This window comes from Gorilla gorilla, chromosome 1 (genome assembly GCF_029281585.2).
Source record: "Gorilla gorilla gorilla isolate KB3781 chromosome 1, NHGRI_mGorGor1-v2.1_pri, whole genome shotgun sequence".
NCBI classification, from domain to species: domain Eukaryota; kingdom Metazoa; phylum Chordata; class Mammalia; order Primates; family Hominidae; genus Gorilla; species Gorilla gorilla.
The window spans coordinates 96087213-96148160 of record NC_073224.2 but is presented as its reverse complement, the minus strand read 5'-3'; the positions used below and the strand labels follow the sequence as shown (position 1 = coordinate 96148160).

The window sequence follows — 60948 nt, the reverse complement described above, 5'->3', positions numbered from 1 at the left end:
TTGGATGGGGATGCAGGCTGCTTAGGGGTGAGTTCAGATGGGGATGCAGGCTGCTCAGAGGTGATTTTGGTTGGGGATGCAGGCTGCTTAGGGGTGAGTTCAGATGGGCATGCAGGCTGCTCAGAGGTGAGTTTGGTTGGGGATGCAGGCTGCTCAGAGGTGAGTTCAGATGGGGATGCAGGCTGCTCAGAGGTGAGTTTGGATGGGGATGCAGGCTGCTCAGGGGTGAGTTCGGATGGGATGCAGACTGCTCAGAAGTGAGTTTGGATGGGGATGCAGGCTGCTCAGGGGTGATTTTGGATGGGACTACAGGCTGGGCTCAGGGTGGTGGGTTTCTTCGGAAGCCCAGGCTGTCTTGTGGAAAAGACAAAACCCTACCTTTCTTATCATGCTTGTGCAATGCAGGGCAGGCAGCTGCCTTCCAAACAATGGCTCCGATGCAGTTTCTTGCATCATATAGCCAGACTTTCTGAAGTCCTTCACTCCTGCCACATCCATGCCGCCCACTTTCTATTGGACAGATTTCATCACATAGCTCCAGCTAAACACAAAAGTAGCTGGGAAAAGGAGTTTTTTCACTCACCCAGGGGAAAATGAGAAGGTTTGGCAAACACACAGCACTGTATCTGTCACCGAGGAGATGGGGTGAGGAGGGAAGGGCCACGAGGGAGGTGGGGGAGGCTGGTCTGGTTTGAAAGGCAAGCAGTCTGTGGTGGGCAGTTTTCTGAAGGGGAAGTGCATTCTGTAGTGACCCTCTCAGCTCCAGGCACATGAGGAGACTTAGAGCAGGAGACATTAAGCAAAAATCCCAGGTGTTATGTCAGTGGTGGGCCTGGGGGCGCCTACCTGCATATAGTGGACAACTCTGGTGAGACCACTGTGTGGATCTGATGGTTTTTTTGGATCCCATGAAACAACTAGGAGTTGAAGAGTTGCCCACACAGTCAATGGAAAAGAGGAGAGAGAATTCAGCTCCCTATGCGAGGCTTGTGGGGCAGGAAGGCTTCTTATGAGATAGAGCTGCATCCTTCCTTCTGCGAGAGCAAGCCTGAACCCATGTTTGCAGCAGACTTAAGGAGAGTGGTCCTCAGAGGGGCCAGAGCAAGGCAAGCCACTGGGAAGGAGGCAAAGTCTTGGCAGGGGAGCTGGAGCCCCAGGAAGCTTAGCATGGATGTTGGAATAAGGGTCAGAGGTAGCAAAAATTGGCTCCTCAGCTGTGTTGACACAGGAGCCGGTGGCTCCAGGCTCTCCCCTCTGTGTCTCCAGATTCCAGTTTCTCCCAGCTGATGGAGCAGGCACTGTCTGACAGATTTGGGACAACTTCAGGAATTCAGTTAGTTGACAATTATATCAAATGTTTATTTTAAAAAATAATAAAACATTCACATATCGTTGTCACAATTTTTGGTGGGAAAAAAGCATGTGTATCTCTATATCTCTGTGTACTAGAAAACAACAAAGGGATATAAAATTAAATAATAACCAGTATTTAAAAGTTAACTTGAAAATCCTCGTTGATAATTCAGCAGCATGCTTCCAGTCAGCCTATACAGTCTCTGTCCTGGTGAGGAGCATGATCACCAACAGGCAAGATCTTCTGGCCTCGAAGTTTCGCTTGAGTTAAAAGAGCTCATCTCAGGTAAGTAACAGGCCAAGAATGGTGGGCACCGTGACCACTAGCCAGCTTGCAATCCATTCTACTCCAAAGGACCGGGCTGAAAGAGCAAGAAAACCCTATACACTTAGGTATCTTTATCTTGACTAATGTATTGAGAAGGGGCAAGGGTACTGGACACTGGTGTGGGAGCTCACAGAGCAGGGAAATGAATTTCTTCACTGAATCCCATCCTATTTGCCTGGGACATTCTTTTCCTCAATCTCCCCAAACATAAAGTATAAAAAATGCAGAAATTCCTTAAATATCACTGGCTTACCTGGGCCCTGTGCTCAAAGGTTACCTCGACATATCTGTGGCCTGGGAAAGCATTGCTCCCCTACTCTGGACATCAACGAGGTAGGGTAGATCTTCAGGTACAGACAGATGACCACATGATACAATGCACAGCTGACTTTAGAGAGAAAAGGACCACTTTCCTTGTTTCTCTACCCCACTAAGTATCTGCACCAACTAGGAAGAAGAAGGGGAGAGAAAGGAAGACAGAAAAGGAAAGAAAAAGAAAAAGGATGGAAGGGAAGCTTAGATGCTGGGGTGGGGAAGGGCTGAGCTGGAGAAAATCAAAACAAAAAAGGAATGAGTGATACAGAAGGGAAGGGAGTTTGAGGGCACTTTCTAGGATAATTTCGGTGACTAAAAAGTGACAGATGGGTTTACCCTTCCAAAAAAATGGATTTATTATTGCTTTTATCCTCTCTTCGGATGAACAGTTACACCCATTTTATAGAGGACAGGGAATGTGCTTCTTCCTTTTTCTGGATCTCAGGATGTGATATTGATATGAGGGTGGTGTTGGAACCACCAGCCAAATTGTGTTCTCATGGTCAGATACCCAACTGTCACAGTGGGTCTGTGGTGGCAGAAGAGCAGGGCATGTCAGGAGAGGCTGGTAGAGACAGGGCCAATTAGTTAGGAAGAATAAGGAAGAGCATACACAGTCTCCGTAGTCCACATGTGGGAGTAGAGATAAAGAAATCAGTGCAGTTAAGGAGGGTAGACAGAGCCCAGGAAGACCACAAAACAGCAACGTTCTCAGAGGCCAGGATCCCTGATGACTGGGCATGACAGGGGTCACAGGTGAATGTGAGCACCTCAGGTCTGAGTTAGTCTAGAAGAATGTGTACGCTAGGGCTCAGGGATCTGACTTCAGGAATGTGGAGGGTAGGGGTCCCAGAGTGCTGGAGATATTGATCCAAGTTTATTAAGGGTCCCCAAAACCCTAAGAGACTGCGTCTCATTTAGCTCCCGCTTACTAAGGACTTGTCAGCCACTGTGATAGGCAGGTTACATGTCTTGTCTCATTGAATCCTTAGCACGAGATAGGAACTGTTATCTTGTCCTTTATTTAGGAAGAACATGACTTGGGGAAGCTAAGTAACTTGTTTAGCTAGTAAGTGACAGTCCTAGAAGTGACCCCATGTATGACTGACTCTAAAACCCCTGGCCTTAGCTGTCCCATGCTAGCACCAGTGTAGGCCTGATCTAGAGCCAGGTGTGACACTCATGAGTGGATCCTCCCAGGAGACAGGGGAATTTGGCTTCCTAACTTCATCTAGGAACATCAGCCTGGGGAGGAGAAGCTTCGCCTGAGGCTCAGGCTCTCATGCCTCCTCGATGGCCTCTCTCAGGCCCGTCTCCTCAGTCTCTCTTTCCCTGGCTGACTTTGGCGGTCTAATGACCTCGGTCCCTCTTTCATTGGCTGACTTTGGCTGTCTAATGAAGCCCCTCTAGACAGCTGCTCGCCCACTTGCCCTTCCTTCTCCCTGCTCACCCTGATGTTTCAGTCTACTCTATGATGACCCTGGCCTCAGATGTTAGGACTATGCTTTGTTAGAGCAGGAGAGGGAAGAGGAGTATCAGAGATCTCTCCCAAACGTCCTTTGCAGGTGAGAACACTGAGCCCCACGAAGTTGAGGTGAGCCGGCTGGGAGGTGGTGGTAGAGCTGGTGGCAGAACCCACGTCTCCCAGCTCTCCCAGACACCTTAGGGATTCACCACCACACTGTGCAAGGAGGCTGAGTAGGACCCCGACCCCCAGCCTTTCTTTGTTCAAAACAGCTCCAGTTACCCTGTGCCCCCCTCAGCTCCCAGGGATCCTTCTTACCCAGGGTACAGGGTGGACTGAGGCAGACCGTGCCATTCTTGCTGCTCACAGAATTGCTGACTTGGCAAGTATAACACCTGGAGTAATTATGTGGCATAAGGGTGGTTTCAAGCACACTGTTCTGGAGCTCCTTTGGGAAGGGCCTTTTGTCCCCATACCAGGTGTAGTTTACAGACTCGCCAGGTATCACACATGACAGTTTCAGATAACAGTTGTCATCCATGTCTTCTACCTTCTCAATTTTGATGACAGGCTTGGGTACAGGGTCTGAAAGTGAGGAGGATGTTATAAGATGAGACAGTGAGGCATTCATGCTGTGAAGGTTTAGCCAACAAAGAACGAAGGGATCCGGGGAAGGGGCCTGAGTGCCCCAGGAGGCAGAGTCATGAAAAAGAAGTTCTACAGAGGGAGCCAGTGAGCAGCCTTGACCTCCTGAGGCCTCACAGACTCACTGCAAGGCGGCTCCTAGGCAGGGAAGCTAAGCTGGGTCCTGGAGGGGGCGCCACAGTCCATTATATGCTCTGGGAACAAAATGGGGTTATGATCGTGTGTGAGCCTGAACGAACAGCCCAGAGACTTGCTGGGGTCAGACTTAGTATATCAACTGCCTGAGATGCTCAGGGACCCTTCTCTAGCAATGGTTCATGGCGGGCACCTTGGCTGGTCTGTCTTTCCAATTATCGGGCTCAGCTTCAGCAAGAGTCCTAAGGTAAGAGGTACCTGCCTGTGCGTGGCAAAGTCCTTTGCACAACCATCCAGTGCAGGTGCCAGCCTTCTAGACTCTGGCAGAGCTACAGAGAAGAACTTCATGTAACTTCCAGCCACATCAATTGTGATAAACAGATTGGTATGCTAACTTTGGTATCTCCATGTCTAGCACAATCCCTGCCACATGGCAGGTATTCTATAAGTATCTCATGAAAGGATGAATGAAGTAGTTATGAGATAGAAAGGATAAAACACAGCCGGGTGCAGCGGCTCACACCTGTCATCCCAGCAATTTGGGAGGCTGAGGCAGGAGGATTGCTTGCAGCCAGGAGTTAAGAGACCAGCCTGGGCAACATAGACTCAGTTTCTAAAAAAGAAAAGAAAAGAAAAGAAAGGTAGCCAGGTGTGGTGGTGTGCACTTTTAGTCCCTGCTACTCAGAAGGCTGAGGTAGGAGGATTGCTGGAGCCCAGGAGTTCCAGGCTGCAATAAACTATGATTATACCACTGCACTCCAGCTTGGGTAAGGAGAAGACCTTCAAAAAAAAAAAAATGAAGAAAGAAAGGAAGAAAGAGAGAGAGAAGAGAAGAGAGGAAAAAGAAAAAGAAAAAGAAGGGAGGGAGGCAAGTAGGCACAAAAACACTAGTTTTGGAGTGAGACCAGCCTGGGTCCTGGACTTGACTCTAGTGGAGTGACATTAGGCAAGGTAGTTAACCCCCTTGCTGTCATCTGTAAACTGACTCTACCTCATCGCACAATATTAGTAAGATAAAACGTCACCTGTCATGGATAATTGCTTTTTGCAGAGTGTAAGTATTGCATACATTCTAGAGGCCATTTTACCATTATTACTGTTGTACTGCTGCCGGAGAGAATGAGAGATAGTCCCAGCATCTGGTCCTTCCTTGGCTAAGGCTGGTTTACCTGCAATCCTCTGAGATCTTTTCATTCTGGTCAGGGTGAAACATCTGCAGAATTAATGCAACTCAAATCCCATAAGATTAAAAGACGGCAGAGAATGGACCAGATCAGAGCTTGCCTCTTGGTTGTATGTGTGGAGAGGCTGTAGAAGCTCTACCAATCTGGTCTCTAGAACTCTAGTTTTGTCTCCTCTGTGAAGCTGATCTCAGATCACTAAAAGATTGCTCAGACTACAGAGGTGATAAAAGTTTCCTGGACTTCCCCTATATGTTTTAATTGAGCAATTTTTATCCTGGTTTTCACCATTTCCTGTGTTCTAGCCTCATATCTTACACTCCTTCTGCATTTCCCATGGTGATCAGCACAGCACTGGGCACTTTGCTGATGGAATTAATTGAGCCAGCTTGGGTTGTCCAGCTCCAAGATGCTCGCTTTGAGCTGTCAGAAATGCTTGGGCTGGACCAGAGGACCATTTTTTCTGCTAATCACTTCCTGGAAATCTTACCCTCAGGCAGGATGTGCTGAAGCCCAAGCCAGTTTGTGGATTTTTAAGTACTCAGAAATTTTGCAAGCTTTTTGTGAAACCATTAGTTCATTGAAATCAACTGTGGTAGCAGTATTTAAACCACAGAAATTACAAAGTTGGTAAATAATACACTTTAGGGCTTTTTTTTTTTTTTTTTTTTTTAAATCTTGTAGAGCTTGTTAACCAGAACACCGCTGTAAGAGACCTTGAATCTTTTTGTTCCCAGGACTTTCTGAATTTTCAGCCCGTATGACATGGAAGAAGAGTTAGAAGGGGAATCTGACTGCTTGGATCAGGGACTGTCTGGCTGGTGGAACTTGAATGTATACAACACTCTTCATTTGCATGTTTTGACATTTTAAAAAATGTTTTCACTTTTCTTATCTACTTTGACTCTAATAACATCCTGAAAGGTAAGTAGAATTATTCTCATAATATGATGAAGAACCCAAGGCTGTCAAGGGAACACCACTCTTGGATTATTTAGCCCAGCTCTTCTATAAGAATTGCATACCCCAACCCCTGGAGCCCTCCCCATATCCATGTTTCTGCCCTATAATCTGATCCTTTCACCAAAAGTGTTTAGATCAGGTACACACACCTGAACTAAATTGGGACTATCAGTTTCTCTCTCTTTAAATTGCCCTGAGAATTGAAACTCAGAGGAGCAAAAGTCTAAGTTTTGAGAGATAACATGTAAAATGGCAGGAATCCAAATCCATAGGCACAGTCCACAGATTCCTGAAGCTGGGGGTTCTGGCCTGAACCTGGTTTTCAATCTTCTCCCCTTAAGCCCTTCCTAGCTCTTTTAAACTCTTTGAATTGCTTTAAATAGCCCTAGTTGCTTAAACTAAATTCTCCTTTTTTGGTAAAGGTACATTGAATTAGTTTCTGTTAGTTGCTATCAAAAGAATCTTACCTAATATGGGCACAGAGATGTGAAGATCTTTTTTCAAGGCTGCACAGCTAGTGAGCAACTGACCAGTTTTGAACTCAAGTCTGTCTGGCTCCAGGTATAATGCCTGAGTCCTTATTCCATATACACTGGTTAGACTGGAGCTATGAGTGGAAGTTTTTTTGTCCTGCCCATTATGAAAGTTGAAAAATTCTCCTGATAACTCCTGCCCCATTCTTTATATTAATACATTCTCTTTTTTCTTAAGTCCAACGAAGCCTAATTTCAGAGATATAATCAAGATGAGCTGAGCTGATTTAGGTTGATCACAGGACAAAATGAAGGAAATAGGAAAAATCTCTAGTTTTCCTTCTCTTCAAAGCTTAGACTCACTAACTTCAGAAGAGGTGTTAAATGTCCTAAGACTGTTAATTTGGAGATGTGTTGACCTAGGCTCACTCCCAAATAGAATTGGATCAAGGAAAAATGAATCAAACCTGTTCTGAGGTTTTTCTCTCCTCCTCCCCGGGAGTGCCCCATGCCTTCCAGGAAGCCCTACAGTGGTCCATCCGGGGCCACTGGAGTGGGGATTTGCTCTTTGGTTCCCCTGACTCACCAAGCACTTGCAGCTTGATCTTCCATTCTTGCTCATTCCCAGTCTTTTTCAACACCCTCATGATGTAGGTGCTGTTGTCCTCTTTCTGGACCTTAGAGATGTACAGTGCACCACTCTGAGGATCAAGTCTGACCCTGCCTTTAAATTTGGATTCAAAGTACTTAGATTTTCTGGAATCCCATTCTACAATCTTCTGGTCGAAAGTATAAAACCAGGTTAGTTGTTTGTAGTTCTCAGGCAGGCTCTCAGAGATGTTCAGAGTCACGTTGCTGCCGGAGACCACGGTCATATGTACCAAGTGACCTGCCAATGAGATTCAGAGTGAGACCTGCCCTAGAGAAGGCAGTGTTGCTGACAGGCCCAGGGTATAGCCTGGGCTGGTGGAACAGGTGAGAAGGAAGGGATTTCTGCTTAGGAGCAGTGAGTATGGTTTTCACTGGAGGTCCAGGTCTCCTGCTTAGGAACTCAAGAAAAGTTGGAGCTTGAAAAGTGGGCATGGGGGAAGGGGATGTTGCTTATAATTAATCTAGTACTGTCCCCAGAAAATGAAAGAATTGAGTAAGGCCAACTGAGGTTGGGCCTGGCTCTTTCCCTTACTCTCATACCAGTAGACTTTCAAATAAACTGATGACAAGTCATATCTCCTCTCTGGTCTTGTGTTTCCTGTCTATTCTCATTTCAGTAAGCATGTTGTTAGTCCCTAGAGGCATAGACATAAAAAGTACATGATTCTATTTAAAAATATTTAATATACCAATGTGGGAGGACAGACACACAAACAAATAATCCTAATATATTATCTTGATGACTATAATAAAGGTAACGTGGGGACCAAGGGAAAGCTTCCCCTTCACCTTCTGAAGGTTTGCCAAAAATCACTGACAAGAGGCAGGTTAAGGAGGAAAGGCATACAGATGAATTTAACGTGTAAGCAGAGCCTTCCGAATGAAGAGCCAAAGATACAGGGCAAATTGTCCATTTTTATGCTTAGGTTCAACAAAGTATGGACAGTCATGGAGAAATATGATTGGACAAAAAGTGTATGATTGAATGCCAATAGACTGACTGCAGGAAACCCAGCAAGGCCTGTCTTTCTAGATTCTGCTTGGCCTTTCTGTGCCAGATTCTTTCCTTCCTCCCATGTGTGGGGCAGGCCCTCTCTAGAATGGGGGTCTTATGATTCACAATCAAACAAGATAGGTCAGATAATTTCTTTATAGCTATTTTTTTTTTTTTTTTTTTTACAGAGAAAGGCTCAAGGAAAGTTAGGGTGGTATATTTAAGTTTTATGGCTGGCTTTGGGGAAAAGGGGTTTTGGCTTCTATGGCCCACCTTGGGAAAGAGGGATTCCAGTGTCTATGGCTAGCCTAGTGGAGAATGGGACTGATAGACAGGAGGGCAGGAGAAGGTCAGAGAAAAACTTTCACTTCTGAGGCCGCTTCTGAGGCCATCATTTTAGGGCATCGTTTCCTGACTCCTGACAATAAACACAGTGTGCTATGGGAATATATTCCTATCCGGAGGGTAGGGATAGAAAATGGAGAAAATACTAAGAAAAATCTCTTTGGAGGAGATGACCACTAGGGTAAGCCAAAGGGTGATTAAAAGCTAATATTTGTTAGGAACTATCTATCAGGCACTATTTGAGACACTTGGGATACATCAATGAACTAAGCAGCTATCGGGGAATCTGCCCTGATATTCACATTGGTTCTTTTCTATTTTTCCTAAGCATCAGCCAGCTTGAGAAATAAAGGGACAGAGTACAAAAGAGGGAAATTTTAAAGCTGGGCATCTGGGGGAGACATCACATGTCGGTAGGTTCCGTGATGACCCACAAGCTACAAAAACCAGCAAGTTTTTATTAGAGATTTTCAAAAGGGGAGGGAGTGTGCGAATAGGTGTGGGTGACAGACCTCAAATACTTAACGGGGTAATAGAATACCATAAGGCAAGAGGAGGCAGGGCGAGATCACAGGACCACAGGACCAAGGTGAAATTAAAATTGCTAATGAAGTTTTGGGCACCATTGTCATTGACAACATTTTATCAGGAGACAGGGTTTTGAGATCAACCAGTCTGACCAAAATTTATTAGGCAGGAGTTTTCTCTTCCTAATAAGCCTGGGAGTGCTATGGGAGACTGGAGTCTATTTCACCTCTGCAGTTTCGACCATAAGAGACAGGCGCACCTGGGGGTGCTGTTTATAAGCCTATACCTCCAGGCGCGTATTCTCTTTCTCAGGGATGTTCCATGCTGAGAAAAAGAATTCAGCGATATTTCTCCCATTTGCTTTTGAAAGAAGAGAAATATGGCTCTGTTCTGCCTGGCTCACTGGTGGTCAGAGTTTAAGGTTATCTCTCTTGTTTCCTAAACATTGCTGTTATCTTGTTCTTTTTTCAAGGTGCCCAGATTTCATATTGTTTAAACACACATGCTCTATAATTTGTGCAGTTAATGCAATTATCACATGGTCCTGAAGTGACATACATCCTCCTTGGCTGACAGGATTAAGAGATTAAAGTAAAGAGAGGCATAGGAAATCACAAGGGCATTGACTGGGGAAGTGATAAGTGTCCATGAAATCTTTACAATTTATGTTTAGAGACTGCAGTAAAGACAGGCATAAGAAATTATGAAAGTATTAATTTGGGGAACTAATAAATGTCCATAAAATCTTCACAATCCATGTTCTTCTGCCATGGCTTCAGCCGGTCCCTCTGTTTGGGGTCCCTGACTTCCTGCAACATCTCTCCCTTTCTTTTTATATAAACGTGCCATGGCAATGAAGGCTTGTTCATTCTCTCGATTTTGACGCAGGATTCTTTGAGTGGTCCGGGACACTAAAAACAAGCCGATTAAACAGAGAAACATATTCCAAAAATTTACTACAGTGGAGCCCCCAATAGACTTAATCCAAGTAGTGGGGTTTAATCCATAAAGATTTTCTGCCACCTGATCTAACACCTCAGCTCCAGGCACGATGGATAAGTGAGCTTGAGAGGCTTCAAAAATTTGTTTCTTTAATTTAGTTTTGTCCAATGATAAATTATCTTCTCTACCTAGAAGGTATCCTTTGACCATTTCCTATGAATGATCAGTCTCATTATAGGAATACGGGGTGATGCAGAAATCTGAAGTATTCCAATCGCACTGCATTTGCATGTGATGTTTGAGACTCACTACCTGATCTCCAAGCCAAATAACAGACTGTCTTAAAACATTAATTTGACTTGCCAATTTTTGATGGATGCCTTGTTGAGAATTCCACATTTGGGTGGAATTGGCTTGCCAATCATTAACAAAATGAGCCGTTTGAATCGATTGATGTAATGCCATTCTGGCAGTGGTGGCCATTGCAGTGACTGTAATTAGGCCCATGATAACAGTGATTAAAGTGAAAACAAATCTCTTAGATCTTTTTAGAATTTGCTGTAGCACTTCATTAATTAAATGTATTGGGGGGAGGATTCCCAAGGTCTAGGTAAAGTTACTGGAATCCAGATTCTTTCTCAAACTCGAACCAACATTACACTTTTCCTGGAGTCAAAATGGGAGTTAATACAAGTGTATAGATGACAATTAATGCATTGGACAGTTTGATTATTTGTCCAAATTTTGATATTTCCTACTAACAGCATGTAAGGAGGCTTAACACAACTCTGTATGGGAATAGTCAGGTTGGAGGTAAGTAAAGCAGAATGTCTGGGTCTACGTTGATACTGAGAGAGTGGGACTGTAGTGGGAACAACAGTCAAAATAGTTTTCCCTTCCCATACTCGCAGTCCAGACATGGCAATAGCCAATTTCCAAAGTTCTGGGTGTTCTGGGCTCAGAATGGGGAGTATCATACAAGGCCTGGGGGGCGGGTAATGCCTTTATCTTCCCATTTTAAGGGAAAGAATGAGCTGATCCTCCTATGCAAAGTAGAATGATGATTCTCGCTCTCCTGATAAGAAATAAAATAAGTAGCCTCCAGGCATTCCCTTCCACTAGAGGAGCAATTGTTTTTTAAATAGCCCTTTGGTGCCCAGTCTATTACTAAACCATATGAGTCATTTTTTAATATTACTGCATGTGAGTTAACACAATCATCCTAAATTAAAGTTTTAGATGGGCCCTCAAAATTTTTAGGGCATGGTTTTCTTGCAGGTTTATATTGAAAGTATGGGGTATCTCCCATTACTTCTCCTTTCATTTGTTTTAAAGGAGAAAGGGAGAGGCCAGAGACTAAATGTCCTATTTTATCTGTAGCTGATGTTTTCGGAAGATAAGCAGCCTAGAATTGAGTTTCTAGGTGGATGCAACCAGGTGCATGTCCGAGGCACAGAGGAGGGTATTTATAATCTATGGTAACATTAAATGCAGTGCCTTCTTCTCCCGGTTGAGCAGGGCAACGGTCATCTGTGGCTCTAGGCATCTACACACTATCGTTAGTGTAGATTTCTACAGGAGCATCTATCTAGGTGAGAGGTCGAATAAGTGGAGGAAAAGGCACATAAGCCTAATAAGAATAATTATGTGTAGCAGGTAAATCAGTGTGAGAGGAGACTGGTGAGACAGAAAGTATAAGGAGGAGAATCATTAAATAAAACCTAGTGTAAGTGAGATTGAGTGCTGAAGGAGGAAGAGAAGAACAGAGGGATGTTATTTTCAGGCTAATAGAAATGGTGAGATTTTTAGGTTTGTAAGGAGAAAAAGAAAAGTAATCAGGAGAAGTGGGATTAGTTAGATGGGTCTCCATTGCCATCAGGGAGACTGATTTACACCTATTGTGATTTGATGTGCCTGTTTCTGAGGAGTCAGCACAGATCTCACCACGTCTGAAGGCAGTCTCTGACACGGATGTTTTTTGTCTGTGGTTTTAGTTGTCAGTATTCACCTGAAGCTTGAGTCTTCTGGTGGGTACCTAGACATGGGATTGATGATCTCCTGGTGAAACACAAGCATATCCTCTTCCCTACGTTATAATTGTGCCAGGTTCCTAGGTATTGGTTTGAGAGTTTTTCCATAACACTGACTTGCCTTTGTTTAAGGAAAATTTTTTGCCTGTATAATGGCGTTTGGCTGCAGTTAGAGTATTATCTTTAGGAACATTTGAAAAATTTAAAGTAAACAATGCCAAATGTAATTGGGAGTGTGGAGTAGTCAAATCATGTTTTGGTTGTTCAGACTGTTTGGACAATTGGGTTTTTAAAGTGCAACTGGCCTGTTCCACCACAGCTTGTCCTTGAGGATTGTAAGGGATTCTAGTAATATGGGAAATTCCTTACTGTTGTATAAATGAATCAAAAGCCTTACTAACATATCCAGAGGCATTGTCTGTCTTTATTTGATATGGAAGCCCCATAACTGCAAAGCAAGAATACAGATGTTTTTAAACATGGGCTGTGCCTTCCCCTGTTTGTCAAGTAGCCTAGATAAAACCTGAGAAGGTATCTACTGAGACATGCACATATGACAGTCTGCCAAAGGAACTAACATGAGTCACATCCATTTGCCATCAAGCATTAGGAGTTAGGCCTCTAGGCTTAACATCAGGTTCCTTATTTGGAAGTACGAAGACCTGGCACTGAGGGCAGCTGTGAACAATAAACTTAGCCTGTTTCTAGGTAAGAGCAAATTTATCTTTTAAGCCAGTGACATTGACATGAGTGAGATTATGGAACTCCTGAGCTTCTTGGGTGGTTAAAGACACCAAACAGTCGACTTCATGGTTACCTGCAGACATGGGTCCTGGTAAAGTGGTATGAGACCTAATATGTGTAATATAGGAAGGGTGTCTACACTGGTGAACCACCTGTTGTAACCTTGAAAATAAAGAAGCCAATTCAGAATTATCAATATGTTTGGTAGTAGCAGTTTCTATATTTTTAGTGGCATGTACAACATAAGTGGAATCTGAGACTGTGGGGAAAAGCAAGAGAGATCAGATTGTTACTGTGTCTGTATAGAAAAAAGTAGACATAGGAGACTCCATTTTGTTCTGTACTAAGAAAAATTCTTCTGCCTTGAGATGCTGTTAATCTATGACCTTACCCCCAACCCCGTGCTCTCCGAAACATGTGCTGTGTCAAACTCAGGGTTAAATGGATTAAGGGCGGTGCAAGGTGTGCTTTGTTAAACAGATGCTTGAAGGCAGCATGCTCGTTAAGAGTCATCACCACTCCCTAATCTCAAGTACCCAGGGACACAAAAACTGCGGAAGGCGGCAGGGCCCCCTGCCTAGGAAAGCCAGGTATTGTCCAAGGTTTCTCCCCATGTGATAGTCTGAAATATGGCCTCGTGGGAAGGGAAAGATCTGACTGTCCCCCAGCCCAACACCCGTAAAGGGTCTGTGCTGAGGAGGATTAGTATAAGAGGAAGGCATGCTTCTTGCAGTTGAGACAAGAGGAAGGCATCTGTCTCCTGCCCGTCCCTGGGCAATGGAATGTCTCGGTATAAAACCCGATTGTATGTTCCATCTACTGAGATAGGGAAAAACCGCCTTAGGGCTGGAGGTGGGACATGTGGGCAGCAATACTGCTTTGTAAAGCATTGAGATGTTGATGTGTATGCATATCTAAAAGCACAGCACTTAATCCTTCACCTTGTCTATGATGCAAAGACCTTTGTTCAGGTGTTAGTCTGCTGACCCTCTCCCCACTATTGTGTTGTGACCCTGACACATCCCCTTCTCAGAGAAACACCCACGAATGATCAATAAATACTAAGGGAACTCAGAGGCTGGCGGGATCCTCCATACGCTGAGCGCTGGTTCCCTGGGCCCCCTTATTTCTTTCTCTATACTTTGTCTCTGTGTCTTTTTCTTTTCCAAGTCTCTTGTTCCACCTTACGAGAAACACCCACAGGTGTGGAAGGGCAACCCACCCCTTCATCTGGTGCCCAACGTGGAGGCTTTTCTCTAGGGTGAAGGTACGCTCAAGCGTGGTCATTGAGGACAAGTCGACGAGAGATCCCGAGTACATCTACAGTCAGCCTTACGGTAAGCTTGTGCACTCGGAAGAAGCTAGGGTGACAATGGGGCAAACTAAAAGTAAAACTAAAAGTAAATATGCCACTTATCTTAGCTTTATTAAAATTCTTTTAAAAAGAGGGGGAGTTAGAGTATCCACAAAAAATCTAATCAAACTATTTCAAACAATAGGACAATTTTGCCCATGGTATCCAGAACAAGGAACTTTAGATCTAAAAGATTGGAAAAGAATTGGTAAGGAACTAAAACAAGCAGGTAGGAAGGGTAATATCATTCCACTTACAGTATGGAATGATTGGGCCATTATTAAAGCAGCTTTAGAACCATTTCAAACAGAAGAAGATAGCGTTTCAGTTTCTGATGCCCCTGGAAGCTGTATAATAGATTGTAATGAAAAGACAAGGAAAAAATCCGAGAAAGAAACGGAAAGTTTACATTGTGAATATGTAGCAGAGCCAGTAATGGCTCAGTCAACGCAAAATGTTGACTATAATCAATTACAGGAGGTGATATATCCTGAAACGTTAAAATTAGAAGGAAAAGGTCCAGAATTAGTGGGGCCATCAGAGTCTAAACCATGAGGGCCAAGTCCTCTTCCAGCAGGTCAGGTGCCTGTAACATTACAACCTCAAGCGCAGGTTAGAGAAAATAAGACCCAACCGCCAGTAGCTTATCAATACTGGCCGCCGGCCAAACTTCAGTATCGGCCACCCCCAGAAAGTCAGTATGGATATCTAGGAATGCCCCCAGCACCACAGGGCAGGGCGCCATCCTCTCAGCCACCCACTAGGAGACAATCCTATGGTACCACCTAGTAGACAGGGTAGTGAATTACATGAAATTATTCAGAAGTCAAGAAAGGAAGGAGATACTGAGGCGTGGCAATTCCCAGTAATGTTAGAACCGATGCCACCTGGAGAAGGAGCACAAGAGGGAGAGCCTCTCACAGTTGAGGCCAGATACAAGTCTTTTTTGATAAAAATGCTAAAAGATATGAAAGAGGGAGTAAAACAGTATGGACCCAACTCCCCTTATATGAGGATATTATTAGATTCCATTGCTCATGGACATAGACTCATTCCTTATGATTGGGAGATTCTGGCAAAATCGTCTCTCTCACCCTCTCAATTTTTACAATTTAAGACTTGGTGGATTGATGGGGCACAAGAACAGGTCTGAAGAAATAGGGCTGCCAATCCTCCAGTTAACATAGATGCAGATCAACTATTAGGAACAGGTCACAATTGGAGCACTATTAGTCAACAAGCGTTAATGCAAAATGAGGCCATTGAGCAAGTTAGAGCTATCTGCCTTAGAGCCTGGGAAAAAATCCAAGACCCAGGAAGTGCCTGCCCCTCATTTAATACAGTAGGACAAGGTTCAAAAGAGCCCTACCCTGATTTTGTGGCAAGGCTCCAAGATGTTGCTCAAAAGTCAATTGCCAATGAAAAAGCCCGTAAGGTCATAGTGGAGTTGATGGCATACGAAAACGCCAATCCTGAGTGTCAATCAGCCATTAAGCCATTAAAAGGAAAGGTTCCTGCAGGATCAGATGTAATCTCAGAGTATGTAAAAGCCTGTGATGGAATTGGAGGAGCTACGCATAAAGCTATGCTTATGGCTCAAGCAATAACAGGAGTTGTTTTAGGACAAGTTAGAACATTTGGAGGAAAATGTTATAATTGTGGTCAAATTGGTCATTTAAAAAAGAATTGCCCAGTCTTAAATAAACAGAATATAACTATTCAAGCTACTACAACAACAGGTAGAGAGCCACCTGACTTATGTCCAAGATGTAAAAAAGGAAAACATTGGGCTAGTCAATGTCATTCTAAATTTGATAAAAATGGGCAACCATTGTTGGGAAACTAGCAAAGGGGCCAGCCTCAGGCCCTGCAACAAACTGGGGCATTCCCAATTCAGCCCTTTGTTCCTCAGGGTTTTCAGGGACAACAACCCCCACTGTCCCAAGTACCTCAGGGAATAAGCCAGTTACCACAATACAACTATTGTCCCCCACCACAAGCGGCAGTGCAGCAGTAGATTTATGTACTATACAAGCAGTCTCTCTGCTTCCAGGGGAGCCCCCACAAAAAATCCCCACAGGGGTATATGGCCCGCTGCCTGAGGGGACTGTAGGACTAATCTTGGGAAGATCAAGTCTAAATCTAAAAGGAGTTCAAATTCATACTGGTGTGGTTGATTCAGACTATAAAGGCGAAATTCAATTGGTTATTAGCTCTTCAATTCCTTGGAGTGCCAGTCCAGGAGACAGGATTGCTCGATTATTACTCCTGCCATATATTAAGGTTGGAAATAGTGAAATAAAAAGAACAGGAGGGTTTGGAAGCACTGATCCGACAGGAAAGGCTGCATATTGGGCAAGTCATGTCTCAGAGAACAGACCTGTGTGTAAGGCCATTATCCAAGGAAAACAGTTTGAAGGGTTGGTAGACACTGGAGCAGATGTCTCTATCATTGCTTTAAATTAGTGGCCAAAAAATTGGCCTAAACAAAAGGCTGTTACAGGACTTGTCAGCATAGGCACAGCCTCAGAAGTGTATCAAAGGACTGAGATTTTACATTGCTTAGGGCCAGATAATCAAGAAAGTACTGTTCAGCCAATGTTTACTTCAATTCCTCTTAATCTATGGGGTCAAGATTTATTACAACAATGGGGTGCAGAAATCACCATGACCGCTCCATTATGTAGCCCCCAAGAGTCAAAAAATCATGACCAAGATGGGATATATACCAGGAAAGGGACTAGGAAAAAATGAAGATGGCATTAAAGTTCCAACTGAGGCTAAAATAAATCACGAAAGAGAAGGAATAGGGTATACTTTTTAGGGGCGGCCACTGTAGAGCCTCCTAAACCCATACCATTAACCTGGAAAACAGAAAAACCGGTGTGGGTAAATCAGTGGCCGCTACCAAAACAAAAACTGGAGGCTTTACATTTATTAGCAAATGAACAGTTAGAAAAGAGACATATTGAGCCTTCATTCTCACCTCGGAATTCTCCTGTGTTTGTAATTCAGAAGAAATCCGGCAAATGGCGTATGTTAACTGACTTAAGGGCTGTAAATGCCGTAATTCAACCCATGGGGCCTCTCCAACCCGGGTTGCCCTCTCTGGCCATGATCCCAAAAGATTGGCCTTTAATTATAATTGATCTAAAGGACTGCTTTTTTACCATCCCTCTGGTGGAGCAGGATTGCGAAAAATTTGCCTTTACTATACCAGCCATAAATAATAAAGAACCAGCCACCAGGTTTCAGTGGAAAGTGTTACCTCAGGGAATGCTTAATAGTCCAACTATTTGTCAGACTTTTGTAGGTTGAGCTCTTCAACCAGTTAGAGACAAGTTTTCAGACTGTTGTATTATTCATTATTTTGATGATATTTTATGTGCTGCAGAAACGAGAGATAAATTAATTGACTGTTATACATTTCTGCAAGCAGAGGTTGCCAATGCAGGACTGGCAATAGCATCTGATAAAATCCAAACCTCTACTCCTTTTCATTATTTAGGGATGCAGATAGAAAATAGAAAAATTAAGCCACAAAAAATAGAAATAAGAAAAGACACATTAAAAACACTAAATGATTTTCAAAAATTGCTGGGAGATATTAATTGGATTCAGCCAACCCTAGGCATTCCTACTTATGCCATGTCAAATTTGTTCTCTATCTTAAAAGGAGACTCAGACTTAAATAGTAAAAGAATGTTAACCCCAGAGGCAACAAAAGAAATTAAATTAGTGGAAGAAAAAATTCAGTCAGCGCAAATAAATAAAATAGATTCCTTAGCCCCACTCCAACTTTTGATTTTTGCCTCTGCACATTCTCCAACAGGCATCATTCTTCAAAATACTGATCTTGTGGAGTGGTCATTCCTTCCTCACAGTACAGTTAAGACTTTTACATTGTACTTGGATCAAATAGCTACATTAATTGGTCAGACAAGATTATGAATAATAAAATTATGTGGAAATGACACAGACAAAATAGTTGTCCCTTTAACCAAGGAACAAGTTAGACAAGCCTTTATCAATTCTGGTGCATGGCAGATTGGTCTTGCTAATTTTGTGGGAATTATTGATAATCATTTCCCAAAAACAAAAATCTTCCAGTTCTTAAAATTGACTACTTGGATTCTACCTAAAATTACCAGATATGAACCTTTAGAAAATGCTCTAACAGTACTTACTGATGGTTCCAGCAATGGAAAAGTGGCTTACACAGGGCCAAAAGAACAAGTAATCAAAACTCCATATCAATTGGCTCAAAGAGCAGAGTTGGTTGCAGTCATTACAGTGTTACAAGATTTTGATCAACCTATCAATATTATATCAGATTCTGCATATGTAGTACAGGCTACAAGGGATGTTGAGACAGCTCTAATTAAATATAGCATGGACGATCAGTTAAACCAGCTATTCAATTTATTACAACAAACTGTAAGAAAAAGAAATTTCCCATTTTATATTACTCATATTCGAGCACACACTAATTTACCAGGGCCTTTGACTAAAGCAAATGAACAAGCTGACTTACTGGTATCATCTGCATTCATAAAAGCACAAAAACTTCATGCTTTGACTCATGGAAATGCAGCAGGATTAAAAAACAAATTTGATGTCACATGGAAACAGGCAAAAGATATTGTAAAACATTGCACCCAGGGTCAAGTCTTACACCTGCCCACTCAAGAGGCAGGAGTTAATCCCAGAGGTCTGTGTCCTAACGCATTATGGCAAATGGATGTCACACATGTACCTTCATTTGGAAGATTATCATATGTTCATGTAACAGTTGATACTTATTCACATTTCATATGGGCAATTTGCCAAACAGGAGAAAGTACTTCCCATGTTAAAAAACATTTATTGTCTTGTTTTGCTGTAATGGGAGTTCCAGAAAAAATCAAAACTGACAATGGACCAGGATATTGTAGTAAAGCTTTCCAAAAATTCTTAAGTCAGTGGAAAATTTCACATACAACAGGAATTCCTTATAATTCCCAAGGACAGGCCATAGTTGAAAGAACTAATAGAACACTCAAAACTCAATTAGTTAAACAAAAAGAAGGGGGAGACAGTAAGGAGTGTATCACTCCTCAGATGCAACTTAATCTAGCACTCTATACTTTAAATTTTTTAAACATTTATAGAAATCAGACTACTACTTCTGCAGAACAACATCTTACTGGTAAAAAGAACAGCCCACATGAAGGAAAACTAATTTAGTGGAAAGATAATTAAAATAAGACATGGGAAATAGGGAAGCTGATAACGTGGGGGAGAAGTTTTGCTTGTGTTTCACCAGGAGAAAATCAGCTTCCTGTTTGGATACCCACTAGACATTTGGAGTTCTACAATGAACCCATCGGAGATGCAAAGAAAAGCGCCTCCACGGAGATGGTAACACCAGTCACATGGATGGATAATCCTATAGAAGTATATGTTAATGATAGTGTATGGGTACCTGGCCCCACAGATGATTGCTGCCCTGCCAAACCTGAGGAAGAAGGGATGATGATAAATATTTCCATTGGGTATCGTTATCCTCCTATTTGCGTAGGGAAAGCACCAGAATGTTTAATGCCTGCAGTCCAAAATTGGTTGGTAGAAGTACCTACTGTCAGTCCTAACAGTAGATTCACTTATCACATGGTAAGTGGGATGTCACTCAGGCCATGGGTAAATTATTTACAAGACTTTTCTTATCAAAGATCATTAAAATTTAGACCTAAAGGGAAACCTTGCTCCAAGGAAATTCCCAAAGGATCAAAGAATACAGAAGTTTTAGTTTGGGAAGAATGTGTGGCCAATAGTGCGGTGATATTACAAAACAATGAATTTGGAACTATTATAGATTGGGCACCTCGCGGTCCATTCTACCACAATTGCTCAGGACAAACTCAGTCGTGTCCAACTGCACAAGTGAGTCCAGCTGTTGATAGCGACTTAACAGAAAGTCTAGACAAACATAAGCATAAAACATTACAGTCTTTCTACCCTTGGGAATGGGGAGAAAAAGGAATCTCTACCCCAAGACCAAAAATAATAAGTCCTGTTTCTGGTCCTGAACATCCAGAATTGTGGAGGCTTACTGTGGCCTCACACCACATTAGAATTTGGTCTGGAAATCAAACTTTAGAAACAAGAGATCATAAGCCATTTTATACTATCGACCTAAATTCCAGTCTAACAGTTCCTTTACAAAGTTGCGTAAAGCTCCCTTATATGCTAGTTGTAGGAAATAGTTATTAAACCAGACTCCCAAACTATAACCTGTGAAAATTGGAGATTGTTTACTTGCATTGATTCAACTTTTTAATTGGCAGCACCGTATTCTGCTGGTGAGAGGAAGAGAAGGCATGTGGATCCCTGTGTCCATGGACCAACCGTGGGAGGCCTCGCCATCCATCCGTATTTTGACTGAAGTATTAAAAGGCATTTTAAATAGATCCAAAAGATTCATTTTTACTTTAATTGCAGTGATTATGGGATTAATTGCAGTCACAGCTACGGCTGCTGTGGCAGGAGTTGCATTGCACTCTTCTGTTCAGCTGGTAAACTTTGTTAACGATCGGCAAATGAATTCTACAAGATTGTGGAATTCACAATCTAGTATTGATCAAAAATTGGCAAGTCAAATTAATGATCTTAGACAAACTGTCATTTGGATGGCAGACAGGCTCATGAGCTTAGAACATCATTTCCAGTTACAGTGTGACTGGAATACGTCAGATTTTTGTATTACACCCCAAATTTATAATGAGTCTGAGCATCACTGGGACATGGTTAGACGCCATCTACAGGGAAGAGAAGATAATCTCACTTTAGACATTTCCAAATTAAAAGAACAAATTTTCAAAGCATCAAAAGCCCATTTAAATTTGGTGCCAGGAACTGAGGCAATTGCAGGAGTTGCTGATGGCCTCGCAAATCTTAACCCTGTCACTTGGGTTAAGACCATCAGAAGTACTACGATTATAAATCTCATATTAATCCTTGTGTGCCTGTTTTGTCTGTTGTTAGTCTGCAGGTGTACCCAACAGCTCCGAAGAGACAGCGACCATCGAGAATGGGCCATGATGACGATGGCGGTTTTGTCGAAAAGAAAAGGGGGAAATGTGGGGAAAAGCAAGAGAGATCAGATTGTTACTGTGTCTGTATAGAAAGAAGTAGACATAGGAGACTCCATTTTGTTCTGTACTAAGAAAAATTCTTCTGCCTTGAGATGCTGTTAATCTATGACCTTACCCCCAACCCCGTGCTCTCTGAAACATGTGCTGTGTCAAACTCAGGGTTAAATGGATTAAGGGCAGTGCAAGATGTGCTTTGTTAAACAGCTACTTGAAGGCAGCATGCTCGTTAAGAGTCATCACCACTCCCTAATCTCAAGTACCTAGGGACACAAAAACTGCGGAAGCCCGCAGGGACCTCTGCCTAGGAAAGCCAGGTATTGTCCAAGGTTTCTCCCCATGTGATAGTCTGAAATATGGCCTCATGGGAAAGGAAAGATCTGACCTTCCCCCAGCCCGACACCCATAAAGGGTCTGTGCTGAGGAGGATTAGTATAAGAGGAAGGCATGCCTCTTGCAGTTGAGACAAGAGGAAGGCATCTCTCTCCTGCCCGTCCCTGGGCAATGGAATGTCTCGGTATAAAACCCGATTGTATGCTCCATCTACTGAGATAGGGAAAAACCGCCTTAGGGCTGGAGGTGGGACATGTGGGCAGCAATACTGCTTTGTAAAGCATTGAGATGTTGATGTGTATGCATATCTAAAAGCACAGCACTTAATCCTTTACCTTGTCTATGATGCAAAGACCTTTGTTCACGTGTTTGTCTGCTGACCCTCTCCCCACTATTGTCTTGTGACCCTGACACATCCCCCTCTCGGAGAAACACCCACGAATGATTAATAAATACTAAGGGAACTCAGAGGCTGGTGGGATCCTCCATATGCTGAACGCTGGTTCCCCGAGCCCCCTTATTTCTTTCTCTATACTTTGTCTCTGTGTCTTTTTCTTTTCCAAGTCTCTCATTCCACCTTACGAGAAACACCCACAGGTGTGGAGGGGCAACCCACCCCTTCATGAGACAGCATTTAAAGGTTTGGGGAAATCCTGTAATGCAGTAATCACAGCAATTAACTCCGCCTTTTGAGCAGAAGTATAAGAGGTAGAAATAAGTTTGTCTGTAGAACTTATATAGCCAGCATTGCCATTACTGGAGCCATCAGTGAACACTGTAACGGCCTCAGGAATGGGTTGATTTTTGGTTAATCGAAGAACCACCTAAGAAGTCATTTTTATAAAATCAAATAATTTGTTTTTTGGATAATGATTGTCAATAACGCCAATAAAATCAGCCAAGTGAATTTGCCACAGTACAGAATGTTGAAAGGCAGCTTGAACTTTGAGCCAATTTAAAGGAACTACAATTATATTTGGATCAAATCCAGAAATTTGAAGCATTCTGCACCGAGCGTGTCTAATTAATATGGCTATTTGGTCTAGATAAACAGACAAAGTTTTTGAGACAGAATAAGGAAGAAAACATCACTCCACTAAATCATTATGTTGAACTATTAGTCCAGTAGGGGAGTATAATGAAACAAAAACTAGAAGCTGAAAAGGCTGAAATGGCTGTACTCTAGATAACTGGGCAGTCTGGATTCTTTCTTCTACAAATTCCAGTTCTAGTAAAGCCTCAGGGGTCAAAATCCTGGCGCTGTGGAGATCGGAATCTCCCCGCAACATAGAGATCAAGTTAGACAGTGCATAGGTTGGAATGCCTAAAGTAGGTCTTAAATAATGTCACCTAAAAGTTTGTGGAAGTCATCTAAAGTTTTTAAAGAATCTCTCCTAATTTGAACTTTTTGAGGTTGAATACATTGTTTATCGACCACCATTCCTAAATATTGAACAGGAGTGGTCTGTTGAATTTTATCTTGAGCAATGTGTAATCCAGCCTCTGTAACACAGCAGCTCAAAAGTTGGTAACAGTCAATTAATTCTTTATCAGTGGGGGCAGCAATTAAAATATCAATATAATGAAGAATATAGGCCTCGGGAAATTGGGCTTGAACTGGTGAAAGCACTTGCCCAACATAAAGCTGGCAGATTGTAGGGCTATTTAGCATTCCTTGAGGAAGTACTTTCCATTGATAATGAGCTGCAGGTTCCTGATTATTGATAGATGGTACAGTAAAAGCAAATTTTTCACAATCTGATTTATGTAAAGCAATATAAAAAAACAATCTTTAAGATCAATAACTATGAGAGGCTAATTTTTAGGTATTAAAGCAGGGGCAGGCATGCCAGGTTGGACGGCCCCCATAGGTTTAATTACAGCGTTAATGGCCCTTAAATCGGTTACCATCCGCCATTTGCCTGATTTCTTTTTTACTAGGAACCCAGGAGAATTCTAAGGGGAAAGAGAATGTTCCACATATCCAAGTTGCAACTGCTCAGAAACCAATTGATTTAAAGCCTCCAGTTTTTCTTTAGAAAGCGGCCACTGCTGAACCTAAATGGGAGTTTTAGGTTTCCATTGTAAGGGAATGGGATCAGGAGGTATGGCAGCGGCCGCCACTAAAAAGGATAACCTAAACCAGCCCTGTTTTCTTTTATAGTGACTGGGAGGGGTTTAGTAATCCAGGAACAAACCTTATATTTTCCATCATATGCTGACTGGGAGCACTAGAAGAGTTATGTGGAATATTAATTTCAGCCCCCTATTTTGCCAGTAAATCTCTACCCCAAAGATTAATGGGAATTGGCACGATATAGGGCTGAATTGTACCTCTTTGACCATCAGGGCCAGTGCAAGGCAAGATAAATGTGCTCTGATAAACTTCCTCGGCCTTTCCAACACCTACTAGTCCTACGTTAGTGGGATGTTTAAACCAAGAGGAAGGCCATAAACTAGAGGAAATAACAGAAACATCAGCACCAGTATCTACTAGGCCCTCAAACTTTTTTCCTTGAATGTGTATGGTGCAGGTGGGCCGTTGTTTAGAAATTACATTAATCCAATAAGTGGCCTTTTCACCACCGGAGCCTATCCCAGGGCCACATGTCTTATCTCCTTTGTTTAAAATGATATTAGGTAGTAAAAGCAGTTGAGCAATTGACTCACCAGCCGCAATGGAAATAGGAACCTTGGCAGACACAATTAATTTAATCTCATCAATGGAATCATAATTAATGAGACCAGTATAAATGGTGAATCCTTTAGCAGAGGTGGATGCTCTACCTAACACCGGGCCCACTGAACCTTGAGGTAAAGGGCCAGTGACCTCCGTGGGGACAATCAAAGGCAAAGAATCAGGAAGTAAATTTAGAGGAATAGTACTAAAGAGATCAACCACCCCGCCTCCTACTGTGGAGGTGGACAAGCATTGTACTGAGACAGAAGTAGAGGCTAGGACCTATTTGGTTTGGTTGTAGGTAGATTTGTTTGTGCTGGGGGTTGCATTGGGACCGCCTGAAGTGGAAACGCAACGTTGGTCTGAGTTTGAAGTGTCCTATTTGATGTCGGGTCCATCCCAGGCCCCGCTGCCTGTTTCCCTGGTGTTGTGGTAGGGGGTTTCCATCTACATTATACTTAGAGCGGCAAACATTTGCCCAATGTTAACCTTTGCGACAACGTGGGCAAACAGTAGGAGCAGCATTTGGCCGTGTTTGTTGAACCGACTTGGCCGCTTGTAAGTTTTTAACAGTGCAACTTTTTTGAATATGACCAAGTTGGCCACAATTATAGCAGGCTCCAAGAGAAGAATTAATGGGACCAGTTTAGTTGGTGCCCTTCATGGCCGGTGCCCACAGAATAGCTTTGTGGGTATCTGATCCAATGCCTTCACAAGCTTTAATATATGCAGGCAACACCTCGTGATCAGGTAAATTTTGCGTTGGACAGAATGCATGGCCATTTTACATTCATGGTTTGCATTTTCAAAAGCTAACATATGAAGGAGAATGCCTTGAGCGCGCTCATCAGAGACAGATTTTTGAACAGCATCTTGTAATTTAGCCAAAAAATCTGGGTATAATTCAGAGTGACTTTGTTTAACCATGGTAAAAGGAACAGGAGCTTGGCCTGGAGCGTGTAATTTATCCCAAGCTCTCATACACACCTTTGTTATTTGTTCTGTGGTAAGGGCATCAAAGTTTAACTGGGCATAAGCATCAGAGAAACTATTGGAGCCTGTGAGCTGACCCTGAGTAATTAGAATGCCATTACTGCTATTTAGCTGAGCCTGCAAATGGGCCTCTTCTGACCACCAGGTATGGAATACGGAATTGTAAATGCTGAGATGGGGTTAGAACAGCTTTTGCCAAAAGGTCCCAATCTAAAGGAAGTAAGGTGACCTCAGTACGAAAAGTTTGTAAAACCATCTTAACATAAGGAGAAGTAGGACCATACTGAGTACAAGCATCCTTAAATTCTTTTAAAAAAGGTAAGATTGAACGGCGCATATCGATGCAGACCGGTTTAGGACCCGAAACGACAGGAGAGTGAGGGGCTGTAGTGGATGGGGGATGGCCTGGAGAATGATAGATAAAGTGTAGTTTGGTCCTGGAGCCATTAGCTGATGCTGGAGGTTTGAAGGGAGAAGAATTAGCATATCTATGGTACACGCAGCAAAGATCCCTATCTTAACAGAGCTTGCATTAGAGTGGGGTGAAAAAACGTAAGCAATCAACACACTAACAGAACACACTGTATAGTATGTAAGGAGATGATAATTGCCATGACAGAGGAGAAAATCTAGAATAAGGTAAGGGGAGTCACAAGTACCGGTAGGGGCAAAAGGGTGAACTTCATTTATAAGGTGATAAGTAGGTCACATCTGAGTAAAGACTTGGAGGAGAGAGGTGGCCAAGAGGGTATCTGGGGTAAGAGGGACCCAGACAGAGGAAAGAGCCAGAGCAAAGGCCCTGGGGCAGGGATTTGCCTGCCACACATAAACAACAGCAAGGAGGTGGCAAGTGGGTAGTGTGGAGTGAACAAGGGGATTGGGTGTTGAGAGACACAGTCAGAGAGGGAGTAAGATTGGAGAGAGTAGATACATTTTAGCTTTATTAATAATGTCTTGTCCTGTAAAAAAAAACGCTTTCCTGTAAAAGTGGCTCATGTCTTGTGTGTCCATTTACAATGTATTTAGAAGCAAGTTATTAGAAGGTAACAAAGTGGAGACTGTATAAACCATTGTTTCACAAAGTTTGGATCAGAGGCAGATTCCCCGTGAAAGAGATGAAGCTGAAGCTTCAGGGCTTCTTGGATGGCCCTGGAGGAGCCCTAGCAGTATTCATGTAATCCATTTTACAAAACATATCTTAAACATTAATTAGACCACAGCCTCTGTCTACTCTAACATCCCCTTCATCACATTTCTGTTTTTGTTGGGTGGCATCTCAGTTATGGGCATTTTGAGGTCTGGCCAAGGGGAAGTAGAAATGGGAAGTACTTAGTTGGGGTTAGTGGGATACATGTATGAGGGTTGCAAACTCTTGTGTGTGAAGTTCCTGCTACCCACTTCAGTGAAGAAATGGCATCCAGGAATATTCTTGCTGCCCTCTGCACTGACTCACCGGCAATGGCCACGGACATGTTGCAATCGGGCTGCAGGTGGGAAGCAGAGGAGAAAGCAGGTTGGAAGTGAACAACAGCCAGAGCTATTCAGTAGCAAAGTATTGTGGAAGCACGAAGGCATTTCATTAACTAAAAATATGCTGCTATTTTTTATGCTGTCATGTTCTTTGTAGTATTTGTATTTTTTTAACTTGAACTAATTCCCTGGGATTTCTTTTTTTTATTCTAATTGAATTTATTTTTGTTCCTATTTGTATTTCCAGTTTTGTTCTTTTATTTTTCTTTTTCATGAGAATACTCCAAATTGTATAAGCCTCGGGTCATTTTTAAAAACTGGTTTGGTTAAGGTAAGGAGAAAGAAAAGGTGATAAGGACAAAGTACAAGATGAAGGGAGGTCCGTTGGTCCTTTTTGTGGAGGGAGAACTTAGAATATGTATACAAAGGCTAAAAAAGAGCTGTGGAAGAAAAGCTAAAGGTAGAAGAAGAGGAAATATGTCCTATATCACTCTGGTGTCATATGCTGCTGCACAAAAACTCAGTTGTACTCTTCAACATGATATATACTAGCTGTTCACTTTCCACATATCCATCATTTCCAAAAACATTCTCAACCACTAAAAGATAAAAATGTCTGTGACCCCAGGGCTTTCAAGTTCCTGTTCATTCAGCCTTCCAACCATTCATCTATCTATTCAACAAATGTTTATTAAGCACTTACCCTGTCCTGGTTTGTACACAGAAATACCTAGGCATTCATTTCTACAGTGCTTCTGATTGGTCCGGCCCATGCCCTATAATCCCTCTGACAGAATAAGTTCAACCCTCATACATGTATCCCACTAACCCCAACTAAGTACTTCCCATTTCTACTTCCCCTTGGCCAGACCTCAAAATGCCCATAACTGAGATGCCACCCAACAAAAACAGAAATGTGATGAAGGGGATGTTAGAGTAGACAGAGGCTGTGGTCTAATTAATGTTTAAGATATGTTTTGTAAAATGGATTACATGAATACAGTCATCGCACAACCACAACATGCCTGGCACTGTGCTAGACTCTGCTGTCAGCAAGGCAGATAGAGTCTCTGGCCTCTTGGAGCATACAGCCTAGGAGGACATTCTTTCTAGGAGTTTAAAATCACTAGACATATTCCAGATTTGTTCTCCTTCTGTTCGTTGTTTCCACATGAATTAATAGAAGCGGTCATAATAGGCAGTCTAGATCAATGTTTTTCCGTCTTGACATTATTGACATTTTGGGCCACATAATTCTTTTTTGTAGGGGGCTGTTCTGTGCATTGTAAGACGTTTGCCAGCATTCCTGGTATCTGCCCACTAAGTGCCAGTAACACTTGTCCAGTTGTGACAGCCAAAAATGTATCCAGATATTGCCAAATGTCCCTTGAGGGACAAAATTCTCCCACGTTCACCCTGGCTGAGAAGTACTGAGCTAGGTCATCTTTGGCAGACTCCCCAGCATGTCTCAGACTTACACTCAGGAAGATAGCAGAATCCACTGTCTGATGACAGAGGCAGGTAGTAACACCAGACAGATCACTTATATATATATAATTTTTCTTATGGAGTTTCACTTTTGTCACCCAGGCTGGAGTGCAGTGGTGCAATCTCGGCTCACTGCAACCTCCACCCCCCAGGTTCAAGCAATTCTCCTGCCTCAGCCTCCCAAGTAGCTAGGATTACGGGCATGCACCACCACGCCGGGCTAATTTTTTGTATTTAGTAGATACGGGGTTTCACCATGTTGGTCAGGCTAGTCTCAAACTCCTGACCTCAGGTGATCCACCTGCCTCGGCCTCCCAAAGTGCTGGGATTACAGGCTTGAGCCACCATGCTCAGCCAATTTCAGTATATTATGAGTGCTGATGACAGGTAAGCATACAGTATTGTATCTTTCTTCTCTCCCTCCTTAACCACCCATGTGTAACAATTCCAAAAAGGCTGTCCTGATGGTTGGCTGTAACTTCTTACTGAGAAATAAAGAAGTGATTAACTGCTGATAAAATCTTGATTTGCCTTCTTAACAATTCCGCTTTTTAGGAAGTAGCTGAAGCAACCTTTTAAAAAACTACTATTTTGATTTAATTCTAACAGGAAGTATTTGGTGATATGTCTGGATGGTTGGGATAAAGTAACAAAGTTGGATCTTATTCTTTTACTTTCTTAATAAACTCGCTTTCACTTTTAAAAAAAAGAAGAAGAAATAGAACTAGATCCTGTCTGTGCCCACCCATGTTTCTTGTCTGTAGAGAAACAGAATTGTAACGGGAAAAAATTCAGATCAAAGGAAGTCATAATCCCAGGACCATAGAGTCTCCCCAGGAAAGGGAAAGGTTTTAAAGAGTAAGTTCTGGTTACTCCAATAAAACAAGACACATGGTTGGCTTCTTTGGTTTCCTCGTATATTGAGAAAAATAAAAATAATGAAAACAAAACACATGGTTTCTAGTAAAATTCTTAAGGAAGAAAAGATGAGTGTTAAGGATGTGGAGACAGAGTTACCTGAAGCTCTCTCATAAGATTAAATATTTAACAAGCCTGTACAACCCTTTTTAGGAAGTAATTTTGCAATAGCTACCAAGACCTCAGGTTTGTGTCTTGGTGAGAAGCTGAGCAGGCTACTATTTTTTGAGATGGGAACTATAATGAGTTCAGTGGGCAACACTGCAATGCAATCTGAAGGTGAGGAAGGAGAAACAATAAAAATAGACTCTTCTCTTCAGACGTTGCAATTTGAATGGGAAAAAGAATGGTAGGGCAGTATGTAAAGGGTCATGAAAAAGTAGAGTATTTTGTTTTTGTTATTCAAGTAGGGAAAGACCTAAGCTATGGTAGGCCAAGGAAAGGATTCAGTGGAGGGAAGACATGAAGAGAAGGGAGGTGATTGATGAGCCTGGGCTAGTGGGGCTCAGAGCAGAGTTGATGGCACAGGTCTTGACTGGGAGGAGGGATGCTTCATCCTCTGAGGGAAAAGAGAAGGAGGAAAGACAGCTGGTGGTGGAGAAAAGTTACCAGTTTGAAGATAGTGGGCAGGAAGTTGAAGGGCTTCCTGCCTAATGGTCTCTAGTTTCGATTTCTTCTGCAAAGAAGGAGGCACATGCTTTGCTGAGAGGGCAGAGGACTGAGGTAAGGGGCCTTGAGGATAGGGTGAAAGTTTGAAATAGCCACTGTGGGAAATGGGAGAAAGAATTTATCAGGGCCAGTAAGAGCTACTCTGAGACCCCAGCTTGACTGAAACAATGACTCAAAATTTATTCCTTCCCTCTTTCCTTTGCTCCCTTCCTCCCTCCATCCACCCATCCCTCCACGCATACATGCGTACATGAACTTCCTCATGTATTCACTCATCGAATAACTATGCAGTAAGCAGTTACTATGTGCTTGGCTCTGTAAGGATGCAATAGATAGATGCAGCTCCTTCCCTTGAGCTTCATTCCAGTGAATCAACAAAATTAATCAGATGCTTTCGCTATTGGTGATAAGTGTTAGGAAAAGGAAAATACGGAATGCTTAGAGGGCATATAAAAGGGAGCACATCACTTGAATTTGGGGGTTGAGAATGGCTTCTGTACGAGGAATTAGCCTAAGTGGGATGAAACCAGGGAAAGATGACGACTGGGGGTAGTGAATATTCCAACAAGAGGGAAAAAGAATCAAACGCCCAGAAACACGAAAATGAAATTCATTTGCGGAATAGGAAGTAGCTCACTGGCTAGGACATAGACTAAGGAGGGTAGGAAGTGAGCTCATTATGAAATGTGAACTTTAGGCTCACAGCTTCTGCTTTCTCATTTCCCACAGTGGCCACTAAAGATTTTAAGCAGAAGACTGACGCAAACAGAGAACCATTTTAGAAAATGTATACTGACAGCAGGGTAGAGAACAGGTTAGCTAGAGAGAATGCAGTAAATAGAGCAGTTAGGATAGTGGATCATTGTGGAAATTGGTGATAAGAGAAAATGGTGTCTTGATCTGAGATAGGTAGCATGGGGCTGGATGGAATTGGACATATTTGAGAGATATTTTTGAAAGTAGAATTAACAGGACTTACTCATTGGGCATGAGAAGCAAGGGAGAGAAAAGAATCAAGGATGACTCCTAGAATTCTGGCCTGAGCAACTAGACAAGTGGAGATGTCATTTATAGAGGTGGGGAACAGTGGAGGAGCAGTAGGTTTGGGGGAAGAAGGATTGTAGTATTTTTTTTTTAAGTCTGTAAATTTGTTGACGGTCGTCTCATCAAATGATGGACTTTGTGCCCCTTCACCTTGAAACTGAATAGGCTTGGTGATGGCTTCAATGAATGGGATACGCCGGAAGTGTGACCTGCAAAGCTAGCTTAGAAAAGACCATGCAGCATTTGCCTATTTCTCTTGGAACACCAACTCTGGGAGGCTTCCGCTGAGTGGCACTAGCCACCCAGTTCTTTGAGCCTCCCTCTGTTCAGGCAGTAGCCCTGTGAGTGAAGAGCCTTGCATGACTCTAGGCCACACCATGATCTGATTGCAAGCACATGAAAAGCACATGAAAGTGAGACAGGATGAACAGTCTTCCCCCAAATCTGCGGGCAAAGTAAATCATTGTTATTATTTTAAGCCACGGTATTGTGGCAGCTTGTTAAATAGCAACACATAGCGGAAACAGAGATGATGACTTAAGTTTTAGACACGTGTCTGGAGAGTCTAGAGAAGATGTTTAAGAGACAGAAGTTCTGATCTTGGGCTCAGGAGACTGCTTGGGGCTTAAGAATTTACTGATGCTCTTCCCAGGTTTTCATCTGTATCAGATTCTGCATGTGTCACAATTGCAAAGCAATTGCACATTTTTTATTTTATTTGATCTTAATAGCAACCCCTTGAAGAAATGAGGAACAGATTATTATACCCATTATGGAGCTGAGGAAGCTGAGGCTCAGGAAGCTTTAATGACTTGTTGAAAATTCCACAGCATGGAACCCAGATAGAACTAGGTCATCTCATTTCTAGTACAATACTCTGTCTACTTCATCCTGCTAAGTGTTGTGGACAGATGGGGAATTGGGTAGTTGTGGAGCATGCCCTAAATCATTGCCTTGAAACCAAAGAACTGAGAAACCCAAGTCTGAGGAGAGAAGGAAGAAGAGAGCTAAGAGTGCTTCTCAAACTTTTCCACAGAAGCATCCCTTACAGCAGAGGAGAGAACTACTTGCGCTTCTCAGGAAGATACGGATGTATAGTCCAAAAGGAAGTTTTTTGAAGTTGTTCATTCATTTGTGTAACAATTATTTATTGAGCACATGCCACACTCCAGGCCTGTGCTAAGTTCAGCAGCACAACACTGCACATGGTTTCTGTCCTCAAAAAGTTCAAGGAAACAGATGATCAACCAAGCAATTCACAAACCATAATCTGGAGCCTGAGGTTCCCATCTAACCATGCCTTCAGAACACAGTCACAGGCAGACAGCCCAAGAAGTCACATGAAAACAGAAGCCTAAAAGAGAGGCAGGGAGAGGGGAGGAGGGAGAAAAATCTAGGTGGAAAGAAGGCATGTACATAAGCCCAGAGGTAAGAGAAAACGCCTCTTTTAAGGCGAACAGTAAAATTAAGAGATTTAGACACATTGACCTTCATCAAGATTCCCCCGCCTTAGTCTAGGAAAGGTATAATCATAATAAAATTGTTTGGAAGTTAGACCTGTGTGCCCTTAGGAGAATTTCTTAATCTCTCTGCAAGACAGTATTCTCATCTGAAAAATGTAGATAATAATAGCCACCTCACTATTTTCTAATGAAAGTTAAATGAAAAAGTATGCAAAAGGCCTAGCACAATGTCTGACACACAGTAAGTGCTTAATTTGTATTTTACTAACCCAGGTTATAGACTTAATTTGTATTTTACTAACCCAGGTTATATAACCCAGGTTTACTAACCTCATCAAAACCAATATTATCCATTCAAAGGATAACATAATCGGGTGTGGTCTGATTGTTTCAAAGAAGAATAAATGACCAAGATGAAGCCTAGAAAAGAAGTCAGAGAAAGATCAACTGTCAGGATGTTTTCAGTATGCCTAGAGAAAGTCCTAAAATATTCCAGTTCTCATTGGCAACCCTGTTTTTCCCAATAGTTAGATGAATACTTCACATCAGCCCCCAATCCCAAGGTCATACCAATGTCCTATGCATTGAATCAGGCCCACAGAACCTATATAGCCGTAGACTCACACAGTCATGAACCAAAGGACTCTACCTGAGAGGTAGAATATGTGAGAGACCGATCCTCCACCCATTCTACCTCATCTCCCCAAAAGTTACAAATTATCATCATTTTATGCCACGGTGTAACTACCACATGTTTGTTCATTTTTACTGTTTTACTCAGAGTGGTGAGCATTAAAGCCCTTTAAATTAAAAAGACTTGAGTATTTACTTGGGGGAATAGCAAGAAAGTCAAAGGTTTCACTGCTGTTTCTCATAAGAAGAGAGGTACTGGATGAAGAAAGAGGGTGAGGCAGCTCTAACAGGAGAAGGAAAGTTAGCTCAGCCCTTGGTCACACACCGGGGACCGAACAGGCTGTGGCAGAAGAATGGACCTTAACTCTTAGCAATCAGATGTGTTAAGGTTCCTTTGATGCTGACGCACTTCCAGCCTCTTCTCAGACCCTCATTCAGAGACCCCAGACAGCAATCCTTTCCAGGCTTTTCTTCCTATAATTTTGATCTATCTTTTCTTTGGGTCAATGACAATATCATTTACCTTGGCTCAGGACACAACACTTCACATATACAGAGGTCTCAAAGAATGCCTAAGGGAGTACAGTGTGTCTGAGCATAAAATGCGGCAGCTGTCAGTGTAGAGCTTCTTCTTATTCAAAATGAAAAAACAAACACTTTTCCACAACTTCATGGACCACCAACCATGGGACAAAATATGAGGAGCTTACTTCTCTTGCTCCCCAGGTTCCTGTTTTGATCACATCCCCGTGGGAAAGGAGATGAAGCTCCATTCATCAGTGCTAAGAAAGGCTCCCCAACCATGCCATGGCCATGCTATTGGAACAGAAATACCTGCTTTCCAGACACCAGATATGGCTTCTAGGGTTGAACTACATCCCGTCTCCCCTTTCCCAACTGACCATGCCTTCAGTGCACAATCACAGATACACAGTTGGTGGAAAGTACCTTGAATGCTGGTCACCAGGAGCGACAGAGGCAGCAGTAGCAATTCCAGAGCCAGACACGAATCCCAACCTCTGGAGCACATGCTTCCTTCCAGAACTTCCCAGCAACGCAGGAGACAGTTGAGAGCCTGGCTAGAAAGAGGCCGGGGCTAAAAACGGAACTTACCAAACAGGGTTAGAGAAAAAAATAAAAAAACCACTGAGATTTTCTCTCCACCCAGCACACTTGTGTGGGGCCCCAGAAACCGGAAATAGGAGGTCTTGTAAATTTTTTTTATCTAAGAGCATCACGGAAACTGAGAACAATTTTGTTTGAAGGTTCATGAGTGCTTTTTTGTAGGGGGAAGATTCATAGCTTCTACTGTACTCTCAGGGGGGCCAGTACTCAGAAAAGATTAAGGGACCCTGATAGAGAATGTCTGCTTTTCGTTCCCAGGCAGGAATCACTCTGATTAATTCAGGGGCTAAGACATAGGAGCTTCCCAGTCAAGCCTGGGTAGGTGTCATTCAGAGCCGAAAGTCTGGGAAATCAGACCCACATAGCCTTTGTGCTGCATATCTTACCCCCAGCACCACCCTCTGCTCTTCTTCCTTTATGATAATTCACTATTTGAAGTTTGACATCAGCCTATCCATTGAACATCAGAAAAAAAGTAAGATTACTTGGCCCAAAAGAATGGATTTCCCACCCTTGTAGTCTGTATTAGTCTGTTCTCACACTGCTAATAAAGACATACCCCAGACTGGGTAATTTATAAAGGAAAGAGAGGGGTTTTGTTTTGTTTTGTTTGTTTTGTTTTGTTTTTTTGAGATGCAGTCTCACTCTGTAGCCCAGACTGGAGTGCAGCAGCGCAATCTCAGGTCACTGCAACCTCCACCTGACAGGTTCAAGCAACTGTCCTGCCTCAGCCTCCTACGTAGCTGGGATTACAGGCAAGCACCACCATGCCCAGCTAATTTTTGTATTTTTAGTAAGGTTTCACCATGTTGGCCCGGCTGGTCTTGAACTCCTGACCTCAAGTGATCCACCTGCCTTGGCCTCCCAAAGTGCTGGGATTACAGGCATGGGCCTGTGCCTGGCCAGGAAAGTGGTTAAATTGACTTCTAGTTCAGCATGGCTTGGGAAGCCTCAGGAAACCTACAATCATGGTGCAAGGGGAAGCCAATACGTCCTTCTTCACATGGTGGCAGGAAAGAGAAGCACTGAGCAGCAATGGGGAAAGCCCCTTCCTTATGAAACCATCAGATCTAGTGAGAACTCACTATCACGAGAACAGCATGATGGTAACTGCTCATATGATTAACTTACTTCCTACTGGGTCACTCCCATGACATGTGGGGATTATGGGAACTACAATTCAAGATGAGATTTGGAAGGGAACACAGCCAAATCATATCATGTCTAGGAAATTTCAAGCTCATTCCTATTGAATGTAAATTAGTTATTTGCCCACCCAGGACCCATAGGCAAGCCACAGTTCCTGATATAACATATTTGTAATCATTTTTTAATTGGGGACATTTCTGATTCTCAACATGGAGATGAACAATAAAATGTCTGCTCTTCTCAGTCCTCAAACCTGAAGGACATTATGTTAAGTGAAATAAGTCATGCACAGAAACATAAAAAACCACATGTTCCCAATCATATATGGAAGCTTAAAAAAATGAGCTCATAGAAGTAGAGAGTAAAATTGTGGTTATCAGAGGCTGGGAAGGGTAGAGGGAAGTGGAGGATGGGAAGAAGTTGGTTAATGGATACAAAGTTACAGCTAGAGAAGAGGAATAAGTTCCCGCGTCCTGTAGCACTATGGGGTGAATACAGTTAAGAATAATTTAATGTATATGTTCAAAAACCTAGAAGAGAGGATTTGGAATGTTCCCAACACAAAGAAATGATCAATGTTTGAGGTGATAGGTATCCTAATTGCTTTGATTTGATCATCACACATTGAATACATGTATCAAAATATTACTCTGTATCCCATAAATATGTATAATTATTATATGTCAACTAAAAATAAAAGGGAAAAAACATAAAAGTGAAAAGAAAGAACCCTGCAAATAAAATTTGAAACAGCACCAGAATCAAATTCCTCTTGGTCAAATTGTTACACTTTGGAACTGGATGTTATATTTTTCCTATAAATTGATTTAACCTTAGGATACAACCCTGCTCCTTCAGCAAGAAAAAGATAACATTGTATTAGATTTTTAAAAAAGACCCTGTAAATTAATGTTACATTCTCTTTTTTGGGGGGAGGGGGGCACAGGCTCCCACTCTGTCACCCAGTCTGGAGTACAGTGACCACTATGCGTGGCTATTTTTTAAAAATAGGTTCAAGCAACTCTCCTGCCTCAGCCTCCTACATAGCTGGGATTACAGGCAAGCAACAGGTGAGATGAGGTCTCACCATGTTGCCCAGGCCAGTCTTGAACTCCTGAGCCATGGGATCCACACTCAGTCAGTGGCAAGATGGGGAGTGCTGTGACCTGCTTCCACCTTGGGCACCAGTGTCTAAATGAGGGGAACACAGTGGCACTAAGAAACTCGGAGATGCCAGCAACTGCAGAGCCCTAAGGGGTGTTACAGCTTTGCTTGGGGAATCCCAAGGTCTGAGACCCCAAGAAATGTTACAGCTCTCTCTCTCGTTCCTGCCACCTGCAGCTCAGCAAATGAGGGCACGTCACAGCTCTTGTTCAGTCCCACTGCCTGCGGCTCAGCAAATGGGGGCATGTCACAGCTCTTATTTAGTCTTGCTGCCTGCAGTTCAGTGAATGAGGGTGTGTCACAGCTCTCACTTGGTCCCAGTGCCCACAGCTCAGCAAATACGGGTATGTTACAGCTTGTTCCTGCCACCTGCAGCTCAGCAGGTCCCGGGTTCTTGTCCTGCAACCAAGAGGAATAAAGCATGCAGACAACGGAGAGTGAGTAGGGCAGAGAATAATTTTATTGAGTGACAGAAGGAAAGCTCTCAGCAAAGAGGGGACCAGACAGTGGGTAGACCACTGTGTGAGAGGGGCCCCAAAACAGGTAGCCCTCTGTGAAGCTGAGTCTGGGGTTTTCATGGGCTCAGATTTGTCCATAGGCAGGCCTGGAAAAAGCACCATTCGATTAGCTAAAAGGTATCAAGGAAGTTCTCACTCTGGTTGTGGACTCTACCCAGAACTGGCAGCCCAGTTTTCAGGCTTTAAACTGTCTTTGGCTTGAAAGTCTAGTTTCACCAAGGACCCTTTTCTATCTGTCCAGGAATTTGTCTGTCTCCTGTCGCTATCACTTTGGGAGGCCGAGGAGGGCAGATTGCCTGAGCTCAGGAGTTTGAGAGCAGCCTGGGCAACATGGCAAAACTCCATCTCTACTAAAAGTAAAAATAAAAATAAATGTTAAAATACCTCCTTTGAATGTTGTTGTGAAAAGTTGAAGAAAGGAAAGAACTTTTATCTGAAGAATGTGAGCCCTTCAAATTATCAGAGAGACATTTAAATGAGACAGAAATCACATTTTACTTCCGCCTACTCCACCTTTGGGCTATGTATTCACCTCTTAAAACTACTTGCTATTGCTGCAAGTAACCATAAATTAGTCTAATAATGCTGCACTGGACATATAACCCACACCTTACAGCTTAACAATATGTAACCAATCACTAATTAATGTTATTTCTGCAAACCAATGAGAATTCCAAAAAAAAACTTTGTATCAGCCCACTCCCTGTCCCACTTTTTTTGCCTTTAAAAACCTGCTTGTAACAAAGGCTGAGCAGAGCTCAAAACCAAGGTTACTTGGGTCTGAGTCTTCCAGGCAGCTGTCCTCCCTTTGGCTCAAGTAAAGTCTTCAAATCATATTTTGTGTTTCAGCCTCTTTCTTTTAGATTGACAAGTAAACAGCTCTATAATTCTCAACAGTCTGCTTAGATGTGAATTAGTAGCCATGGGATATAAGCTGATGTTAAAACAAAGGATGGAATATAAACTTAAGCCAAGGAATCTTCCTCCTTTTGCATGGTAACAGCGGGCACTGAGGTACTATGAGTGCCCATTCTGAGGTTCAGGACTAGCTAGTTAGGCTTCTGCATAGATTCAAAAACAAGTCTGAGAGAAGTGACCAATAAAGGCTCAAAAGCCCTCTCCCTGCCCTAGGTGAATCAGCTGTTCTTGCACCAAAGCCCTGGTTGCAGAAATCCCTGAAGTTTGGGCATACCCAGAGGTGGGGCTGCAAAGACCCTAGAAGATGAAGTACAGGTCAACAATCCTCATGATGTGAATTAAAATACACACTCTTCTCAGTATCTAATCTGGTGGGCACTTGACCTACTGCTTGACTTTGACAAAGTGATAGTAATGACAGAAGCTATTATTTTCTGTGTATCTACTAAGTCAAGTACTTGCCAGGACCTTTGCCTATATTATCTCATGTAATCCTCCAACATTTTACAGAAGGATCAGGTTTCAAAAACAAAAACAACAACAAAACAACAAAATAATAATCCTCCAACATTCACATGAGGATATTTATAAACACTATTCTTATTTTACGGAAGAGATAACTGAGGTTCAGACAAGTCAAATGGCTTGCCCAAGGGCATTTTGCTAATTAGAACCAAAATCAAAATTCAAATCTACGTCTGTCTGATGCTCCAGCTGGCATGCCTAACTACTATGCACACAGACTCTGGGGTTATGAAGGTTTTGGGCATCAGGGGGTCTGCAATATGCCTACAAGAAATGGAGAACACATAAGAAACACTATGAGAGTCATGCCAATCTGAAATTAGGAACTCAGAGAATATAGGGCCTTGAGTAGCCCAAAAATGTTCAAGGAGGAGTATGGTATTGAGCTGAGGATGGAAGACAGACCCCTGGTAGGTTAAGCAGGGCCTTGAATGCCGCAACAGGCACAGCTTTGCTAGTGCATGGAGAGTGAGAGAAAGCGAAGTCATTCCAATAAATTTTCCCCAAAAACAATGAGAGCAAAGACAGGAACAGGGTCGATCTCCCAGAAGACAGAATTGATGAGAACAGGTGGCTAATGTTACAGTAGGTAGTCAGGCAGACGTGAGCAGGGCGGGAGAGAGCCTCCCACGCCACCAGCAATGACAGGCAACCATCAGGTGATGGTCAGACAATTGTTAATGTGCCTCTCTAAAATAATAATTGGTCGCAGCCAGCACCAGGGCATGGTGGCTCATGCCTACAATCCCAACACTTTGGGAGGCCAAGGCAGATGGATTGCTTAAGAACAGGAGTTTCAGACTAGCCTGACCAACATGGTGAAACCCAGTCTCTACTAAAAATACAAAAACTAGCCAGACGTGATGGTGAGCGCTTGGTAATCCCAGCTACTCAAGAGGCTGAAGCATGAGAATCACTTGAACCCAGGAGGCAGAGGTTGCAGTGAGCCAAGATCATGCCACTGCACTCCAGCCTGGGCAACAGAGAGAGACTCTGTCTCAAAGAAAAAAGAAAGAAGAGAAGAAGAACGCCTCAGGTGAGCGTGCATACAACTCCAGTGAACACACTGAATGTGTGGCCCCTCTCAAGTACTAGCAGGCCACTGCGCACGCAGACTGCCCACCCCAAGGAAAGAATCAGGGAGAAGGGACACTAACGTACTTTGGTTCCATGACTCAGATTTGTTCTCTGGTTGTAAGAGATCTCTACACCTCGCCTTCTTTGGCTGGAGTCATTCAACCCACATATGTGGTTTTCTTCTCCCTTTTGCTCTCCTGCTTACTAACCAACCCCTAAAACAATTCCTCTCAGCCGTCCTGGACAGGAGGCTTGCAAGAGTGATAGGGCTAAAGCCTGAGACTGTGCAATTTCTGGGGTTTCCTCTGCTTTTTCAACTAAAATTGGCTCTTTCCCCAAAACCTGCGATGCCTATTCTGTTTTCTCTGGATGTATTCTGAAATGGCCTTGTGCACCCACTGAACCATCCACCTCAGGGGCAATTTGCCTTTTCTCTGTTTTCGTTTTGCATGCCATGTAACTTCTTAGGCACACACTCTCTGTTGTTCTTGTGCCCGTGACTCTTGCTGTGGCCCATGGCTCTTGCTGTGTTTGTGTAGCAGCAAAGACATGGGCTCCCTTCCTGATATCCCTTGAGATTTACATTTGTTCTTACCCTACCAGCTCAGATGACCTCCAACCCTTCCCCTGTCTGCTAGCACATTGCCAGGACAGATACTAACGGGAACCTCAGCTCTGCCAATTCCTTATGACTTATCATATGCTTTTTATCCCCATTATGCCCCAGGGCCAAATTTTCTGGTGCCTTCTGAAGCAGTTTGTCCACCTGTGTAGGACCTCATTCTGTGGTCCTTTAAGAACCCTGCCTATGTGATTTTTTTGAGTTAGCACCCCTTTGGGAGGAGGGAAAATTCTTCCTTTGCCATTTGTGAGTTTTTACTCCAAGCCTCAAGTCCTCCAGAGGTTACTACTTTATGTTAAGAGGGCAAATAAAGGTTGTCCTCTCAAATCCAAAGGCTGCTGTTTTTGTGAGAACATGAAGCCTTTCCGTGAGTATCTCCCTCACTTCCTCCCTCTTCCTCCAGTAGCCTCCATTTCTCTAATCACTTCCACACCCTTCACAACATTCATCAAAGCTTTCAAGTTCCTATTCAAACAAAGGGAAGTCCAGCTACTTGCTGACTAGCTGAAAAACAGGCTTCTGGGAGGCTGAGGCAGGAGAATTGCTTGAACCCGGGAGGTGGAGGTTGCAGTGAGCCGAGATCATGCCAGGCACTCCAGCCTGGATGACAGAGCAAGACTGTGTCTCAAACAAACAACAAAACAAAACAAACAAAAAAAGTCTTCTTATCTACTTAAAAAATGTGGGAAATGGGAATCTGAGAAAAGAGAGAATCATTTTGTTGCTAGAATGTTCCAAGCAAGAGTCACTATAAGGTCATGGAGACAAGGATATAGGCCGGCCCAAGGCCACAGGAGTAAGAGAGTCATAGGACAGAGATGAAGGTTGGTCCCAGGCTAACAGATTACCATTAGAACAGAGATAAAGGCAAGGTTAGGGGCACATGGTAAGACCAGTTTATTCTGGTGCCCCAAGAATGAACAGGAGGCCCCCTCTTCACTCCAGTATCTCCTCTGTTCTCAAGTGGGTAATTGTGATGAGACGGGACCAAGGTTAAGGGTACATGGGAAGACTGGTTCATTCCAGAACCCTAAGGATGACTAGGGGAACACCTTATTCCAGATAAAAGGAAGTAAGAGGGGACATCTTCTTTTTCTTTTTCCTTTTATTCTGTTCTGTTCTCTTTTCACAGACAGATAATCACGTCTCCATACCACAGGATATGACCTTTGGATGCATCCCCCAAAACTGAGAAAAGTTTGATTTCCTCAACCCTTAAAACAAAAAACTAGTTTTCCTTTGTAATACTGTCTGGCCTAAAAATAAACAGAGAAAATTACAAAAGTCACCCTTAGATCACAGTCCCCTTATGCAGGAAATCCTCAAATTAGCCTCCTCAGTCTTTTATAACTGAGAGCAGAATAAGGAGGACAGAACCAAAGAAAAGGAGAAATGCAGGGACAAGAGGCAGGCTCAACTACTGGCTGCTTTACAAGCTCTCCAGCCCCTTCCAGGTAACTGCCATTTGTGCAAGAAGACAGGCTGCTGGAAGGTAAACTGCCCCAATGGGATAAATAGGAAAAATACCTGCACAGCTTGTCCCCTCTACCACAAGCTCAGCCACTGGAAAAAGGATTGTCTTTAAGGCTAAAGGGCCCCTGGGACAGAATCCCAACCCCTGACGGCCTTGAGCTCTCTCTACTCTGCCTGGCTTCTAAATTAGACACTACCATCAATAGGGCAAAATCAAGGGAAACTCTGGAGGTGGCAAGTACAATTATAATTCCCTTTCGTGTTCAACAACTGCCTACTCTGTGCTAATCTATTTCTCTGAGCAACTCTCCTCCAAATTCTGTCAGGTAAAGGGGACAAATGGCACCCCCTCCCTCCAAAAGAAAGATTCACACTCCTTTATATTACTTAAGGGGCTAACTGCCATTCTCCCACCAGTCCCTGGTAAAGTCTAAATACCCCACACCTCTTTGGGGCAAAAATATGCTTTTCAAGATGGGTGCCTATTAAATATTTACCCAACCTCTGAATTCATCTTTCTCTCTATCCCTATTTCTCTTGGGGAAGCTACCTAAATCTTTAACCAATAACTTCAATCTAGACAGTTCTAACTCAGGGGCTTAGAAATAGCCCACACTTATTCAGATAAACCCTAGAAAAATCTAAATGAACAATCTTTTGAGGGGGGATATCTTCTACAGTATGCAGATAACTTTCTAATTTGCTTCCCCTTCACAGGACTTACTCAGCAACATGCAGTACAAACCTTAACTTTCTAACAGAAGGAAAATGACTTTTGTCTAATTCAAAGGTTATAAAGGTAAAGGGGTATTTTGGGTAAGGAACATTAAAAGAAAATATATTTTGTATGACAAGGGTCTTGTATGGTAAATTCTTGTCTTAAAGTAAAATAACTGGTTGTCTAAAAAGAAGGACATTTAGGACAAGTCCAAAAGTCAAAGCATAGATGGTCTGTGTAAGTTGTGGAAGGGAATGTATGAAAGAAATGTTATACGGTTTTAAAGTTTATGAGGCCTACTAAGCATTTCATACACTGCTACTATGACTCTTAACAGTGCAACTGGCCTGCTTTAAAGCTAGTTAAGGCTTGGGGACATATAGAGTTAGCCATGCCCCCTAACTATGTGGGAACGAGTCAGACCTTATCTGCATTCCTCTCTGGTGTTCCAGGCTTGAGACTACCGGAAAAACAATTTTACATGCAAGGCATTTAAGGAAAATAGAATGTGCTTTTGGTAAAAGATTATAAGAAGACATGGGAATATGGATTTTTTTTGCCTAGTTTAGAAGATTAAAGGACAGTTTTAAGTTAGCTAAGATAAAGCTGAAGGTTTAAGCAAGTGGTAGAAGGCTTATGAAAGATTAATCTTGTAAAAGAATTTCTGTGTGTGAGCATATTAGCTAAAATTAAATTTCATCACTAGAAAAAGTTTTTTCCTTATGCCCCACAGAAGGGAGTGAAGTGGGGGGAGGAGCCACTCCCTGTTGTTCTGGTTCCTGTTTTTCTTTTCTCTTTAAAATTTCTGAATTCCCTTCAGGTGGAGAAAATGGGCAGTCTGACTTACTGTGATCTGGCACACAAAGGGGGTATAACGCAGAGCATACTAGACTCGAGGTGGTCAAAATGGTAACATTAGTAAAATGGCCCTGCTCAAATCCTCTTTTCAGATTAAAAATTAAAGGGATATTATTTAGATTTTCTGTAAATTGAACTTTGGAATAAAAGCACAACAGAGTTCTATTAAAGCATTAACTTGCTCTTTATAAATGTGTTATTGGTACATATTCCAAAATTATGTGAAACTCCTATAATTCTGATATAACTTAGTATATATTATTAGTAATAATTATAATCATTAAATTATTGGGTGCCACAGAGGTAATAAATTTCTTGGTCAATTGTGTCTTTGACTGTGGCTGTCCTAAGACTCCTTATTATTTATATAGACAATTGTTGTCTTGTTTTTATCCCCTTAGAAGGTGGTTTTATAATCATCTATAGAACTCTGACAGGTGCTCTTGAATGCAGATTCTTAATAACTTTGGAGACTGTGACAGTAGAATAAAGGAAAAACTTTTAGGACTCTCATGGATACCTGAAATGCTTATGAGTATCAGGCAGAACAGAAGTTAACTGCATGGACTGAAGTAATACAACACTGAAATAATCCATCTATTTATAGCTCTTAACAATTGAGTAAAGTATACTCCTATAAACAAAGTTTAGAGCATATTTCTCTCTACTGGATTTCTCCAGGATTTGGAAACTATTTGTGAGTATTCTTAACTTATGGCAATATAGTTATTTGCATAAGTACAGTAAGTATCTGTTTTCTTTTGCAGCAAAACACAATTGGAGAAACTGGATATTTTACCAAGGCTTTGACTGGAATGGTGTGCTTTCCTTTAAAGAATCAAATTTGACTTATAAAGCCAATAAAAGCTCTTTGGGAAAATTGGCCTCATACCTTATCTACACAGTCCCTGTACAGGGTTCCAGTCCTGTAGTAAGTAAAGAATGTCACTTTCTGACAGTCCCAGGAGACCCAAGTTATCTTGGGACCTCAAAAGGAGAGAAATTTACTCAATTGATGTAGATATTTGATGGCACAAACCCATGATTGGGCTCCAGGCTTTAAAAACATCTTATCTGAAGTTCCTTATGAAACAAAGTTCTATCAAAGACAATTTTAATAGGAACCTATATGGCAAATAATTTCTCTTGCTGTGCTTTATGCAAGTAATCAAGCCAAGTATAATAATACTAAAGCTTATTTTACAAACAAATCTGCCCTATTGTAATTTGTTTTTAATAAAGATTAGGACTAGAGAGAGAAAAATTATGTTTCAAAAATGATGGTACACCTGTTATTAGATTCTAGTCTCATCAGTTGTTTTTAAGTTAACTCTGCTTATTCCTTTGAACCAACCAGTAATCTCTGGCTGCAGGTCAGAAGAAACAAGAAGGTTGAGTCATGTAATAATCTGGATTCATATTTTAAATCTGGGTTTTGTGTTGTATGTGCCAAAGTTGCAATGCATATGCAAATTGAGCACTAAAACGCAAGGTCCATTATCAGTTTTTATAGTTTGTGGAAGGTCTAAAGTCATAATGGATTCAAAAAGATGAGCAATCGCATCTTTAGTTTTTTTTTCAGGTCTGGGGGATACCATGTATTAAGCCCATATAACTGTTTACAGTAACGTGGAGAAATTTGAAGCATCTAAAGGGTGGATATTGAGTAACATTAGTTTGCCAAATAGCATTAGGTACTAGACCTTGTAGGTTGGCACCAAGTCCTAAGGAAAAAGGGGAGAGAGAATGCCATTCGCAATCAGGGCAGGTTTTAATGATCATGCGAGCTTGAGCGAGCATCAAATGAAACTGTTGTTTAAGACTGTGGGCATTCTGGTGAAAAAAGGAATGATTAGCTTGAGCTCGCAAAAAGGCAGCAGAGTCTGCAAACCACATTTGTGGTTGTACCAGAGCATCGGCTCAAGCGTTTCCTTCTGACATGGGACCAGGTAGCCTACAATGAGAGTGAATGTGTGTGATGTAAAGAGGGTGACGACAGGCATAGAAGAACTCTTGTGCTTCGAGAAATAAAGCTAGTAGGGGTTCATTAGTAATGCTCTTCACATACGCAAGATCTAAATGAGTAATACGATCCACTGCATAAGCGGAATCACTAACTATATTTATGTCTTGGTGAGGAAAAGTTTGTAAGGCCAATATTAGGGCACTTTATTCCGCCTGTTGTGTGGTTTTGAAATGTTCCTGGATTTTGTGCTACCAGTTTTGCATGGCATCTTGCCACACTATAGGTGCCTTTCTAGTTTTTCCTGAGCCATCTGTAAAGACAATAGTGGCATGAAGCAAGGGCTTAGAGACAACAATAGATACAAATTTAACAGGCACATTTGTAAAACCTTCAGGAGCTTAGAGGCTGATAAACGGAAGCTGATATCACCAATACAGTCGGCCATTGCTACTTGCTAATCAAGATCACAAGCTAGGAGAGTATGAAATTATTACTTGCTTAAAGGTAGGAAAAGAGTAGCAGGGTCATATTCTGACAATTGGATGCAACGTCAGCATTCCTTTACAAGAAGAGAAGCTATTAAATCTGTGGTCTTTTGTATGTGTTTAGAGGAGTTATGAGACAGGTAAGGGCAATGGCTTTTTTACTGGGGAGAAAAAAGCTCCAGTCCGTCCTCATCACCAGAAAAAGTTTTTTCTTTATGCCCCACAGAAGGGAGTGAAGTGGGGGGAGGAGCCCCTCCCTGTTGTTCTTGTTCCTGTTTTTCTTTTCTCTTTAAAATTTCTGAATTCCCTTCAGGTGGAGAAAATGGGCAGTCTGACTTACTGTGATCTGGCACATAAAGGGGGTATAACGCAGAGCATACTAGACTCGAGGTGGTCAAAATGGTAACATTAGTAAAATGGCCCTGCTCAAATCCCCTTTTCAGGCAACCACCCACCTGCTCCCATGACTTTAAGTCTAATGTTCCTTGATTAGGGAACCAAGGGCATTCCTGCCGAACTAAAAGCGTAAGCGTATGCAAAGCTTCAGACTCTATGGTGCACTGGATAGCCTTAAGCAATTGTCTCACCGTTTTAAAAAATACTTTCTGCTATTTGGTCAACTTCTGACCCATGGTAACCTGAGCCCTGGTATTACACACATAGGTCCTGTCCTGAAAACGGGTCAGGACTGGCCAGGCGCAGTGGCTCACGTCTGTAATCCCGGCACTTTGGGAGGCTGAGGCGGGCAGATCACCTGAGATCAGGAGTTCGAGACCAGCCTGACCAATATAGAGAAACCCCGTCTCTACTAAAAATACAAAAAAAATTAGCCAGGCATGGTGGCGCATGCCTGTTATCCCAGCTACTCAGGCGGCTGAGGCAGGAAAAGTTGCTTGAACCTGGGAGGCAGAGGTTGCGGTGAGCCGAGATCACGCCATTGCATTCCAGCCTGGGCAACAAGAGTGAAACTCCATCTCAAAAAAAAAAAAAAAAGAAAAAAGAAAAGAAAAGAAAATGGGTCAGGACTGTCCCTTATCGGTATTCCCTGAAGATTGGTATGTCATCCTACTCCACGAGTAATTTCAAGGTGATCACATCGGGGTCACCACTTGCAGCTTGCTCTGCAGTGAACGCCGAGAAATAAGTATTGAGACAATTACAGCTGAACGGGGCAGGGAGCAGCTCCTCGAGGGAGTGCTGCTCCAAGATCTGTCCACCAAGTGTCTGTTGAGAGGCTTGTTAAACTACAATTCAGACAAACGAAAGACATCCACCAGGTGGCTTTTTGCAGTCGTGTCATGAGGCACATATGGCCTTGTTTATTACATCTAAAAGCACTCAAACCGCCTTCTTAGGAGGCTGTGTTCAGCGCCCCTTATCACACATTCTGCTCCTTGTCCTGTTTTCAGGGTCAAGGAGTTATAGTCTCATGCACAAACAACACACACACAGTGCCTCAGTTATTTTTTCAACCTCAAATGCCTTGTACATAAGCTTGAATATGTTGTTGTGTGCCCCCTACACTGGGCACTTGTTGGAATTGGCTAGCAACCCCATGCATCCAAGTCTTAGCAGGCATGAATGTAGCCACCAGCTACCTGGGTGTGTCAGCAGCCTCAAGATTTTTTGGAGCTGCCCTCACCTCCTTGTTTCATTTTAACATCTCTACTTGTCCTTTTTGGTCCACGTCTTCTATATCTAATAACCTGATTTGTCTCCTCTCCAGGGCATCAAGCTCCAGATGATCCTCAGTGAGGAATACATCCTCTCAACATTCAAGAGTTATCCTTCTACACTGGACCCTTACACTGCCCATTAGTGGGACATGACAGAGGTTAAATCCTGCCCCTTTCTCTGTTGGACTTGGCTGGAAACTGCTTTCATGAACCCACAGAGTCACCTGCCCTAACAGCTAGCAGGAGGCCAAGATTCACAGAACAATAACCACCGGCCCTCTGTGAGCAGGGAGCAGTTTACAGAAGACTGGTCTTTGTCCATTTTCCCCCAAAATTTGGGGTACTGGACTCTTGAAGGGGGGAATGTTACAGTAGGTAGTCAGGCAGACATGAGCAGGGCAGGAGAGGATACCCCCTAGGAATGTCAGGTAACCATCAGGTGATAGACAGTTGTTAAGCTGTCTCTCTAAAATAATAGTCACAGCCAGCATGAGGGAAAGGCAGTCTCCCAACAGATAAAACAAAACCTAAAGCTGGTGATCAGCAGTTTCCCATTAAGATCTCAGGAGTTGGGCGAGTGGGCTCACACATGCGTACTAAAAGGCAAAATGGCAGCATTTAACTGGTATATCACTTTCCTCTAGGAACGCTCAAATGGTAAGGGAAGAACACCTCAAGTGAGCATGCATACAACTCCAGTGAACACACTGTGCTCGCAGCCCCTCCCAAGGGCTAGCAGGCCACTGCATGTGCAGACAGCCCACCCCAAGGGAAGAATCAGGGGAGAAGGGATGCAAGACCCCGGAGGCATGCTAACATATAAAACACCAAGTCAAAGGTCAAACAGTGCACTTGGTCTCTCAAGCCACCCGCTTCCAAATGTATTTTGTTTTAAATTCCAGCTCCAAAGCTTTTTAATAAGCTTTCATTCCTACTCTAAAACTTGCCTTGCTCTCTCCCTCTGCCTTATGCCCCATGGTTGAATTTTTTCTTCTGAAGAGACAGTAATTGAGGTTGCTGCAAACCCATATGAATTCACCACCTCTAAAACTAAGATGCAAAAATGACACCTGCCACCTCTGAGCTCCAGGTTCCAGAGGGTAAAAGAAAATGGAGGTTGAAGAGCCCAGTCAGAGGACTATAGTCCTCCTGTCGTGAGTGTTCAGAAGGTCTACTGCCCAGTGTTTCTGCTGAGACATTTGAGGTTTTAGTCAGCAGAGAATAATAAAACCTATTTTCAACCCCACTAGGACTAGGGCCACTACTATTCCTGGCTGGCTTTTCACTGGTTCCAGTGTAACCAAGTGCCCCCATTATTCTAAGAGATAATTTAATTGTTGTTATGTGTTTTTTTTTTTTCCTTTTCCTTTTTCTTTTCCCCTTTCCCTCTACTCCCTACTTAGCCCTTTCTGAAATGCAAAATAACCTCTCACCAGACACTCCCTACAGGGCAAGTTCACCTATGTGCTCCAAGACAGATCTGTTGATTTGCAGATCAAAGCATGTCCTTATGGAACTCCTCCCTTCGGGGGGTTGCCTCAGAAAGGCATGTGGAACGCATGCCTATTTGGTCACTTTTACAACTTACTTCTGCCCGGGAAGGCACCAACTCAACTGCTCAGTATTTAACTGCCCAGTAGCAGGGAGACCCCCCTGCCCTTGCTCACTTCTTCCTTTACCTTATAAAAGTGTTCACTTTTTGCTCCAAAGGCAAAGTGGCACATTTAAAGGAGGATACTTCCTGCCCTCCTCCCAAACTTGTTTTGGAAGTACATTCACTTTTCTTGTGCCAGGCCTCGTTCTTGTTAACTGGACTCTACATGTGGCGAGCGACTAACCTGCTTTTCAGTTATACCAGGAGGGGGCAGTACAATACTGCCTGAGTAGGCTCCAGCTTGGAGGCCATTCCCCAGGGAGACTAAAAGAACCGAGGGACTCAGGACGATTTCCCAGGGTAAATTTAACATTTAAGAGACAATAGAAAAAAGGGATCCTGAAGAGGAAAATAAGGACGATCAGTCAGATAGCAAGGAGAAGGTGGTCTCAAAATTTGAGAGCAAAAATTTCAAGACTATATCCAGATTAACAAAAAGTGCTTCTATTTCATTTAGCAATTGTGTAGTCAGTAGCCACCTTGGCCATGATGAGAGCCATTTTAGTGGAGGCAGAAGCCAAATTCTCCATTTCTCTCCTCCTTTTTTCTCATCCCCACTTCTCTTCCTTTCTCCCTGTTGGATATTTCTTGAGATGCATCTGGAGATGTAGAAATGAAAGTCATAATATTGCTCTTAAGCAACTCACAGTCTCATGGAGAAAACAGAGAAGCAAAACATTGAGAAGCTGCAAAATGAGAAACTGTGGTGTCACATAGAAAGGGTGCCTAATGCAAACTGTGTATGATCAGAGGAGGTCTTTGTAATGAACATGTGTAAAATCTTTTTTTATACACACAAAAAAATCAAATAACAATAGGGTTTTTTGTTTGTTTGTTTGTTTGTTTGTTTGTTTGTTTGTTTTTGAGACGGAGTCTCACTCCGTTGCCAGGCTGGAGTGCAGTGGCACGATCTCGGCTCACTGCAGTCTCCACCTCCTGGGTTCAAGTGATTCTCCTGCCTCGGCCTCCCAAAGTGCTGGGATTACAGGCATGAGCCACTGCCCCCTGCCAAAGGGTTTATTTTTATACCTTTGCTACCCAAAGAACTTGGCCAGTTCAGGAAAATGAGGATATTTCAGTGTGGCGGAAATAAAGACTGGATACAGAAAGCAGGTCCCGTTTCCAGACTGGTCCAGATCACTAATGTTTTAGTGTACATGATGAAGGGTTTAGATTTTATCCTGAAGGCTCGTGAAGGGAGCTAATTAAAGGGTTTTGAGCAGATTAGTGATATACTGTGGTTCACAACTTAAAAAGAATATTCTGGTAAACAGGAGAATGAGACCACAAACAAGGGGGGACATTTTAAGGCTATTGGGGGGATCCAGCCAAGGCCTTCATTATTGCTCAACTTGGCTGAAGCAGAGGTGGTGGTGTGAAGGGCAGGGGTCAGAATGAGCAGAACTTGATACCTGGTTGCATATGGGGGTAAAGGAAGAGGGAAGAGGAAAAGTCTGGTTCCTGGCTTGTGTGGTTGCATCAGTGGATAGGATAAGGGACAAGTTGGGACATGAGAGATGATAAGTTCAGTTTTGAATATATTAAGATTAAGATATCTAAGAGGCAGATGAATATATGTATCTGGGGATCAGGAGAGAGACCTGTGCTATGTGCCAGCATGCAAATAATTATGGCACACAAATTCTTACTCAGAAAGAATATGTAAAGTGAAAGGAGGTTGGGGATGGAATCCCCTGGTAATACCAATATTTAAGGGATGGCAAAGGATGAGGCATATGCAAATGAGACTGACAAAGATTTACTAGAAAGAAAGAAAGAAAATTAGAGCATTTTGGCCAGACACAGTGGCTCACACCTGTAGTCCCAGCAGTTTGGGAGGCCAAGGTGGGCGGATCACGAGGTCAAGAGATCAAGACCATCCTGGCCAACATGGTGAAACCCGGTCTCTACTAAAAATCCAAAAATTAGCTGGGGGTGCTGGTGTGCGCCTGTAGTCCCAGCTACTCGGGAGGCTGAGGCAGGAGAATCGCTTGAACCCGGGAGGCCAAGGTTGCAGTGAGCTGAGATCGTGCCACAGCACTACAGCCTGGAGACAGAGCAGGACTCCATCAGATAGATAGGTAGATAGATAGATAGGTAGATAGATAGATAGATAGATAGATAGATAGATAGATAGATAGATAGACAGACAGAGAAAGAGAGAAAGAAAGAAAATTAGAGCATTTTAAAGGAAATTAAAGAATCTGAGGAATTAAGATGTTAATGGTGTTGAGTGCCTGCAGCTTTTACAGGCTCAGGATATAAGTGGCCAGTGGCTCTACCAGTGTCAGGTATTCCTTTATAGCAATGCAAATTGAACTAATACAAAAAAATAGAACTGAGGAGTTGGGCATTGCTGTAAAGCAATTGCTGAAATGTGAAAGTGGCTTTGGAACCTGGTAATGGGCTGGGGTGGGCAGAGTTTGGAGGGCTCAGAAGAAGACTAGAAGATGAGGGAAAGTTTGGAACTTCTTAGAGACTTGTTAAGTGATTATGACCAAAATGCTGACAGAACTATGAACAGTGAAGGCCAGGATGATGAGGTAATAAGAATGAACATGGTAAATAGAATCAGTAGAGAAAGACAATAGGGGTGGTACCATGGAGAGCCAGATAACATAAAGTTCTGTGGAAGAAATGATAAATGGGTCAAATGCATCTGCTTCTGGTGAGAGCCTCAGGAATCTTCCAATCATGGTAGAAGGTAAAGGAGGAACACGCACGCTACATGCAAGAGAAAGAGCAAGAGAGAGAGGGCAGGAGGTTCCAAGCTCTTTAAACAACTAGTTCTTGTGTGAACTAATTGCTGCAGGGAGGACACCAAACCATTCATGAGGGATCCAACCCCATGACCCAAACACCTCCCATTAGGTCCCATCTCCAACACTAGGGTCACATTTCATTTGGAGGGGACATACATTCAAACCATATCATCCCTGAACTTGCAAATTAATGTTAGAAGTGAGAGATTTCTTGAGGAATACCCACTAATTTCACATTTGACTAAACTTTGAAGATTCTTTCTGGAGGTTGAGGGAGTACAGAAAGAGGTACCATCGCCTCCTCCCCTTTTGGATCTTACAGAATTGCAGGCACACTCGATCATCAGAGGTGGGGGTTCATAACAAGTAAGTTAAAACTACTTTTCTGTGGTGGTGGCAATGTACTGTAAGAGATTAAATTGCATTCAGTTATTACACTGTTCTCTTGGTTACCCTCCACTGTTTCCATTATTTGAGAAGAACTTTTTATAACTGTGATTATGCTGTTATATTTTCAGGAGGCGAATTCCTTACATGATCCAGTAAACATATCATCTTCCTTTTGTGCTAGTCTAACATCATGCCTTATATATTAGTTCTTGCAGCAGTTGTATCCTACTTCAGACCATTTTGCATGAGTTTCTAAACACAATGTTCTATGGTTTCAGTCCAAGGCCCTCCACCATACTTGAGATAGATCTTTAGGTGCTTGGGGTCAGCATGTCACACCAGCCACTGTCCTTGACACAGCAAGGAGTAACCTTCCTTCCTGGAGCTCCCTTCCCAAAGGTCATGCTGAGTGATTGGTGGAACCCAGACAGAGTGTGTGAGTGAAGGAGCTTGGAAACCAGAATGCCCAATAGAGATGTGAGATCTAAAATAGTTCTACCCCCTCTGCCCACTCAGAAGTGGCTTGTAGAAACTGGAGAAGTTTAAGAAAAGCACCGTAGACTCATAGCCTGCTGAGTTAGACAGCATGTGACAATCAAGTTTAGACCTGTGAGTGAGCTGGAGGGGAACCAAAGCCCCCAGAGGGAAGGAGTGTGCTCCAGCTTCAGACAGCAAGCTCAAGGTTTCAGTGTGCACCGCTGCCAACAGGAGTGTAGATTGTGGCTATGATGCAGCACGCCCACCAGTCAAGGAGGAAAATAATAGTTTATCAGGTCTGTGGCTGGTGTCCATGAGTCTCAAGTATTAAATTATGATGGTTACATGCATTCTCAGGAAGGCTTTAACATCAGTATAAATATTTCACAGAAAATTGGAAGAAGTATTCTATTCAAGATGTCCAAACTTTGGTTAAATAGTGATTAAAATATATTAGTGGCCAGGCACGGTCGCTCACGTCTTTAATCCCAGTGCTTTGGGAGGCCAAGGTGGGTAGATCGCTTGAGCCCAGGAGTTTGAAACCAGCCTGACCAACATGGGGAAACCCTCATCTCTACAAAAAGTACGAAAATTAGCCCAGCATAGTGGCACACACCTGTAGTCCCAGCTATCCACGAGGCTAAGGTGGGAGGATCACTTGAGCCTGGGAGGTCAAGGCTGCCGTGAGCCATGATCATGCCACTGCACTCCAGCCTGGGTGACAGAGCAAGACGCTGTCTCAAAAAAAAAAAAAATATATATATATATATGTATATATGTAAGGTATTCAAATATTCCTGTACTTTTTTTAGCTTAAAATTTAAAGTTCTCCATTTCACGTTTTAATGTCAAACTTAGTTATTTTACAGAGATAGTTGTTGGGTTTTGTTTGTTTGTTTTGAGACAGTCTTGCTCTGTCACCCAGGGCTGAAGTATGGTGGTGCAATCATAGCTCAGGACAGCCTCGAACTCCTGGGCTTAAGTGATCCTTATGCCCCACCCTTCTGAGTGGCTAAGAATATGAGTGTCCACCACCATGATGAGCTATTTTTTTAAATTTTTCTTTAGAAACAGGATCTTGTTATGTTGCCCAGGCTGGTCTTAAACTCCTGGCCTCAAGCAATCCTCCCTCCTCAGCCTCTCCAAAGTGCTGGGATTACAGGTATGATGCATCTAGCCTAAAGAATAATTTTAGATGATAATTGAGTGCAAAATCACATTCATAAGAAGGTGGCTGCACACTATTCACAATAGCAAAGACATGGAATCAACCTAAATGCCCATCAATAGGTAAAGAAAATGTGGTACACATATACCATGGAATGCTATGCAGCCGTTACACAAGTTTACCTGTGTAAAAAACCTGCACTTGCATCCCCGAACTTAAAAGGTAAAAAATGAAAAGAAGGTGACTGCTATGCTTGCTATATAACATACTCTAATTATGGGTGTTTTGAAAAACAAGTGATTATTGAAATGCTATTTTTTTTAAATTATTATACTCAAGTTCTAGGATGCATGTGCAGAACGTGCAGGTTTGTTACATAGGTATACACATGCCATGGTGGTTTGCTGCACCCATCAAGCCATCACCTACATTTGATATTTCTCCTAATGCTATCCCTCCCCTAGCCCCCTACCCCCTGACAGGCCCCAGTGTGTGATGTTCCCCTTCCTGTGACCATGTGTTCTCACTGTTCAACTCCCACTTATGAGTGAGAACATGAGGTGTTTGGTTTTCTGTTCCTGTGTCAGTTTGCTGAGAATGATGGTTTCTAGCTTCATCTATGTCCCTGCAGGGGACGTGAACTCATCCTTTTTTATGGCTGCATAGTATTCCACGGTGTGTATGTGCCACGTTTTGTTTATCCAACCTTATCATTGATGGGCATTTGGGTTGGTTCCAAGTCTTTGCTATTGTGAACAGTGCTGCAATAAACATAACATGTGCATGTGTCCTTATAGTAGAATGACTTATAATCCTTTGGGTATATACCCAGTAATGGGATTGTTGGGTCAAATGGTGTTTCTGGTTCTAGCTCCTTGAGGAATGGCACACTGTCTTCCACAATGGTTGCACTAACTTACACTCACACCAACAGTGTAAAAGCATTCCTATTTCTCCGCATCCTCTCCAGCATCTGTTGTTTCCTGACTTTTTAATGATCACCATTCTAACCGGCATGAGATAGTATAGTATCTCCTTGTGGTTTTCATTTGCATGAAATGCTGTTTTTAAAACTACACTAGTTGTTTACAGTAAGTACTGTTAAGGGTGGTTTAAATAAGCAACAACAGTTTCTCAATTTGAGATGACACAAACTCCCCCCACCCCCAGAAAAGCAGAAGCATTCTTTCTAAATTTTCTCTCAACTTTCTGGAGTTTCTAAATTTTCCCCCACACTCTGCTCTACCATCATACCAATCTCACAAAAGATGCAGTCATGAGGGCCTGAGAAATCAGACAGTTTTGTGCTCCTAATTTTCTTCTCCAAATACAAAGAAGGAAATGCTGCATATCATTCATAATTACTCAATTTTTATTGCTCAGGACACCCATTTACTCATTTGATGTACATATTGAAGGTCTGCTATATACCAGGCACTCTTCTAGTTACTGGGGATAGGGCAGCAAACAAAGCAGACAAAGTCTTCTGATGCTTCTTAGATTTTAGGGTAGCAGATCCTAGAAGGAAAAAATAATAATAAGGCAGGGTAAGGGGATAGAGAGTAAAAGATCAGGGAGTGATGTTTTATAGGGGCACAGGAGCCCCTGTCTGATAGGTGACACTGAGTAGATCTCAAGAAAGAGATAGCCATATGGTCATATGGGGAAGGGCCCTCCTCTAGTGCAAAAGCTTTGGAGTGTGCTTGGAATATTCAAGAACATTGAGGTGGTTAGTGTGACAGGTGTGGAATAGGTCAGGGGAAAGTGATGGGAGATGACATTAAAAAGGTAGCCAAGAACCATCATATAGGGTCTTGGAGGCCCTGGGAAGAAGTTTGTATTTTATTCAAAGAGCTATGGGAGACAACTGGCAAGCAGAGGAACAACATGATCTGACTTATGTGTTTAAAGAATCACTTTAGTAGCCTGTGAAAAATACATTATAGGGGACAAAGATAGAGGCAAGGAGACTAGTTAGGCGGCTGTTGCAGTAGTGCAGGTGAGAGATGGTAGTGGCGAAGGTGGTGAAGGCAATGAGAAGTTATCGGGTTCTAGGCATTTTTTCCAAGGCAAAGTCAATAGAATTTTCTGATGGATGGATATGGTGATAAGAAAGGGGAGTCATGGATAATTATAATTTTCTGTCCTGAAAACCTGAGTGGATTGGAGCTGCAGTTTACTGAGTTGGAGAACACAGATGGAGGAGGAGGTAGAAGGTAGGCAAACAGGAGTTTGATTTGGCACATGTGAAGTTTTAGATGCCTTTTAACTATCCAAATGGAGATTCTGAGTAGGTAGCTGGATATACAAGACTTGAATTCAAGAAAAAGGTTACAGTTGGAAATAAAATTTGATATTTCAAACCAAGAGACTGAATGAGATCACCTAAGGAATCAGGATAGATTAAAAAATGAGTAAGTCTAAGGACTGAACCCAGAGACATTTTCCATTGCTATAAAGGAATACCCAAGAATGGGTAATTTATAAAGAAAAGAGGTTTATTTGGCTCATGATTCTGCAAGCTGTACAAGAATGGCACGTGTATCTGCTCAGCTTCTGGTGAGGGCTTCAGGAAGCTTACAATCATGGCAGAAAATGAAGGGGAGCAGGCATGTCATATGGTGAGAGAGGGAGAAAAAGAGAGAGGGGAGAAGGCACCAGGCTCTTTTAAACAACCAGCTCTCACATGAACTAATAGGGCGAAATCTCACTTATTACTATGGGGAGGGCAACAAGCCATTCATGAGGGATCCACCCTCATGACCCAAACACTTCCCACTAGGCCCCATCTCCAACACTGGGGATCACATTCCAATGTGAGATTTGGAGGGAATAAATATCCAAACCATATCACTTGGGAAGGAAGGAACCAAGAGAGAGTAGAGTCTCATGGGCCAAAATGTCTCAAGAAAGAGGGAATGATTAATTACCAAATGCTTTTAATTAAATTTTATTTTACAAAGGCAGTCACTTTCTAATTCAACATAGGCTTTACTTTCATTTTCAGTTCTTCTTTTGATGTTTTTTTGGTGGAGTACCCCCAGGACTTTTCACTGATCTCATTCCACCCAGTTCAGGCCCCTTTCCATTTCATAATAGTTTCTCTCCATATCTTCCCAGAAATCTTGGCTTGGTCATTTTCAGGAATAAGGAAAGCTGAGACATGAAACAAGAGTAAAATTGTTTGAATGAGAATGAAATATCTGCTCCAAAATCACCTCTAGGTCAATTTATACAAGATATCTCATCTCCATCCTCATTCTGTTTGCCAAGATTTTCAGGATTCATAATCATGGCACTTTAAAACTACTATTTCTGCCATTGCCACATTTGTACTAGTATGGTGCACAGATGGGTGATACCTCATAATGGAAACATTACTGGGTTTGAGGTCATCACAATATTTTAGTTTCTGGCTTGGCTGTGCTAATAAAATGCTGTGTAACTTTGGGGAAAATACCTCTCTGGCTCTTAAGAAAATAAGGTCAATATTAGTAAACAAGTTGTCAACCTGTGACCCAAGTTAGAAAAATGTCTTGTTTACAATTATGGTCAGACATTATGCTCAGTCTCTTATTAGTTCTCACTGTTTGCAGATTCCTTTGGATTTTCTACATCCACAGTGATAGGGTCTGAAAATAACAATTATTTGTCTCTCTTTCTAATCCAGTTACATCTTCTTTACTTTTCTTGTCTCAGTGCTTTGGCCAAGACACCAGGTAATTAATAAATACTATCAGTGACTAGAGAAATCCTTGTCTTAGTCTTGACTTTGATACTACTTCTTCTAAAGGTTCAGCATTAAGTACGATGTTTGCCAAAGTTTACTAAACATTTTTGAAATTATGAATCCATATTTTTATCAAAGTTTTTACTATGTCTTCTGAGATGATCATATGTTGTTTTACATTTAATCAATGTGATGGACTATGCTGATAAATTTTTGAAATATTGGCCCATTCTCACATTCATGGGATAAATGCTATTTAGTCATGGTGTGTTTTTATATGCCAACGGCTTTGATTTGCTAAAGTGTCATTTAGGATCTTTGCAACTATCTTCATAAGTGATGCTGGCGTGTAATTTTCTTTTCCTGTATTTGCAGGATTTGTGTATCAAGGCTCCTTTTAGCACATATGCCCTCCCTTTCCATGTGCTGTGGATTTCTGCACTGTTTCTCATTCACAGAAATTTTTCCCTTAGTTTTGAGCAAGGCCATACATTTTAATACATTTGAAAATGTTTTATCTATCATTACTGTGTTTTTCAAGTCCACATGGATTCGTTTTGCCACTTGACAGGAAGTCTTTTTTAAAAGATTTGACCGTTATTTCAATCAAGTCAGTGGAGAGAATGGATATAAAAACATGTGATCAGACATGAGAAATTACAGACAAGATGGAGTGAGTGAATTTATCTCTATTCTTGCCAGTAATTACAAATTTAAAAAAAAACCCTGGACATAATATATAAAACACAAACACAAGAAGATTCTAAACAGTTGAGAGATGAAGGGGGGCAAGGAACCTCTGGACATGAGGAATGACATGACAATGAGTTACCTGTGTTTTCTTTTTGTCCCCTGTGTATTCTAGGCCGTGTGCTAGATAAGAATATAATCTAGAAACGCCAATCCCAAGGATTTTCTGTTCTCTCCTGCCAAAAGACTGGAAAGGGGACTGCTGGAATAGAAGCCTTTAAACAATAATCACCATATTCTAGCCAAACACCAGGTGGAAATATGGGACAGCACCGCCCCCAACAGCAAAGGCCAAGTGGAAAACCTATATTTTAACCCCCCACCCCACCTCTTGGCAGTAAGGAATCATCCCTCCCCACTCCCCACTCCCCACTGGGGTGACATCAGAAGAGGCTAAGTAGGAAGACTGAACCTGCACTCCCTCCCTGAAGCAATGAGGCACTCCTCCCAATTCTTGCTTTGGGTGGTGTCAGAAAAGGCCAAATGGAGGGTCTGGATTTTTACCACTGCTCAGCAGTAATGTGGTCCCCTACCTTATCATCACTGTGTCAAAAATCACTCATCATAACAAGACCCAGGACAATGTCAACTTGAATGAACAAAAGGCAATCAACAGACACCAAAACCAAGACGACACAGACTTTAGAATTATCTTACAAGGATTTTAAAGAAACCATAGTAAAAATGCTTCAACTAGCGGCTATGAACACATTTAAAACAAATAAACAAAAAAACTAGAAAGTCTTTAAGAAAAGAATAGAAGATATAAAGAAGAACCAAAGGGAAATTTTAGAATTGAATAATACAATGACTGAAAGGTAAAACTAATTGAATGAGTTTAATGAGCTTAATAGCAAAATGGAGGCCAGGGCCAGTGGCTCATACTGGCAATCCCAGCACTTGGGGAGGCCAAGGTGGGCGGATCACCTGAGGTCAAGAGTACAAGACCAGCCTGGCCAACATGGCAAAACTCTGTCGCTACCAAAATATAAAAATTAGCCAGGTGTGGTGGTGGGTGCCAGTAATCCCAGCTACTTAGGAGGCTGAGGCAGGAGAATCGCTTGAGCCCAGGAGACAGAGGTTGCAGTGAGCTGAGATCGCACCACTGCACTCCAGCCTGGGCAACAGAGTGAGACTCTGTCTCACAAAAAATAAAAAAATAAAAAATTGCAAAATGGAGATGAAAAAGGAAAGAATCAGTGTACTTGAAGATAAACAATAGAAAATACCCAATCTGAAAACGGAGTGAAAATAGGCCAAAAAAAAAAAAAAAAAAAAAAAAAGGAGCCTGAGAGCCCTGTGGGAGAAAAACAAAAGATTTATAACATTCATGTCATCAGAATTTTAGGAGAGAAGCAAGAATGTGAGGCTGAAAAAAAAGTATTCAAAAAATAATGAAATTTCCCCAAACTTAGCAAAAGGTAAAAACCTACAGATTCAAGAGACTCAATGAATCACAAATAAGAGAAACCCAAAGAAATTCACACCAAGACACATTATAATCACACTTCTGAAAACTAAAGACAAACAAAAAACTTTTAAAACAGCTAGAGAAAAATGACACATTACCTACAGGGAAAACAATTTAAATGACGGCTGATTTCTCACTGGAAACCATGGAGGGGAGCAGTGTCATGACACTTTTCAAGTGTTGAAAGAAAAAAAACTGTCAACCTAGAATTTTATACCCAGGAATGAAGGTTAAATCAAGACATTCTCAGGTGAAGGAAAACTAAGATAATTTGTTATCAGCAGGCTTATTATAAAAGAATTCCTAAAGAATATCTTGAAACAGAAAGAAATGATTAAAGAAGAAAACTTGAAGTCTGGGTGTGGTGGCTCATACCTGTAATCCCAGCACTTTGGGAGGCCAAAGTTGGTGGATCACCTGAGGTCAGGAGTTTGAGACTAGCCTGGCCAACATGGCGAAACCTGATCTCTACTAAAAATACAAAAAGTAGGTGGGCATGGTGGCATGAGCCTGTAGTCCCAGCTACTCAGGAGGCTGAGGCAGGAGAATCGCTTGAACCCAGGAGGCGGAGATTGCAGTGAGCCAAGATCATGCCACTATACTCCAGCCTGTATGATAGAGCAAGACTTTGTCCAAAAAAAAATAAAAAGAAGGAAACTTGGAACATTAGAAATAAAGAAATAACAATGAAAAGAGTTAAAATATGGGTAAATATAATGGATTGTCCTTCTCCTCTTGAGTGTTCTGAATTATGTTCAACAATTGAAGCAAAACTTATAATATTACCTGATATGGTTCTCAATGAATATAGACAATATATTTAAGACAAGTATAAAGATAGACTAATAAAGAAACCTAATATAGGTAAGTTTTCTATACCTAGTTGAACTGGTAAAATGTCAACACTGATAGGTAGATCAAAAGTTATGTATGTAAAATGTAATATGTACAGCAACCAGTAAAAAAAACTCTTCAAAAAGATAGATTATAGATAAATCAAAATGA

General features: G+C 42.3%; 2 protein-coding genes and 1 long non-coding RNA gene across 4 annotated transcripts in view; 1 reads left to right on the top strand and 2 right to left on the bottom strand.

Moving 5' to 3' along the window:
* Positions 1 to 1328: 1328 nt before the first annotated feature.
* On the bottom strand, positions 1329 to 34405 carry CD48 (CD48 molecule). Of its 2 annotated transcripts, XM_004027720.5 has the most exons (4): positions 34216 to 34405; positions 7445 to 7747; positions 3780 to 4046; positions 1329 to 1715 (listed from the first exon to the last, which is right to left on the bottom strand). In XM_004027720.5, exons 1-4 carry the CDS (start codon positions 34295 to 34297, stop codon positions 1636 to 1638), a joined length of 732 nt encoding a protein of 243 aa, XP_004027769.1. In that variant the 5' UTR covers positions 34298 to 34405; the 3' UTR covers positions 1329 to 1635. The 2 variants fall into 2 exon arrangements, with proteins under 2 accessions (XP_004027769.1, XP_018880912.1); XM_019025367.4 differs by lacking the exon at positions 1329 to 1715 and having other exon boundaries at positions 1745 to 4046.
* LOC129527151 (endogenous retrovirus group K member 7 Env polyprotein) lies at positions 19695 to 22443 on the top strand. The gene is given in 3 exon segments (XM_055363811.2): positions 19695 to 20688; positions 20690 to 20759; positions 20761 to 22443. Coding segments are annotated over 3 exon segments (1764 nt in total). The 5' UTR covers positions 19695 to 19843; the 3' UTR covers positions 21610 to 22443.
* Positions 34406 to 56963: 22558 nt separating the features above from the next.
* LOC134756499 (uncharacterized) overlaps positions 56964 to 60948 on the bottom strand; it is a 6513-nt gene continuing 2528 nt past the window's right edge. Inside the window, exons 2-3 of the long non-coding RNA XR_010129236.1 lie at positions 58555 to 58659; positions 56964 to 57148 (exon numbers count right to left, since the gene is read on the bottom strand). This is a non-coding gene — a long non-coding RNA (uncharacterized lncRNA). The remainder of the gene's footprint in view (positions 57149 to 58554; positions 58660 to 60948) is intronic.

Coding starts and splice junctions, on each gene's coding strand:
- CD48 (XM_019025367.4), bottom strand. CDS start 34,297: ATGTGCTCCAGAGGTTGGGATTCGTGTCTGGCTCTGGAATTGCTACTG. Junction 7,748..34,215: donor CCTGGTGACCAGCATTCAAG/GTACTTTCCACC, acceptor TCTCATTGGCAG/GTCACTTGGTACATATGACC. Junction 4,047..7,444: donor GATCAAGCTGCAAGTGCTTG/GTGAGTCAGGGG, acceptor CCTCACTTTCAG/ACCCTGTACCCAAGCCTGTC.